This window comes from Carassius gibelio, chromosome A12, assembly GCF_023724105.1.
Source record: "Carassius gibelio isolate Cgi1373 ecotype wild population from Czech Republic chromosome A12, carGib1.2-hapl.c, whole genome shotgun sequence".
Classification (NCBI taxonomy): Eukaryota; Metazoa; Chordata; class Actinopteri; order Cypriniformes; family Cyprinidae; genus Carassius; species Carassius gibelio.
Genome location: NC_068382.1, coordinates 20653828 through 20725916, shown reverse-complemented (window position 1 = coordinate 20725916; position 72089 = coordinate 20653828). Strand labels below are relative to the sequence as shown.

At 36.5% G+C, this 72089-nt stretch overlaps 1 protein-coding gene across 1 annotated transcript; it reads left to right on the top strand.

The window, feature by feature from the left end:
• The first annotated feature begins 21688 nt into the window (after positions 1 to 21688).
• Positions 21689 to 49535, top strand: LOC128025465 (heparan sulfate glucosamine 3-O-sulfotransferase 3A1-like). The gene is made up of 2 exons (XM_052611867.1): positions 21689 to 22582; positions 47879 to 49535. Exons 1-2 carry the CDS (start codon positions 22020 to 22022, stop codon positions 48498 to 48500), a joined length of 1185 nt encoding a protein of 394 aa, XP_052467827.1. The 5' UTR covers positions 21689 to 22019; the 3' UTR covers positions 48501 to 49535.
• Positions 49536 to 72089: the final 22554 nt, after the last annotated feature.

Here is a 72089-nt window from a genome sequence, read left to right as displayed (position 1 = left end):
ACAACCTTTGAATGGATTCACATAAGCCGTCAACATGTCAATGTTGATGACTGAGAAACTGCTTGTGAAGCTGGAGAAATTTGTGTAAAATATAAGAATCATTTGCTGGAGTTTGGTGTGGTTCGGAGAATTTCCACTTGGCCTGAAAGCATTGTTGTGAAATGCATTTGACCAAAACGCAAAAATGCTAGGAGCTCTGAAGATGAACGTTATTTAATTACTGTTTGATGAACTGAAACAAAGAAATTCATTGTGAAACTGGTATTTTTTTTCCATGTTTAGAATGAAGCAAAGTAAAATGGCCTATTTGAGGTCTGGCAGAGACTTCCCAATCCAACTACAAAAAAAGAAAAAAGAAAAAAAGATTTCTAAACAGAATATTCTAATTTGCATAATATCCATCAATTTTAGTATACAGTGGAAATGATTCCAAGAAGGCACTTCTCTGATCTGCATAAAGTATGAATTAAATGTTGTTTTTAAAGAGAGATTATAATCAAAATCAGCATATACTTATTTCAAAGGATCATGTGCCATCTGAGGAATTAATTAAATTTTAAAATATAGGCTACACATAAAAAGAAGTTTGAATTGTAATATTTCACAATACTACATATATATATATATATATATATATATATATATATATATATATATATATATATATATATATATATATATATATATATATATATATAATATGCACCTAGATATTTTTAGTTCTACAGCCCTCCTTTCATGAAATATTATACTGTTCTCTTCCTCATGGCTCCACCCATCACTGGATGCCATCAGATGGAACCTACAACGACTCCATGGCCGTTTTTAACATTGGCACAACATGGGTGTGGTTTTCCTGGCAGGCACTGACACGTTGCTCAGATCCTAATAGAGATATCTCAGAGGTTATTAGCACAGATGGTTGTCTGCAAGTGTATGCAAATAAGCTGCACACTGAATCAGGCATCCCCACCAGCACCACCTGTCTGCCTCTAACACACACGTACGTCCCTCGTCTTCCCTCAAAACCCCAGTACAAAAACAAGACTGTACCTCCCTGTTCCTAATCAGCTAGAGCATATTAATTAAAGCAAACACATTAATCTTCATTCGCTGCCTTTTGAGGAGCACAATACCAAAGGCGATAAAGAGAGAATGGGAGTGGCACAAAGAGAAATTCAGAGAGGAAGGAAGAATCACATTGTTTTTGTGTTTTTGAAGATGCATCCTTGGGAAGATGCGTTAAAGAGGTTGGTGTGGTCAAGGAGGACAGCTCTGGCTTTTGTGTGTGGGGGGACTTAAAATTTCCACAGTGGGTGTTTGCATTTACGTCAGGGAAAAACAGTTGACTATAGTGCAGGATAGTTTTAATACTTGTCACTAACACACACTTACTACTTCCCTTAAAAACATCATTTGAATACCCCGAAGCAAAATTGTATTGCTCAGTTATAGCTCATGACATTTCTAAATTATAATGTACTCAAAGCATCTGTTTGAAAACGTTGTCTCAGATGTTATAATTCAATTTCTCTGGATAAATAAATAGAACTGAGAACTGTTGGCATACAAAATCACTGTAAAAAAAAAAAAAAAACAACAACAACAACACTGCAGCAAAGATAATACACTTTAAAAAATGTTGGATTCTTTCAACCCAACTTTGGGTCAAATATGGACTAACCCAAAAATTGGGTTACATTTTTACATTCAATTTTTAACCCAAAAGTTGGGTTAGTTCATATTTGATCCAAAATTGAGTTGAAACATTTTTAAAGAGTACTCATTTTTAGAGTTCACAATGTAAGATAATACAAAGATCGGATTTGTGACTGTTCTTTCCTATGGTTAAACAAATTCATTCTCCCTCTCTCATATGCATAAAGCAAAGGGTTTAGTTTATACCACAAAGGACCATTGCTTTCATAGAATTATTTAAAAAAGAAAAAAGCTGCTGCTTATTATAAACAGACACTTGAGTATAGTATTTAAAGTGTGGTCTCCATACCTTTTACTTTGCAGTAAAATGAGTCTGTGTTTACACCAAAACACAGAAGAAAAGCACATTGTTACCACACAGCTTTGTCATTTTTGTATCTGACCTCTCTGTTGTGCTTCAGACTGGCATCTGTGGTAAAGTTCAGAGAGAAGGAATTCTGTTTTGACCAAGCAAAAATGGCACTGCCAAAAATAAAGCATATAGAATTTTTTACTGGTGTTTTGTTTAATTTCCTCATGTTGCCATGGGTATACTGTCACAATAGGAGTTCATTAAGTTTGAGGTGGCTGGAATTTGCTGTTTCATCAACAACAACTAAAAAAAAAAAAAAAAAAAACAGCAATTAAACCAAACTAGCAAAGAGTCTTACTCCAGGGCAGATATTTCATGCACAATTTATATTTTTGCTTTTTCTGAATGTTGGAAAGGCTTCTCAAACTAATGTAACTTAACCAGAAGCATTCCTAGATAGATGTGCCACAGCTGTGCTATAAAGTCTGCAGTTTAAACTGAAATGCTTGTTTAATCCTCAGAGGGGAATGAGTGATAGTCATCTGGCTTATTGGGGCCAATTACTCCTTGACCCCAGATTTGCATTATTGACAAGTGCATAGACACTTTTGTTCTGTATTGCTGTAAACACAAAGCCCTGTCATATAGAGGAGACCTGCTAACAGATGGCATCTCTATTCTACACAATAAAGGTTGACACTTTCTCTCTCCTATTAGCCTATTAGAATGTGGGGTAACACTTTAGAATAAGGTTCCATTAGTTAATGTTAGTTAATGTATTAATTAACATGAACAAACAATGAATAATACATTTATTACTGTATTTATTCATCTTTCTTAATGTTAGTTAATGAAAATACAGTTATTCATTGTTAGTTCATGGTAATTCACAGTGCATTAACTAATGTTAACAAGCACAACTTTTGATTTAAATAATGCATTAGTAAATGTTGAAATTAACATGAACTAAGACTTATAAATGCTGTAGAAGGATTGTTCTTGCTTAGTTCATGTTAATTAATACATTAACTAACATTAACTAATGGAACCTTATTCTAAAGTGTTACCGAATGTGGTTATATACCATAAAAATAAAAATAAATGCCCTAGTATGTCTTTTGTTTTGTTTTATATTTATATCATATATAATATGATACTATAACAAATATGATACTGATTTTATCAGTATCTGCATTTTATTACTGAATGAATACACGCTTTTGAAGCAATCAAGTAAGTCAATGATTCAGTGAATCATTCATGAAGACAGTCATTTGCATTGCTTCTGAATGAATCAGCTGTTTGAATGAATCATTTGAATGAATGACTGAATGACTTGCTCATTAAGACAATGACTTGCTGCCGCCTACTAGCAGTTTCATTTTATTTTATTTATTATGTCTAATAAATGGTTTTCTCATTTAACACAATAATGATTTTAAATTGATGGCTTTAATGCATACCTGCCAGCCAGTTATTGTAAAATAACCTTCTCAGATTTCTCAATATCTGGAAAACACTTTATATCTTAGCATTCCTGCCCACATCAAACTACCAGCATTACTGCCTTGACTGCCTCCACGCTTTGCCTCATATCCCCACACCATAAAACTCAATAGCAATGCAAGGTCATTACAGCCCATAACGACAGGGGAATGTAATGTGTTGTGCTCAGCGTCTCCGCCCATCGAGGGCAGTAGCTATGTTTAATATCCCATAATGCCAACAACAGAGGAAAAGCACCCACTAATGACTCATCGCCCCAACACAATTTACTAAAGAGCCTTGCTGTCCAGCAGGTAAGGGGCCACAGCTGAGGAACGAATCATGATGTCCCAGGAGGCCTCACTGACTAGAGGCATATGTGTTGAATGAGAGAGCCTGCAGAAAGCTCTAGTGATTTATGTTCCTGGATTATCAGCGTTGTTCCTTTTGGGTTCAGGGTTGACCTTTCCTCCTCTACCACTTTTTTTTTTTTTCGTTCTGAGATCAGAAAAATTGTACTTAATGCATTCGCAGGGGAAATGTGGCTCTGAATCACTGAGCACTTGTTGATGCCCATTTTTAGCTGTGAACAATCACTTTTATTCTCTCTTTTTTTTCAGTGTATTTTTTTTTCAGTATTTCTGGAATATTCCTTGAAGTTATATGTGTTACTCAATCACTAAATCACTTTAATAGTGCACTTAGTAGTTTTAGCCTACTAAACCTAAGTATTAAAATTCATTTTTGTCATCTTTTGTTAAAAGTGCTATTCGATACTTTAGATGTTAAAGTTTTTTTTTTTTTTAATGAGGAAACAAAATACCCTGTACACCTTCTAAACAAGACTACAAACATTGGCATTTGCAACAACAGCTTTTTACATTGCAACCAGAAATCTAATATAGTAGAGAATTGACCAGCTGTCAAAGGCTCTGAACTCAGACTGAATATCTACCCACAATCCCACAGGTGCGAGTTCACTGCGGTGTGCCTGCCATCTAAAACTCTCGCTGAAACCACAGCTGAGTCAACATGTCACAAGCATGCAGCACTCAGGTGTGGAGATCTTTCTGCTGCTGAGCTACGGACAGAGAGGAGCGCTTCAGAGCTCCAGCAGGAGGAATGTGGAGTCATATTCATACCAGGAGGTCATGGAGACGGACTGCTTTAAATTCAACTACAGCCTTAATTACACTCGGCATTATTTGTCTGTGAAATCAGCTCACCTGGTGTGCCAAGTGCAAATTGTTGCTTGATTGAGGCCTAAACCACAGTGTGCAAAATTCAATGTTATTCTTCCCGTTCCCAAGAGACCTCAATCAATCGGTGTCCACTTAAGTCAGAAATAACAGTCATCAAATTTGCCGATCTAAGAGCTTTACGTGTAAGACCTGATGGTCATACTTAGCTCAAGTCTGTGAAAGACATTAAATAAAGAGCTAAATTAAGACAAGCAAATGCCAGAAATGTGGCCTAGCCAGAACGCAACTCATGTAAAAAATATTTCATGATGAAGGTATTACACACACACACACACACACAAAACATACTTATAGTGAGTGGCATCATATGTGATGTTTAGCAGCCTCCCAGTGTATAATTAGCATGTTAATTGCAACTAGTCACATTATTTACTGCAAAACTAAGCAACAACATAGACTGGACTTGATATTTTAGGCCTGTACACATCATTCACCAAGACTCAAAGCAGTTTTTTTGGCATTGTGAATTGGACTGAAGGGCTGACTTTCCTCATCACTCCATCCGTAAGTCTTCTCATGACATGACAAAGACCCTGAACCAAAAAATGCTGTGAGGTTTCATTCATTGGGGTATGAAGACAAACACTGAGAGCAGAATGACTGCATTGGCCTAATTTCTCTCAAATGTCTCTTAGAGGCAAATTGACTTTGTCGTACCGTCTATCCGAGGTGTTGCTCACATTTGTCATGAACAGCATACTGCCAGATGTGTACTCATAATGAGTGTCTGTGCATATGAGTGCATGTATGACAAATAAAAGATTAATGGTCACATATGTGACGTGCCTCTGGGCCCGTTCTGCTTAAGCCGGCCGGTAATCATCATGTGAAACACCTGCAGAGAAGGTTTAAAAGGTTGTTGGCTCTCTGACTCCTACACCTCTGTTACCCTCTTTGGTTTTCCGTTATTTTGGGTTACTTTCTTGTGATTATTTGTTTGCGCTATGCTTTAGGTTAGTTTAGGGTTTCATGTTCTGCAGGCCTGTTTGTTATGTTGGAATGTGTTTATTATTTTGCTTTAACTTAGTCTTTATCTACTTTCCAGTAGTGTTGCTTTTTACATTTACATTTACATAAGTTTATTGCATTCTCGTTGTCTCCCTCATTTGTCGTGGATCTGAGCTGGCCGTGAAACATGAAAATAAGCATATTTCAGATAAATGTGCTGTCTTTTTGTTTAAAAGACAAGTGTGTCCAACCATACTTCAGGCTATTTTAATTCAAGCCTGTTTCTTTTATATAAACTAAGCAATTAAGTGAGTGTCAGGATGAGATTTTCACATATCACACCTCTTCTTAAAATGAAATGAGGCTTATTCTGGCTTGTATAAAAACAAAAAAAGAGAATTTAGATCATGCAGTCAGTGCGCTAGGTGTCACAGAGTTATTGATATGCCATTGGAGGAAATTTCTGACTAATAGCTGTGAGCCCGCATTGACCTGTTGTCGCGCTAATGAAAAATGACAATCGTATTGGGTTTGATTTATTACAGCAGGCAATTACTGTCTTAGCAACAGTGAGATGGTTTAATCTACCAGAGAATGTGTGCTGGGGAAAACTGTACATCAGTACGCCACATGAGTATTTCTGACGGCTGAATCCCACACTAACAGAGATTCCTGTCCAGATCTTGCCCTGAATAGGATTTGATTCTGTAGCCAAAAGTTTGATAAAATATTGTTCAAGTTTAACTGTAGTTGAATTACTGCTCCAATATAAAGCTGGATAAATATTGATAAATGTATACTACTATTGGAATGAAAAACGTGATTCTAATGAAAACAATGCGGTATACTCATTGTAGTTCACCTGCATTATTTTTATAGTATTTATCCAGAACGTAACTATCATACAGCAATATTTAAAATAACCTTTTACTACTGATTTTTCTTATAAAGTGTCCAGATGTAACCAAAAGCACACAAACTAATGCAGGACTTAGTGCTGAAGATGGAAAGAGTTCTAGTCTCTATGGACGAGAGCCATGCAGCCACTTGCTAGGTATCACAGCTTTGTGATTTAGGAACCTCAAGGGTGGCTGCCCTGTAAACGCCCTCAATCAGTCCTGCCTCTATTCTCAGTCCTGTTGCTTTTATAAGTTGTCCTGATATTGGGTCACAGCCTTTGGGGATACTAAATTTAGCTGAAGGTACTAAGCGAAAGGAGGGGGGAAAAGAAGAAGAGAATGAAGCAGAAAAGGCTCTACTGCCCCACTGATTTACAGCTTGACTTTAATTGGGTTGTAAAATCAAATCCAGTGTTGTTTCAGGAATGCCAAGATGTGATTCCTGTGCTGTTTACAGGAGTAGCCAGACAGTCAAGGACACTGGGAAAGCGAGAGGAAGAAATGAAAATACCAAAAAAAAAAAGAAAGAAAAAAAAGTAAAGAGGGTGAAGAAAAGAAAATGGAAAAAGTTTTGCTAATATTAAACCACAAAATGCTCCTTCACTACTGTACCATTACCAAAATAGCCATTATTGTTTCCTATCTCAAGCCAAAATATCTTGTGCAAGACCTTATGGGCAGGACAAAAGACTTTTTGCTAACAATCGTGATCATAAAAGTTCAGTCCAAAAAAATAATATTAGCCAAAGGGGATTTTTATTTTTATTTTTTATCAACCAGATTCATCTAAGCAATTACCTTTTCTAATAAACCAATTTTAAAAAACAATCTAATCTAAATGCGCTTACGAAGCTCACGGCAACATTTTGCACATCCAAAGGAATCAAGTCCATAACATTTGCGGTGAACTCCCGAACTCTCATTATGCCTGTAGAAAAGCACAATCTCCATAAATGCTGCTCTCTCAGCAATAAATTACATCTGTGTCTGAGATACTGCAGCATTATCTCACTCGTTATTCTGGAACGGTGGGTTAGGTTGAATTATTAAAGGCAGTTTATCTAATTGGATGCAGGGCTATGAGGGTAATCCCATCTATAGAGTGATATACATATACTGTAAATGCGTACTGCGCTCAAATGAACCTCACTTGTAATTATGGGTATGTTCTCCATTTCGTTCCAGCTCTCTTTCCTTCATGATCTCTATATCTGGAAAAAAAAAGAGAGAGAGGAGAAAATGGAGAAGATCACCAAGAGATTGTAAGTGGAATACATTTCAGGCCTGCACTCCTACAAATAAAGCTTCTTTAATGGCTCTTAGAAATGCCTTAGGTTCAGCAAAGAATCCACTTCTTATTTGCCCTTATATTCTTCTATGTGCACTATAGCGTTGTCAAGTTGGGTATATGGTTCTTGGAAGGATTTTGTCCTTAAATTAAGTCTTGTATGCTCAGCGAGGCTGCATTTATTTTCATTGCAAATGCAGTAAAACACTAATATTGCTTAATAAACAGCAATTTAAAATTATATATTTGAATATATTTTAAAAAGTCATTTAATTCAGTGATGGCGAAGCTGTATTTTAAGCAATATTTGTATGCTAATTTGGTTCTCAAGAAACATTTCTTATTATCAATGTTGAGAGAAAGAGAATACAGAGGTACATGTTATCTATAAAGAGAGAGAATTTAGCAAAATAATGGGTTGGCCAATTTAACTGGAAATTAGCATCCATATGTCTCATAATGAATTCAGATGCCGAGTGAGCTAAATGACTGCAAGCCGATCTGTATTAACCCATCATTAATCTATTAAATTGAAATCATAACTACTGTGACCATTCACATCACTTATGCATTAATATGTGCACAAAAGAAGTATATGTAATGTATATATGTAATAGGATCTTTTACACAACAGGTAGACTTAATTTAATGTACGGCTCTCTTTCCTTTTGCTATCACAACAGACTATAACTCCTGCTAAGATAGATGAAGAAGCAGAGCGAAGTAAAGAAGAAGAAGAGAGAATAGATGGGAAAAATGAGTGCCAGCGTGGCTAATTAGCCATGCAAATCCTCAAGCTGGCGAATTGAGTTTTGAAATGAAATTGCTCCTTTGCATCTGCAGTGCGTATGTTAATCTCTACGCATTTGCCTGGTTGAAGGCAGTTTGTCGTTCTGAACAGAGGGTTCAAGAGGTTTCTTATTGCCGTCTCTGTCCTTCTGACTGAGCCCCTGCTGAACATTTATCCTCCACAGACAGGCCTTTCCCCCTCCTCCATATTCATCAGCATTTATAAATTATTCTCATCTCCTCTATGACGACCAGATATGGCAGCGTGTACCAAAGATTGCTGTGCAGAATTGTATCTTGCATGATAATTAAGCCATACGTTATGGAAAGCTAAATAAGAAACTATGCTGAAAATAGTAGGGATGTACAATATGCATGATAAACTGAATATATTTTAGCCAATATATTTAGGATTTTTATTTGTGTGTGCTCATTTGTGTTTATTTATACATTTAGATTAGTTTTAGCTGTCATTATAAATAATGACCAGTACAAAAGAATGCTTTTGTCTTCACCAGGCTACACAATATCCCAACTAGAAAGAATGTCAGCTTAACCAAAGTCAACCAGCTTAACTAAAAAGATGATCAACCAGGTTTACAAGCTAAGTTTTGCTAACTATATAAACTTTAACAAGAAACTCATTGGTCAGCCAACTTCAGAAATATCATGGTGGATGTGATCGTTCACTTGCTAAACCAACAAAAACCAGGCTGGACCAGTATGGAAATTCACTTTCAGCATGATATTTACTGTGAAAAAGAAACTTACCATGTTATTTTGATACCAACATTATTCTGAAACAAAAAGTTCCCTTATAAACAGGATTGCCATTTGACTCTATACAATCAAAAAAAAAAAAAAAAACCTGCTCCAGGTCATGGTGGAATCACTTTAGAATTTCCATGCGATCAGAAGACGAATGCATGTGGTGAGTTCCAGTTCCTTCTTCATCCTGACGAATGTCCATCTTTTTCTCAGCCACTAATCGTTTCACTTCTCCATTTTAACCCTCTGACAGTTCTTCAGACAAACCACATACTCTAGTGGAAAGAGACCCTGAAAATGCTGAGCTCTGATTGAAAGACCATAATGCTGGCATCTCGTAAGGGCTCCAGATGTAATTGGAGCTGTTTGCATCCGAGCGGCCAGTTCAAAAGGTCAGCGACACATGTACTATTTCAAATGTAAGGGATTAGCTGGTTTGTACATGATGTAGGACTGTAGTTTACAACACAAGAATGGATCAGTGATGCAGACAGTCACCTCTGTTCTTCTTGGCCAATGTCTAGTTCAGAAGGATTTGATATAATGCACCAAGGGTCTTGGAAATATCAACCCAAAGGCTCCACATTTCCTGGCCAAAGTTTCTTATTCCTAAAAGTAAATTCAGATGGATTCAGATTTAGAGCTCTAAATATATTATACTGGCTTGAACGGTGAGTATTGTGTTGTACCCTGTGACTCTAGCAAATACAAGAGCTGAAGTTTAGCTGGAAGCAACAATAATAAAAAAAAAAAAAATCTATATATATGGTTGTCATCAGCCCCATCAGCGTACAGCTGCTATTATAAAAATAACAAATAAAAATTAATGATCAAGTGTCAAGACGTTTGGTGTGCCTACTTAAAAGTGTACACTTCAGCACTTTTTGGATGAAATCTGATGCTATGTAATGATAAACATGAACAACAGTAGTTCAAATTAATGTATGAAATGCGCATGAATGTTATCCCATGTTAATAATGGGATAATGAGTTGATGAGCTAATATTTATCCACTTAGAACATAGTTTCCAACTTAAAAATATAATAATTATAATAATGAGGAAAATAAAAAAAAAGTTTCTTACACTTCAATACCTTAGTCTCTGAAGACAGATAATGCTTCCCTATCACTGACAGTGATGGGAGAAAGCTGGCCCTAACACAAAGCAGCTTTGATGGAAAAGCTTTTACGATTGTTTAGGGAGAGCTGAAATCTTTGGAGTATCTCTGTGCCACAAGATGTGGAGTGGTTTTGCAAGAGTGCATTGCTTTTCGTGCATAAAGATTCTGAAGAGAGACTGGAGATAAGGATGGGCACAAATATTTACCATTTTCTTCACAGGCATTTACTAAAGCATACATTCAAAATATACAAGTACACTTCCATTAAATTATTTTGTCTCTTTTGAGCTACAATTTTTTCTATCCCATAACCTCACCAAAAACTCCAACAGAAAGCTTTCTTCATTTTAAGATTTTCATTAAGACATTATGTTTACCATGCAATTTACCTCTGAATCATCTGGTGGACTTTATAGTGAAGGTGATTGCAAGCTTTATTATCGGGCCTCCAGATTGTAGACAAAACCCACCCACATAAGAAGCACACACCAACACGACAGGTTTGCAAGACGCCTAAATCTTAAACATACAATGTTCCGGCCCTCCTTACAAACCCAAGGATAAAAGAGAACAAACAGGCTCAGTTCAAACACAAATACATCAATCTATGACCTCATTCATTCAAGCCATATCAACAGATACAGTACATTGCAAATGTCAACATAGGTGTGAATGTATTAACAAACAGAAATGTTCTTATGTACATGCGTAGCATGGTGGAAATGACCCAAAACAGTCATTTAAGGCCAAGAATATAGGCCCTCCTCTCTGCAGCCTGGTTTAATATCATAAAATATGCATAGTGATTGTAAATTTCACAAACCCACAGAATAAAGTGTCCCTGTCACTGTTTATGCTGTAGTTCACATTGTTAGGCATGGGTCTCTACATTTCCTTTCATTCCATGATTTATGCTCTATTAAATTCACAATTCAGCATGGCTTTTGCTTTTTATTATTTCAAGTGCCACGTTTCTCACATTAGCCAAAGGTTTCTTTAAAGAGTTATAAGACCAAAAACAAGTGTTATACTGCAGATCAGGCAAAAAAAAACAAGCCACTCCGGGGTTTTGCAAACCATAAAAGTCTGGCTGTGGAACAAACAAGCTTTATTAGAAAAACTAAAAAAACATAATTACTGCCTTCCAACAGGGAACTAAAAATCAAGCTTTTGTGAACTGTTCTTCTACTCCTTGTACTGTTTTTACAGGTCAATACAACCGGTTGCCCGTATACTGTACCTCCAGACAAGGCATTAAATAAAGCTCAGGGCCTGTGACAGCTGGGATGGGGGTGTGATACAGAGGCCCAGCTGGGCCAGGACATTTCTGAATACGGCTGGACTGGTAATCGGAAAGTTTTGAGTCAACCTCTCAAAGTAATAAACAACATATATTATGCTGCATACAGACAATGCATACTGTCTGTAGCGTAATGTCTGTACGCAAGTGGATCACGTTAGCAAAAATGACCGGAGCCACTACTTATCATCCTGTCCATCTACTTAGATTTGATTTTAACTCTTTAGAGTATGGCTAGATAAAAGTTACAGTTTATATGTTTGCTGTTTAATGAGAGAATGGCCGACTATAGCGGAAAAGTTTCTAAGCTAATGATGCTAGCTGCATTCATTCTTGGAGTCAGGGAGTTGAAAGTGAAGTGACATTCAGCCAAGTATGGTGACCCATACTCAGAATTTGTGCTCTGCATTTAACCCATCCGAAATGCACACACACAGAGCAGTGAACACAAACACACACACTGTGAGCACACACCCGGAGCAGTGGGCAGCCATTTATGCTGCGGCGCCCGGGGAGCAGTTGGGGGTTCGATGCCTTGCTCAAGGGCACCTAAGTCGTGGTATTGAAGGTGGAGAGAGAACTGTACATGCACTCCCTCCACCCACAATTCCGTCCGGCCTGAGACTAGAACCCACAACCCTTCGATTGGGAGTCCAACCCTCTAACCATTAGGCCACGACTTCCCACATGATGTTAATTCTGCATTTTGCCAGTTTAGATCTGTACCAGTTTAGATCAATAGCCAAAATATTGTAGAGCTTAGAGAGAGAATTCACTGTTGGATGCTGGCACGCATGTAGTGGTATGTGGGGGAAAGACTGCTTGCATTTAGCTAATGTTGTTCTAGCCCAACTGGAGCCTTTATAGACCAGCCTGACTGCCTCCACATGACAGGGGATCTCTAACCCTGTCATGACAACAACTCCTAAACACAATCCCGTCCAATGTGCAACAACCGTCTGGTATAGCTGTCAAAATCGATGAAGAAAGCGGACATGTTTGGTGACTCTTTAACAATAAATAATGGTATTAAAGCAGATTACAAATGCCTTTTGTCTTGAACTGATAACATTTGTCAATGAAAGGCATGCTTGATGTAGTCTAAAAAATCAGCAGAGCAGTACTTATCAGCAGCCAGCCATACCGAACAGAACATGTAACCCTGAGTTCAGCAGTCAGGGACATTAATCAGAATAAATAGGTCATCTCCTGCTATGCCGAGGGCTTTCAGCCAGCACACCTCCATACGTCTTACCTAAACACAGTGACACAAGCTCCAGAGATTTCCAAGTGTTCATCACCCATGACATCACCGTTCTCAGCATAAAGGAAACTTTGAGAATGGCTGGAGAAAAAAATAAATAAAAAAGAACCTTATCGAAAAAGATGGCAAAGATTGAGTAACTGTTAAATACATGTACATGCACTTTTTATTTTATGCTAGGGAATTTTTATTTATTTATCTAAAATAATGTTAACAAAAAATATGAAATACAACACTGCAAGATATTAACAATGCAAGTCTAACAGTATTTTATATATATATACAGTTTTTACATGCAAAATTTTGAAGTCAGATTCAGTCAAGGCTGCTGAAAATTCAGTTTATATTCCTGCAATTACAGGAACACATTACACTTTAAAATAGTTTCATATAGGAAACAGTTATTTCAAACTATAATAATATTTCACAATATTACAGTTTTTCTGTACTTTTGATCAAATAAATGCAGCACAAGACTTAAAAAGAAACCTTACTGATCCACATTTTTGAACGGTAGTATATGACGTTTTGATATTTGGTTTCATTTTGGACACTGGTTAACTAAAATGTTATTTTCATTGACTAAAATTAGACGGCACTTAAGTCACAGTAAAATTAATGAATATTAAAAAAGAAAGAAGTGGAAAGAACACAATCAGCAAACAAAATATCTCCCTGTACATATACCAAAAACTTTTCAATGCAAACACCAGTGCTGGATCTGTCAGCTGAAGGCTTATTAAAATGTCATTGACCATTAAACTGCATATTTATGCTGTGTTAACTGAGCTGATGCCAGAGAACTGCACACAGACTCATTGTCACCGAGCCGGGTTGAGTCAGACAGACTGTGGCAGTCAGAGATAAGCTTTATTGCACAATGTGTGCAAAGGGTTCATTTGATTGATGCATCTCCATTATTATTACTCCAGTGCGAGGTAATACATTCTGGGGTGTCATAAAAGCTTGGGTCTAAATTAGTTGTGTCAAATTGTGGTGGCGGCTCCGTCTGCCCTATCGCGCCATTGAAATGAGGTGGCACTGACACGACAACGATGGGGGGAGCGAGGGCGGCGTCAAACCCTGCTCAAAACACAGCCCACAGGATTCTTCTCATTAAATAATAGATTTTTCCCTCTCTTTCACTCTCTGTCTTTGTAGAATGGTGAATGTTTGCTGCCTGTGCTGTCAAACACACACACACACACACACACACACACACAAAGCAGGAAAATCAATTTGGAATAGGGGGTTCAGTGGAAAAAAAGCTCACAATTGCTAATTCACAAAGTATTCAACAACAGACTCACACCGGTGCCCAAGCTATCACCCCTTTAAATTTCCAAGCAGACAAATGTGTAAGTCATCCTGGATAATTAGTGTATTCAAAGGAGTCCATTCCATATCCCAGATCTCCCTTTCCGTGACCATTAGAAGAGATGCTGGAGGATGAGCCGGCTGGCCAGAGTCCTATTTTGTCACCTGCTTGTCTTGGGGTGCTAACATGAGCGGGGAGGTTACAGTACAGTTGGTTACAGTGTATAAGAGAGGGAGGTTTTTTCAGTGGAAGCATAGGGAGGAAGCAATGCTTGCCATTTGGATGTAATGGGAGGACAGGAGGGAAATAGAGTTGTAAATATAATCTGTGGAAACCATATAAAATGTACATGATTATTGCAGCCAGCCAACAAATTCTAAAGTAATGGGTAAATTCTACATATGCTACCCATTCATCAACAGTAAGAACCATCAAATAGAAAAATGCAGTAAAATATACCCCCAAACCGTGAGTTTTTTTGCTTTAAGTGTCAGCCCGCGTTTTTGATTGAGTGTGGATTCATATAAACACTGAAGCAGTGTTAAAAGTAACACTGAAGCAGGGTTGAAGTTAATGAGATAATTAAGAAATTAATTGGGTCATGATTAACCATTATTGAAGACATCTGATGTTAACAAGCAGACTTAGAAATCCAGCATTTTTTGGCATAATATGACATGTTTTTAAAAGTTAGTTCTACATAAAGAAAGAATTATTATGTTTATTATTATGTTCATCAAAAAAGCATGAAAACTAACTAAATTTAATTTTTGCTGAGATAATTTTTACCTAATTTTAATAAGTAGCTGTTGAATATATACATAAATGTGAGGTATTGTTACCCAATTTATGCAAGCATTTAATAGCTTTTTACTTCAGATAGTTTATACTCAATATATGGGATTAAATCTACCCCACCAAAGTCGATGCAAATTGTAACCTCAGATTTACTGGGTAAATTCTATAGATTAGTTTTTACAGTGATATTTGTGTGTCAGAGTAAAAGACAGTGACAGAAAGAGATGAAAGTGTGGAAGAGGTTTGCCTTTATGCCATATATTATCATGTTTATGTGTGTCTGCTTGCAGGAAGGGGTTTTGGATATAGATGGGGGCTGAAATAAGGCACCATACCTAACTGTATATCTAGATGTGCCTTTAATTTCATCCTCTGATCCTCTGATTTGGACACTTGGGACTGCTCACATATACATAGGACAGGAAAGACTTCTAGAGAGAAGAAGAAAGAGCTTTATTTGGTTTGGTCTCTATATTGGCAATTACTGAATTTAAACCATGAGTCTGCACAATATTAAAGAATTAAACACAAGTTTGAGTTTTAACGGTCTTACCATGTAAGCATTTATATGATTAGGGCTTCTTCAACTTAAATTCCACAGAAAATAGTCATGCATTAATGTATCATTGTTTCCTAATGATACAAAATAGCATCGCAGTGTTGAACTTTACCAATTATAACCCAATGACAAAAGCAACATGCCTAAACTGATCAAAGTAAAACAAACCATGCTTATTGTTTAAATTCCTGTTTCCTTTTAAAATCACTACCTGTTAATAAAGAGAAAAAACACATAAACACATGCACACTCAAAGAACAAGAACAAAACTTGATCAAAAACAGAAATGTCTGTAAAAAATATAGCCATAACTTGATCCCTTCTGTCTAGCTAGTGTTAAAGAAAACAAGCAATTATCTCTGCATACCTAAAACATTACTATTATGCAAATAGTTTCACAGTGTCACCCTTTTTATGCTGAAAAAAAAGTGTTTTAATGAGTTTGAGAACATAGTGAATGAGTGTCAAAATATTTGTCCCCAACACACAACCTATACTTCCTTTCTTGTGTAACTTGTGCTTTTATCAACCACCCTGGACCCCATGAGTCACTAAGCAGAGTCTGTAGCCTTTGAGTCTTTGCCAGACTGTGATTTCTTGTTTAAAAACAATGCTAAATAAGACCAACATGTCAGCACAGTTTTGCAGAGTATCAATTGCACCGTTGTGCTAAAGCAAAAACTGTCTCCATCAGCACCTCCCTTAGCATACCACTTTAGAGACGATTCAGGCACATGTGAAAACCTTTAAAAATGCTGGAGGCATCTGAAGTTGTTCTCAAGAGTATTCTTAAATGCATTCGCTCCTTCTGCAGATGGGAACTTTTCTTTAATTATGCTTTCAACTTTAATTGCTCTAAGCAGGATAACTTGACTGTCTATCTAGCATTGGACGATTAAAATAAACTAAATGAAAAAAGAAAAAAAATCAGTTATGAATAAAAGAAGACAGCTGTGGTTATATGATACATATATTAATACAATAAATTACACAGACAAGCATAACCAAACATTTCAATTCAGCCTGGTTGCCCTAAACAGCCATAGAGTTTTCCGTTGAAAGGCATGCAAGCCAAAAGCCAAAAGAGAAGCAACAAGCACCCTGTTGCCAACCCACTCAACCTTTCCCCAGATGCTAAGTCACTAATTTGTCACCACTATTTTATTACGCAGTGTGGCTAACAAGGTATCTTTCATGCTCTGGCAAATATTAACAAGTCATGGATGGCAGAAATGTAATTATACAGTTTGAATCTTGTAAAACATGCTAACTGTTTAAATGAGAGCTCTGCTTATGTCCTGGCTGATGGCATTAGGCTGGAAGCTGACATTTACAAATAGTGTTCATTACATATTTTCCATATGACCGGGTCAGGTCTTCCTGTATGTAAATATCAGTTGTATATAATTATATATATATATATATATATATAATTTTTTATTTTTATTTTTTTATTACTTTTATCTTTTTTAGCTTCTGTATTTTAGTTTGTTTGCTGGGAATGTGGTTTTCAGGTTTGAACAGTCTGAGCTCTTCTGACTGTTTTTCTCTTTTTGAGGGTTCCCACGCTTTCTTTCCCTCTTGTTTTTTTTTTTTTTTACATTTATGACGTCCATTTGAGATACTGTTACAAATAATTATATAGCAAATACACCAAATAGTACACCTTTTTTTCGCTCAGAGTCAATATGTCAAACAGAGGATCAGCAAGTCAGGATGAGTGCCAAAAAGTAGTTATTTATACATCCAGCTGTCTTGACTGTCAAAAAATTAATGAAGAATTTCCATATCTTCTATCAAATTAAAGAAGATGAACTGTTTTTGGAATGGGTGCAGGTAATGTGTACTCAGGTGGCTGAATTGGATTCTCTCATTCCCTAGAACAGTTAAAGCACTAATCCAGAGGTTTTAACATGATGGGATAAACTGGATGCAAAACCAAAACTAATTTTATCATCTATCCCTTGAGTGCCACAGATGGAACCTTGGAGAGTCATACTGTAGAAGAGAAAAATGAATAAAAACCTTTGTTTCACACCGTGCTCCCCACCTCATCAATAACCTCTTCTATGCTTGGAAACAGGTACGAATGCATCGTGGTTTCACCTACATAGAAGCTTTCAGCGGCTACCTCCAGCTCTTCTCTTTGGTCATGTGGACAAGGCAAGAGTAGGGATATCTCTCCAGCTTTTGCTTGCAAGTTATGTTGACCTTTTGAGAAATTTCAGAGAACCTGTCAATCAAGAGACATTTGCAGTATTTTCATTTCTATTCCAACACATCTGGCTCAGTTCAAAATAATTTACAAGGAATGTAGTAAATCCAAGTGCTCAGAATGCTTAAAACTATTCTCTGAAATGTGATTATCTAAAAAAAAAAAAAAAAGAATAATAAAATAAAAAAAAAATTCTTATAATTTCTGTATAATCTAATTGTCTGAGAATCTGGCTGCTTGGTGTTTTTAACTATTCATTTTTCCTCTATTATATATATTTTTTGTATCTACATATGACTCGACTTTAAATTCATGAAGAAATACTTGTTTGCCATAACTTATTTGAAGTTGCCCATTTGTATTGCTTTTTGCTGGAAGACTTTAGGTCTGTACAATTCTGATATCACATACTGTATGCTTCTGGTCCTAGATTAGAATAAAACAGGGAGGTCGGGAACAAGGCTGACATTTGTTTAAGTAAGAAAGCAATCCATCTAATGACTGAGTCATCTTCTCAAAGGGCCTCTGGTAAAGGAGAGCTGAGATGAGAATCAGACGGAGAGGTTGTGAGACTCATCTCCAAAGCCAGGCTCATTAGTGTGATCAATGTGAAACAGAGAGAGAGAAAGAGACAGTCTGTGCATTGTATTAGAGTGATATACACAGGAAATTGAATAAGTTTCAATATAATTTATATTGGCTGGAATCTCTGTTTTGTGAACTGGATTTGTGGAAGTCATGTATCATGTTTTCATGAGTACATTTGAATTGTTTAACGATATGATTTTTGTTATAAACTCAATAGTCGTTCTCTATGGATGACCCCCATCTCCTGTCTGTCTCACTCAATACTGCTCATCAAACCTTCTCCAAATTGGGCTGAGTCTTGCTGCCTCTTAGAGGTAGGAATGTGTGACACAGTCATCACACAAATGTGACACACACACGTTTGTTTTTGTGAAAAGTGGGGACATCCCATAGGCTTAATGGTTTTACTGTACAAACTGTATATTCTATGGCCCTACACCAACCCTACACGTAACCCTAACCCTCACAGGAAACTTTTTGCATTTTTACTTTCTCAAAAAAACTCATTCTGTATGATTTATAAGCGTTAGGAAAAATGGGGACATGGGTTATGTCCTCACAAGTCACCCTCTCCTTGTAATACCTGTGTCATACCCATGTCATTATACAAAGTTGTGTCCTGATATGTCACAAAATCAAGAGCACACACACACACACACACACACTAGTACACACACAGTTAATCACATTTGAACTTAATTAGGGATTCGAAATCTGATTATTGAACACTGTCACACTTTTTCTTGAAATCTATTTTACACTGAGGATTTATTGTTGGCACTCATAAAGGTATTAAATTTGATGTAAATAAGCCTCGGGCGGTTCTTTGCAATCAATCTTGATCTAAATATTTAAGCAGCATTTCAAATCGGACTCTTAATTTGACTAACAGCATGATTTATTTGCATTTCCCCAGTTGTGACTGAAAATCCTTCCTCTTCGGCACTGGAAAAATAGTTTGCTTGCACGTCTGAACCACAGATGTGTTTACGTATCTAAATACATTTCCTAACCGTTTTCTTAGAATTTGGGTGTAAAAAAATCATCTTAGCCAATACTCTATTACAGGAAAAGAAAAAGTTGTATTCAAATATATAATATAAAGCAAAGTAATCTATCTTAATACCCAACTATCTATCTATCTGGGCATCATGAAATCATGTTTTACTGGACTGTTACCTCATATGCCCTTCTGTTTATATGACTGAACTGCATTACAACAGGGAATGGGATGTAAAAAAAAATACAGAAAAAAACAAACAACAACAACAAAAACTGTATTGTGATTTCAAAATGAATATATCTGAACTCTCTAAACAAATACCAAATGCAGATACTTGTAATTATGTGTTGCAAATTCTTGAGCCTGTTTTATAATTCAATACACTCTAAGTATCAAGAGTAAATATAACAGATGAAATAGAGTTATCTATTATTTGAATAAATGCTCTTATATTTTTAATTCAAACCAAATGCACGCTATAATTACGCTCTGAGTTTTTCTCTTCTGTGTTACTCCAGAGATCGAAAAAACACATACTTCTACAAAAGTTGCAGTAACAAGATTGCACTAAGAGAAGGAAGGAAAAATAAAATGCATAAACATTGACACGATATTGTGCAATGAAGTTCTCTCAGCCTGCGTTTTAAATATCAGTGGACTGGCCTGTCCACTCAGAAACAACGTTTCCACACATTCCTTTATCATGAAACCAATAATGGTGGTGCAAAAACATTTGACTCAGGGGGCATCACAGGGGGATGGCCCGGCTATGGTTGTTGCTTCTTTCTCCCGGGACAATCGAAAAGGCCAGGGTGTGATTTGTTAAATGCAAGTCAACCCCTGCATTGTGTCCTCATCATAGTGACATCTGGCACAAACAAGCCGGTGTTTTGACTGAAGTCTCCATCTCCATTCTGAAGCAGTGGGCTGTACTGCATTGAAACACTCCTTTGGCTTTCTCATGGTAATGCTGAAAACTACACGAGCAGATGTGAAACATTTGGTTCTGTTCTTGTTCACTTGTAAAGAAATAATGTGCTGCTTTTACTTTCATTTCACCATGCTGTGTTCTTCCCCTCATTAAAAAAGAAACAATACGGCAACAACAATGACAAATAAATGATGGTTGTGCTTGGTTGCCTGAAGTGCACTGAGGTCCGAATGTAATCGGAGTTTGAAGAATGACAGATTAAGGGGAAAGCAAAAGAAGAGCCAAATGTTCTGTCATTGATATATCTGTAAAGATCTGTAAAATTAATAGAGGTGAAAACTGATGGAATGGACACCAACTCTCTCTCTCTCTCGTTCTCTTTCTCTCTCTCTCGTTGATCCACAGAAATGATGAAGTGCACACACCCTGTAGATTTGGAGATCATGTTTATAGATTTAGTCATGCAGTAATGCATGTCAGAAATAATCTTATTAAACCATTACCTTGACTGTGTAAACACACACTTGCACCAAACAACATATCAGTTTCATACTATTAGTTTAAATTTCTATATATTTCCAAACAATATAACTAAACATGTTGTCATTATTTCTAACTACTTAGTAAGGGATCTACTGCAAAATGATGTTTTAACATCTTAAAAACAAAGTTAGAACATTGACTGAAGAGGCATTTGAGTATTTGCAGTGGTTTTACTTTTAAATGTATCAATTTATTTGGTGAATATGTTGATGATGAATCTACACACTGTCTCTTGATTTCTCTATAGCCACTTTGCGTGAACTACAAACCTGCATTTGACTGTATGTGGCCACGGGCGCTGAATATGACCTTTTGCTTTTAACACGAGCGTGACCGTTCCTCAGCTGAACTGACAGGTGGGGGGAGTCTGCCCTGCCCATACTGCATCCTATTGGTTACTGGCATGCAAAATACGTGCGCTCGGGAAAGGTTTTTGAAACCTGATTGGACCGCGACATGTCAGTCACTTCTGACAACGTCATTCTGAAGTTAGATACAAGGGACACACGTGTGAGCTACTAGTGCAATGAAAGTTTATCAGAATTTCACAAATCTTTCGAAGCAAATGCTGGATTCAAAAAAGAAAGAAAGAAAATTAAAGGAAATTTAGCTTTTTGAAATTTTGGTCTCACCATTTTTTTTTTTTATACATTTGGATTACAACAAACTATTACATAAATAATTTCAATGAAATCTTCTAACACATTAATTTAAAATTCGCAGCAATCTCTTTCTTAGAAAAGTAAGAGTTTACACAAGACAATGGGGTTTGCATATCACCGACGGTTTCTGTAACGCGGCGCGTGCGAACTCTAATCCACCTTTGATGCTCTCGAGCTCCAAACTCTGCCTTATTTTTTGATGGCAAGACTGAATAATGCCAGTCTAGCATGGCTGTCTCTACAACTCATGCCATCCCTGGACCGACATGGCATTTAGCCGCGTCTATTCGGACCCTCCGTCCAAGAGCATCTCTAGGACTTTCGCGGTCATGTTACTGTCTATACTAGCGTCTTTATACTTTCTCCACTGCCTCGCGGAGCGATGCGGGACCTGTATCCCCAAGGAGAGAAGAGAAACGGGTCCGGTGGAGGGATTTTACGTCTCGAAACTGAAAGATTTTGAGTCGCTGAAGAGAAAGAGACTTAAGAAATGGACCTCCACGAGACCTCTGGTGATGAGGCGCCACAGCTTAATCCACCGGCTCGGAAGGGTCAGTGAAGAGAATCTTCCTGGACTTGAGGCAAACGTAAAGATGTCGAACTCTTCGGATGTATATTTGGAGCCGGGAGGCTCGTATTTTGATACAGGTAAACTGAGGACGTTAGGTGAGGGCAGTAAGAAGCTGCCTCAGGCAATCATCATCGGCGTGAAAAAAGGTGGAACGCGCGCGCTGCTGGAGTTTCTGCGCGTGCATCCAGATATTCGCGCGGTCGGAGCGGAGCCGCACTTCTTCGACCGTAACTATGACAACGGACTGGACTGGTACAGGTAAGCTACACGTGATCCTTGATGATGATGGTGCCCAGCTACACGACAGTTTGAAAAGGCTTGTTATTATCTATTTTTTTTTTTTATTATTATTATTATTATCATAATTCATGATTTTTTTTTTAATCTAATTTAGTTACATGTAATAATTTATTGTATATTATTTTATACAACAACAAAATAATAATAATAATAATAATAAATGAATAAATAATTAGCAGTTGTATGATTATTATTATTTTATTTTGCTGCAGTGCTGGTGAATCGTTTTGTCAATGTGACAAAACACTTGTTTAAAAAAAAATCTAAAATAAACGAGTAACAAAAAAAGTTATTTTTTTTTAAATATATTTAGCATTTAAAGTAACAAATATATGATAATATTAATAACATGTTTATTTTAGTATACGAAAAACTATTTGTGGGGTTCAAATTCTGTTCATTAAAATAAATGTAAATGTAAATAAATAAATAAATAAAGCAAGTAAAACCATCTCATGATCGAATAATTCTGTATTAACAGTATTAACATTAATGATATAAATGCTTCACACTAATCCCCTGTATCTTTTTTTTCTAACCAATTGGTAGATCAGATTAAAAGTGTAAAAACAGCCCAGATCTGATTTGTGTATTTCCTAATCCATAAAAATCAAAACCTCAGTGTCATTAGTAAACTATCTCTTGAACCATTTTGGTATTTGGAAAACAAATTAAAGTGAGAACATAAGCTTAAAAGTATATTCCACTACATTATTTAAGGTCAAAATTAGTAATTATAAGAATTAAATAAAAAGTGCAGGAAGCTACTATTAGAAGATTTATAGGGTTCCCTTAAAGGAAAGATTTCTATCAAACTTTTTACTTTTTTTTTTTCTTTTTTCTAATTGTTTCATGATTGTAAAAATTGTATAACACACTTACTAAAGAATATAAGAAAAACAGGTTTTGCTTTTATGTATTTGTATATTTTCTGCATCTGTGGTTAACATATCTTTGGGATATTGTAAGAGTTTAACAGCAGCTTGTATTTTGCTGCTCAGTGTAATGGGCCATATCAGACATCACAGCTCTGTTATCAGGAGGGATTACGGCCGTAATGAAAGGTTACCTGTCCGTCTCCACAGGTATATTTCACCGACAGATTTAGGTAACATACCAGGTCATGCAAAAGTGCAAAGACAAACTTGCCCTAATACTATCTTTCCCACCCTTCTTTTCATCTCTGATGTATTTCTGGACTTCCTTCTGCTGAAAGTATACATAAAAAGAAACAAATAAATATATACAGAAATCCTTTAACTCCTTTAAATCAACGTGCAGTCTCTCTTTTCAGCATCACTCTTTCACACATTCTGTTCATCCTTTGTCATATATCCATGAGGATCGCATCCATCCATAAGAGTTGTCAGGAGTCTTGGGAATGCGACACAAGGCTCAAAAAACAGTCCTGTTAGTCGTAACCCCCCCTTCCTTTAGAAAGAGAAAAGGCCCTTAATTTAAAACGACACAATAAAACACAACAACTGCAACACCAATGTTATTTGCTAGTTAGATTACTCGTGCATTTACAGTATGTCTGCTTATACTGCATGTATACTTTTTTTAAACACAGCAAATGCGTTTAAAAAGTGCGGCCCATCAGGTAAAATGGACAAAAGGTGCATGGAATAACTAAGCTGGCAGAAATTGTTAAGAAATGTGCTTGAGCTGAAACAACTGTGAAAGGCTGTCAACTTTCTACAAGACAGGAAAAAATAAAGAAATAAACTAAGCAGCAAATGATTTTCTCTCACCCTCTTTTCTCAAATGAGCTGAAAGACATTTCCTGAATATATATGCACAAGGCGTGACAGTTTGATGGATCTGTGCAAATGTCTTAAAAATAAAGAAAACAAACATAAAATTACTTTTGCGGCATAAATTCTCACCCTTTGTCAAACCCTCTGGGAATAATTGCTTTTCTCCCAACCTCTGAAGTTATGAATGGGCTCTGTTTTTTCTTCTTTTCTTTCTCTCTCGCTCTCTCTCTCTCTCTCCCTGCACTAATCACTGTGTCCAATTTGCCGGAATTATGTGACTCTTTTCAGACTAGGGTGTGAATGTTTAAACACAGAGACTTCCATCTGCAGGGATGAAGGTCCTTTGTATGTCGTAATGGCTGATACAGAGACTGTGAAGGAATCACACAAATTTGCTTCTCTGTGGGAATATGAAACATGTGTGTGTGTGTGTGTGTTTTGTCAGTTATTAAGTTGCTCGTGTCCAGTTGATCGTATTGGTGGTGCAAAAAAATCTGAAGAAAAATCTCACAATGATGCTGTGGTGAGTATTTTTGCTGTACTGTTTTCAGCAGTTTGTCATAGAACAAAAACTAAATAATTTAAAAGTAATTGTAGTGTTGCAGGACTGCATCTGTGCTACTACAAATATCAGTGTTGTGGTTGCTTGTCAAAACATTACTCACCCATCTGCAGTCAACATTGTAACAGTGAAATCAGACGTGTAGCCAGAACATCTGTGAGATGTAAAACATTATTAAATTATGATTATTGGTATCAGCAGGATTTTTATTTGGGCTTTTTTTTAAATAATTGACAGTTCGTCAGCTGAATGTCAGCTTAAAAAAAAGTTTCCAATATCCCACTAACATATTTCTAAAAATGTATTAATAAATACAATTAAGAAATATTGGTTGCAAGGAATCTTATTATCATCAAAACCCAACAATAATGAAAAATCAACTACAGCTGAAACAAACATCAAAATTAGGCTTTTTATAAATGAAAAAAAAAAAAAAACTATTAAATTGGATACATTCTATATGTAACAATTAATCAAACTTTGGTTTTATGTACAGAAGTGAAAAAACTAACAGTGCACTTTATATATTAATAGTAATGAGATCTTTTTCTTTTTTTTTTGCTGAACTTAAGGTGCGAGAAAAAAACATATGTGGTTTAGGGTCGCCTCATTCACCTGCTTGCACACTCACTTGCATGTGCTTTATTGGACTATTCTAAGTTTTTGTACCTGAGCCAGCCTTGGGGCAGGTTGTACTGTAATGTTGTAGTGCTAGGATGACATAAGCCAGCTGGGACATGAGATCACACTGAACAAAGAGACCCCTGTGTGTGTGTATAGGCCTTTGATCTGGTTTGGCTAGGGGCATCACTGTGACATGTTCGCTCAAGTTACCGCAAATACACTGAGAAACACTATCATCTCTCTCTCTGCAATTCTTACTCAGTTTAGTAGAAAGTTAAACAGCATAATTACAATTTTCAAAACACTTCTAGATAATTGCAGGTATGCTGATCAAATTTCCCTCAAAGCATTTATGACTTTCCCTTGATACCAACGCTGTTACCAGTGTAAAATTGCATGTTATCATGCTCTTTGTCTAAAATGGCCTTTATTTTGTAGTGCAATAAGCCCGTGACTAAAGCTCAAACCAAGTTAAAGCCTTGTGAATTACAGCGAGACACAGAGTATAAATGTGCTTGTTTGTGTATATGTACAGACTTGGGTCACAGAAAGGTTTGGACCTTTTATGTAGGTCATGTCTTGAGTTGAGAGGTCAGTAACTGGATCTGTTAAGTGAAGGATTTCAGGAGGGTGAAAATTAACGTCAGGAGTGCAACTGTGAGAGGGAACTCAAGAGGTCTCTCAACTCTTGTAAAGGGAATGTGTGAGCATGCAATCTGATAGACTATGGTTGGGTACGGCCAACTAGCTCATGATGCAATAGACATTGATATATACCCAATTATATATATATATATATATATATATATATATATATATATATATATATATATATATATATTGATATATACCCAATGTATCACAATGTATTATATTTACTATATAATATTTTATGAAAGCCATAATACATGCACATGCACACAAACAAGGACAAATACCCACTTGCAACAAGTGTCATATGACATTCTCTGCAGAACACACATTGTGTTAACCCCCTCAAACACACACTTGCAAACACTCTTAAGCAGCTGATCCCCAGAGCCGTTTGGGGGGCCAGGGCACAGTGCTGGTTGTCAACAGCTGTCTGAAAGGCATTCTGGGAATCCAGCCCCCAGAGGGCACTGCACTGAAGAGAGCGAACAGGTGTAGACTGCTCCCCAGACACCTTCACACTCACACACACACACACACATACCCGGCTGATGCCATTATCTGGTACGATTCCTTCACAACCTGAACACAGCTCAGCAGGACACATATTTGCAACTTTCGGCACTAAGATGAGAGCAAGTGGGCTTGATAAAGAGCGGGAGATGGGATTGATGATTTGCTGGTTACAGGTGACAGAGAGCAACACTAAAGATGTTGGCCATGAGAGTGTGAGAGCGTGCAGACACCGATGGGAATGCAAGGGATCAGTTACTCACAAGTCGGGTGTCACCCCTTGTTTATGTTGTTCGATTTGTGGAAGCTTTGATCCCAAGAAAACCGTTAGGGACTATTTTCAACTACTGCAGAGGAGAGAAAGACACTTAAACATCCAAAAGCTTCATCTTCGCCACCTAATGAGACCAGTCTGCAACAAATGATTCATCACTTAGAAGAAAACTTAGGGATAGTTCTAAAAAATTTAAGAGAGTCATCATTTACCCACCCTCAAGTCATTTCTCCCAAAAAAAAAAAAAAAAAAAAAATTACTCTTTGCAGATGCCTTTAACCAAAAAAAAAAAAAAAAAAAAAATATATATATATATATATGTGGGTCAAACTGAACCGCAAAAAAAAAAAAATGTTATAGAAATTCTGCACACAAAACAATTAAATGTAAGTAAATGACAATAGAATTTTAAACATGGGTAAATCATCTCTTCAAGTGTTTACATTTGTAGAGATTCAGTTGGTCATTAAAGGTGACATGAGCAACAGTTACTCATGTGATCCACCTTCTAAAACAAGGACGAACCTGTGACCAACCAATAGTAGCACATGGTCACATGGCAACTTCCATCAATTTAACCTCTGTCAGTGAAAATACAACATTTACTCATTCTTCAACATGTGAAATACTGCATGGCCATGCAAAATTTATAGGAGACAACAAGTCTTGATAGCATATGTTAATAGCAGCTGTGTGTGCTCAGTCTTATTTTGGCAATAAAGATGTCTCTTGAATATTTTAATCTAAGTGGACGCATTTTATTTCCACCAAATCGTGAAACCTTAACAGATAAACAGAGCATTTTATTCAACAGTCTCTCAAGGGTATGTCTGCGAATGTAAATTTTAGTTTATTTGCTCTTGACATTGTGGAAGTACACTGGTTGATGTTTTTGTATATTTTCAAAAAAAACTAACCCGGGGCAGTTCTCAATGTATCAACCGAAGCAACTCAAAACTTTACCACCCGCAGCAATTTAGTGTCATTTCACCTTCCTGTGCACAGATTCCTCGCTCTTTCCCTAGAATAACATTGAAAGTGGTAGCAAAGTGTTATCCTGTCATAAAGAAGCTGAAATAGTACACCAAGTACTTGGCAGCAGAAGTGCATGTGGGTTTATGTCTGTGCAGAGCCTGCAGGAACAATGCAAAAGGAGTCTGACAATATAAAGGAGCCGTGGATGCTTGTGAACTAGACCCAACAGCTCTGAATAAAACTACCCACAAAAAAACAACAACTACATGCAAGCAAAGCTGCCGCTACAGTGAGCCGAAAGACAGTACTTAGAACAGACACAAAGGGAGAGAGGGGTGTTGTGGGTAAATGATGCATGGCAAGAACACATACGTGTTACGTCCTCAATGGGGCGGAATGGTGGAATAAAGCCTATCCGTCGCATGATGGATTTCACTTTCCCAGCTCACAGGCAACAGCTTTATCACAGGAAAGAGAGACAGCAAATTTTCCACCCAAAGACAGACATGAGAGAGAGAGAAACAGTAAAATAGAGCAGTAGTTCCTATTACCATTCTGAAATAACTGTTGAAATGAGCAAAATCAACACTTTTCCAGCTTGACTGTATTAATTAGTAACATTTATTATTTATCAACTTAATCATCTGGTGAAAATGAAATGCATACCCATTATAAGTACTTATTCCAATCATGAATCCAGCACAAAGGCCTCTTTTAAAATAAATAAGTCTTTTCTTTCATTTTTGGCATACTTTGTTCCTCAGCCACATTTGAAATATTATAGCAGCTCTTGTAAATTATAAGTTTGCACTAGTGTTGATGTGGTTCCTATTGTTAGGTGTTTAACGCTGTGGGTGTTCTGAGAGCTGCCGTGTGAAATGTGTGTGTTATCTTTCCATGTGACCCGTGCTAGCAGTACAAACCAGGCCAGTCCTGTGATGTCCCTATGCCACCGTGAATCAGAGAGAAAACAAGACAGAGAAAGGGGGAGAGAAAAGTAGAGAAATGCCAAGTGAAAAATTTAATTGTGTATATGTGTGTGTGTGTGTGTGTGTGTGTCAGCCCAGTTTAACCCTTTTTCTCTTCTTGTGCACTTCTGCCAGGCCTGTACCAAACAAATAAACACATAGAACAAATCTAATCACGACATAATGCATTGATGGTGCCTTCATATAATATCAGAATTACTGTAATTAAGACGTTCCAAACTGTATAAAACATATAATTCTTTATTTCACAACCTCAAATTGTATTTTTCTACTTCACAGTTTATCATATAAAACAATTAAAATGGCAGCAGCTTCAAAAAATGAATAAAGATATAGCAACCTCTACATTTATTATTAGATTTTATTATAGCTGATATTACCTAATGTGCTTTCTTAGTTCTTCAATATTTTAATAGTGAATATATCTGAATAATGTATTTTTTCATTATTATTTTTTTTCCATGTTTGCATGTAGCTGAGGCTTTTATCAAAGTTACTTACAAAAGAGAAACAAATCATTCATCACAGAGGCAACGATATTTGTAGTATGCATAGACAGATTTATAATAAAGATAGATTAGTGAAAAAGTGAAGTGACATGGCATACAGCCCATGAATTCTGAGTGATCCATTCTCAGAATTCATGCTCTGCATTTAACCCATTCACCCACACACAGAGCAGTGAACACACACACACACACACACACACACACACACACACTGTGAACACACTCCCGGAGCAGTGGGCAGCCATTTATGCTGCAGCACCCGGGAGCAGTTGGGGGTTCGGTGCCTTGCTAAAGGGCACCTCAGTCATGGTATTGCCAGCCTGAGACTTGAACCCAACCTTAGGAGTCAAACTCTCTAACCACTAGGTCACGACTTCCCCAATTAGAAAACACTGTAATAGAGGTAAAACAAAATACAATAAATCTCTTAATTTACGTTTTTTTTTTTTTTTTTTGAAAAGCATTTAAAATGTTTTTTTTTTTTGTTTGTTTTGTTTTTTTTACCATTAGGAAAGCCACATACAGATCAGTTTTAATTTGTGTTTAGATTGTACGTATTGAACACATTATATATTCAGCATTAGACAGTATATCAAACAACACAAGTTTGCTAAGTCTGACATCCATAAGTGAAAGTGAAAGAGAAAAAGTGAAAAGACAAGACTTGTCATAATCCTGCTGTATTTCCAAATCACATGCAACATAATCCACACTTTGTGCATGTGCTGGTTTTATTCTTATCCACTCATGTGTTCGTGTTCAATGCATGTTGTTTTGACTTTAGAAATGAATTTGGGAAATCTATCATGTCATTTGCCGTCTAATCCAGTGTAACAGAAACATGCAAGAAGACCCGCGTACACCACAGCCCTTGTAACAGACACTTGAGGGTTGGCATTCTCAGCAAAACTGGGCTGATCTCCTACACAAACACACAAAACAGAGAAAAATAGAGACGTCTGTGGTAAAGAAAGACATCATACCACACATACAAATGCTAGACTCTTTGTATTAATCCGTATTCTGCGGTAAAAACTCTCAGGTGGCCACAGTCTCTGTAAACATACAAGCACTGTTAAAGACTGCACACGGTGCAAGAAGCCACATTTAAAGTGTTGTCTGAATACCGAATAACCCTTACCACAATACCTATAGATTTATGACACAAAATTAGCGGGATAAGATGTTCAAACATTCTTTCCTTTGTTCTTCCGCATACATTTCAAGAGATGATCCCTGTTGTGATTTAAATAGACTCATAATTCCCTGAACACTTTTACTGGACATGTTTCAGGAAACAATAGATGTTATTTTGCATATAACAACATTTAGACATATAACATGAGCAGTCTATCTGCTTAGCATTTGTTTGTTGAATTCATTCATCCTCTTTATGGATATACGTTCAGCCAGACGTAAGCTCACCCTACTACAGCAAGCAGACAAATCAGTCATCAGGAGAGAGTGACCCACTCTGGCACCAGAGCACTGACGAATGAAGCCCGCTGGCAGAGCTTGGCTCTTTTGCATAAAGACAGAGTGTAGGCCGTTGAACGGCTTGTGATGGATACTGTAACCACAGACTCCTCTGACCAGGTCCAGAAATTTAATGAGTCCCAAACTGAACACTTCTATTTGCTAATGGAACCAGCCCTGACTTGCCATTAAACAGTCTGGAGGAACTCTGACAGAACACCGTGTCTAAATGAAGGAGGAGAAGCACTTCTTTATTTGTTTTGCTTTCTTGTTCGTGAAAAAATGAAGCATGTATGGGGCATTTACAAAGTCTAAAACAGTTAAAAAAAATGTATAGACTTTTCCATGATTTTTCCAGTCATTTGAGATGGCTAATAAAAGCTTTATTTAACCCTAACCCTTTATTTAATATAGATCATAGAGTAATTTCTAGCCTAAAAATAAATTATATAGAAATGGTCATGACTGTTACATTACCTTTAAAGATGTTATTAATTTCCATCACATTTCCAGTCACGCTTCTGAAATTCCCTGATATTTCCTGGTTTTCCAGGTGTATAATTTCTGCACCACAAACAAAATTGCAATATTTTTTCCCCTACTTTTTTTAATGTAATAGCAACATGGGATGTGATTACCTGTTTGTTGAGCAATGGAAGACAGGGGAGTGTTTCTGCATTTTACTTTCAATGAGGCCAGAAATATTACGTGACACTTGTAACTTGATTATTTAGCATGAGGTACTGTACACAGCTGCTGGAAAGTTTAGGATCAGTAAGTTTTATTAATGTTTTTGAAACTAGTCTCTTATGCTCACCAAGGCTACATTTATCAGATCAAAATATACAATAACATCAGTAATATTGTGAATATTATTACAATTTACTACAACAGTTTTCTCTTTTATTATATTTTAAAATGTTATTTATTCCTGTGATGTCTTCACAAAATCCTTCAAAAATAATTAGAATATGCTGATTTAGTGCTCAAGAAACTAAAAAATAAATAAAATAAAAAAACTCATGGGCGACCATATTGTTGTTATAAACTCCTTGCATCTAGACCCAAACTGCATTAGGTTGAAATTAATTTCAAATTCCTCATTTGTCCAGCTTAGTCAAACAAAAATCAGACCGAAGCCACTAGCTTGTACGACCTCTTCATAACCTCGCCTACAGGCCTTGAACATTTAATAACACTCAGACCGCGCACTAGTATAGTATATCTGTTTCATTCTTTTGAGGGTAAGTGTGACAGCATATTTAAAGAGCCTGGTCAAATGAGACAGGAAGAGAGTGTTTTTAAGGACATCCCCCAGAAACAGGACACTCTCGCAACTGCGATGCCTCAGAGGTTCTTTAAATCTCTCATTCCTTCATCCTCTTAAGAGACACACCCTTCATCTACTGTCCCAAGTAATGACATCTCCACTGTATCTGGTCAATAAAAGTAGTAAGTACTTGAAAAACATCTTGCTGTTTGAATGTTGACTGCAATTCACTGTACAAATGGTCTCAAAAAGTATTTGGACATTTTAGCCACTGATATAATGAGCATCATTAACAAAACATCAAAATACAACACAATTTCAAACCAAATGGCATTTATTATACAAAGAAATTAACTTATACTTTCACTTTGAGAAAAAAAGTTTAAATATATAATGTTATAATATATTTGTATAAATGTATATATTTTTAATAATTAAAAAAATGATCTAAAAAAGAACAGAATATAAAGAGAACTGAGATAAGCTTGAGATTCATTTGTTTTCAGATGTCACTTTCTTTCCTATTTTGTTATCTAATGCACTGAAATGCATTGAAGTGTGGCATGCAAATACAAACACAAGTATTATTTTAGAAGAAGATGAGGAATCATAAGTCAAAAAATTAATCTGTCAGCCGCTGTAAATCATCATGCATTACTGCAGTGCTGAGGATGATCAATTCATGAGGCAATGGACCTTTCTTATCCGAATTAGTATATCAAATCCACATAACTCAAGTTATATTTAGCCATAGTCTATACTGGAAGTATACATTACACCACATTTTATCTCATTTTATCCTCCTTTTGTTCAGAGCAAGAGACCTTTGGGAAAACAGTTTGGAAGAGTGCTGTACAGAGACACAGAGATTTATGCTCTCTTTTAAAAATCTTTCAGTGAGATCACTTCTGGTTTCCTCCCGGTGTTTACTGTACACAAACAATTCCAGTCTTTACACTATCACTAGAAAACCATTAACCTATTTCTATGGACATGAATGATACCTCAAATCATACAGCTTATTAAAATGTTTCTTTATGTTTATAGTTAAGTGATCAGATATATGATTTATACATGATGAGCTATAAAACAAAAAAAACAATTCTCAGACTAGAAGTGACCTGAGCCAAATCCAGAGACTTGACGTGAGTTTTTCTGCTCTATTCCAGTAAGCAACTACCCAGAATACCCTTTTGCAACACCCTAGAAACCATCCAGAATCCCTTAGTAACAACATACATCACACCAGCATTGAGGCGGCGAGTTTGGCACAGATAAGAAAATCTGTAATACAGATACTTTCATAACTGCTTAATTTCTTTTAACATCTGGACAAATTTAAACCTCTCCTGGGTGTGTGAAGGAAGAAGACTGCTCTGAAAGCACTGTTCGAAAATCTCTAAATGTGCTCAGCCTACACAACTGTGAAACGTAATGATGCGTTGTTAATACTGCTGTGTATTTCATTAGAGAGATAAATAATATATGTGCTAGGATGGCTGTATTTTTCTGTTGCTGATCTCAGAGATGACACATTTGTTTTCATTCAGTTATTCTGTAATAATCATTGGAATCTTTTTAAATCTGATTCTTCTTAATAATATGGACGGCATAGCTGAGCAATGAATTTAATTTACACAGGGACTTGAGAAATATAATATCACAGAGGATTCATGGTGTGATTCTTTGATGGAAATGTACACACACACACACACACACACAATTTGAGCTTTGTGACATGGTGCATTATCCTGCTGGAAGTCACCATCAGAAGATGGGTACACTGTAGTCATAAAGGGATGGACATGGTTATTTGAGTTACTGTTGCCTTTTTATGATCTCTAACCAGTCGGCCCATTCTCCTCTGAACTCTGACATCAACAAGGCATTTTCGTCCTCACAACTGCTGCTCTCTGAATATTTTCTCTTTTTCGGACCATTCTCTGTAAACCCTAGAGATGGTTGTGCATGAAAATCCCAGTAGATCAGCAGTTTTTGAAATACTCAGACCAGCATGTCTCCATTCTATGTTCAAAGTGACTTATATCCCATTTCTTCCCCATTCTGATGCTCGGTTTGAACTTCAGCAAGTCGTCTTCACCACATCTAAATGCCTAAATGCATTGCGTTGCTTCCATGTGATTAGCTGTTAAGCGTTTTGTGTTACCAAGCAATTGAAAAGGTGTACCTAATAAAGTGGCTGGTAAGTGTAATGTGTATATATATATATATATATATATATATATATATATATATATATATATGGATGCTCATGTACCTTTAAAGATACTTTCGCACACTGAAACAAATTCTTATGGAGAACTTCTTTAAACCACAGCACTGAGACTTTTAGAGCAGGCAGAGTGTTGCTTTTCGCATAATTGCCCCAAAAAACTACAATAATGATTTCCTCCAATACACACACACAAAGTTTTTAATCTACTCACTTGTGCTGCCCCAAACTGTGCATAAATGGCCAACTGCCTCCTCGTGATAGCTAATGTATATGCAAATCAGCCATTATATATAAGATGTTAAATCACCCAGAATATAAATGCAGCTAATATGCATTTTATTCTCTATATTTTTGGTTGTTTATTTTTTTTTTTCTTTGAGCGATGCTCAAACAGTGATCCCATCCTCATTATAATCCATTTCAATCTCTAATCGTTCTTTTGGTATGTGTGGAGCATTTGTCTTTCAAGCATGGCCTCCTCACTCAATCTCTCTCTCTCTCTCTCTCTCTCTCTCTCTCTCTCTCTCTCCCTCTCTCTCTCTTCCTCGACTCCCCAAAATTTCACACATTATCTTCCTTCAGCACTCTTCCATTATGCTAATGCATTTTGAGGAACGATTTCATCAGTATGAAAAAAATAGAGTAAAATCTCTCTGATTGATTAGGTGAGTTATTATATGGGGATGGCCCACCTCAACACCCCCATATGCCATTACAGATGACACATAGACAACTGTTCATTTATAATCATGGCCATGAACTGTATGTAGCTTAAAGAGTCTAATATAAGAGTTATTTTTGGAATGAGCACATTAGTTATAAGACAGATAAAGAAGCATGATCATTCACTCTGATGTCAGTTTGCTTTAAAATTACCAGTCTTTTGTTTAACAGGACAGGCTCCATGACCATTAAGCTCGGCAACAATCAAAACTTAAATTCTTCCATTGTTTTTTCTTATTTGCAAAAGTATTTTCAAAACAGCCACCCTATCAAAAACCAATCTTTCCATTTTGTTCCGAGACAAAAGCAGAGTTCTCAATAGGTCTTTTGTTAAAGTCTTACAACAGCATCCTTCAGTAATCCAGTCCTCATCTTCTCCTCTTCATTTAAATAGCAGTGCCATACGGAAACCTAACCGTAGTTGACAGTTTTTCACAACACCCTCCGTCACACCTCCTATCAGCAAGCGAACCGTTTCTATTCTGCAGCATGGATTTATCTTGACTGTAGGAAAAAGGAAGAGGTATTTCAACATGTTTCTATTCTCCAAGGACAGATATATCGGTGTTCACCAAATTCTTTTTCGGTTTTGTTGAATCTGGGTTCGAGCCCAGTCCAACCTCTGCTCAGTTCAGACACCATTACTAACCACAAAGCCTTTCTTCATAGTCTTGCTCATCTCTTCCCCTCTTTTTCAATCTTCCTGCATATTAAACATACTAGCAGAACTGCCACAGATAGCTTCGTTCTTTCATTTTATAGTCACGGTCACATGTACCACATGATTAAGCTGCTGTTGGATGTGAACAAGGTGCATGCAGCTCCATTTCTTTCTTGGGCTATTTACTTAATGGCTAATGAAAAAAAGGCCTCCAAAATGTAAATGGCACATTAACACATCCCTTTTTTCCCATTTTCTAGCCCTCCTGCCTTTCTTCTAACTCCTCGTTCGGATAAATTACTGTGCTAGAACATTATTATGGGGCACATTACTTATTCTGCCCAATATGTAAGAGGAAAGTAAGATGAAATCCCATCAAAAATTTAAAGCAACAGACTTCTAATAACCTTCTAGATGGCTAACACACACTGCTGGTTGTTTGTTTCTGAAAATGCTATACTGAACAAAGAAATCCTTGTAGAAGGAATAGAAAGTATCTGTAATGTAACTATTTGCATGCTATGAAGGAAGTAACAGTGCTTGCCAGGTGCTTCTGGTATGCTTAGGTTTATATTTAATTAAATGAATTCATTAGATTAAATACAATTATTCATTTTCCGTGAGCTTTATGTGAGGATCAACATAAACTGACACCGTCTTTGCAGATGATTAAATACATATATTAAAGAAAAGAGTAAGCTTTATTCGGTATGTAAATGCATGCAACAAAGAAGACCAACCGTGATTCAGTATGCAAACATTTCCTATGGCACAAGTTAAAAATTACGACATTTGGTTACAATGTACTTGAGAGCTCATGATGTTATAAACCAATCAATGTCATTGATGTCCAACCATAACCTTATACAAATGTACTGAAATACAGATAAGGATTTAACCATTCTTAGGTGAACTGTTTCTCTACAAATGCATACAGTTCACAAGAAAACTGGAAAGCTCATCTAAATATCTACTAAATACCTTTGCAACATCTACAAAGTCAAGTGTTTGTTTGGGATGCATTAATGTTCATATGGTTAATATGGTTTAAAACAAACCCCTATAAGCAGAATGTTTGAGAAATATCAGTCTAGCGTTGCCTTGCTAGCACTGTAATGAGTTTATTTGAAGCATGGGATAAAAAGGCATTTTTAAACATGCTAATCTGAGCTGAGCAGTCTTTATGATGGCAGGCTGTAGCAGTGCAGGGAAGAGCTGTGAGCGGACTGCTGCGATGTCTCTCGCAGCTTGGCACCATGACAGGCAGAGCAGGATGGGAGTCTTTTGTGTTAGCAGAGCTCAAAATATAAGAGTCTTACGCAAAGAGAGAGAGAACTGATGAGGAACAGAGACTGAGTGAAGAACAGACTCGAGTATAATCACATGGAAAGAGCTCGGGAAGAGGAGAGAGAGAGTGACAGTGAAGTGCAAGTGAGGCTGATGAAAGAGCAGAAATTAAACGAGGAAGAAATAAAGATTATAGCTTACAGTAAGAGAAGAAAAGCTTAAGACAACCAGAGAGGGACTTCGAGAGAGAGAGAAGACTCTGTGTAATCAGCTTTGCTCCTCACTCTTCCATAAAGTGCTTGATGGTTCATCCCTAAGCCTTCACTTTTTTCTTTATCATCTTCCATTTTCCCTACTTTCATCCCTTCCCAGACCGCACTACTCGGCATCTGCCTCCTTTTAGCTCGTAGTTATTGGCCTAAATAGGTCAATAAAAGTGGTGAAGACACCAAAATCTCTGTATTCTGATACAAGAAGGAATTAAACCTCTGGCTCTTGTAGAAATACCATGGCCAGGTCGACCCTGCACAGCTTCAGACTGTTTAAACAGTTTATTTTGTATTATTTTTATCCAAAATGGGCTGGGTTAAAGTATTATAAACGTTACATTGAAAATAAAGGCTTTGAAACGATTTAAATTGTTCAATTAACACTCTAATTTTACTTATTTTTAGGCCAGACATCACAATTTGCATGCTATCTATTCAAGTTTAGAATTAGCACGTTAAATCATAGTCAGTGTATGTTGAAAAAAGGTGATTGGGTTGCATACTTTTTTTGGTGAATTTTTGAAGTACGTATCCATGTATGGTTTAGAAAACATCACTATTATTATTGTTCTTCTTTTTTTTTTTCTTTTTGGTTAGGTGCCAGAATATCATAAACCTGGAGACCCTTGTCTAAATACAGTATGCTTATTTCCCTACTAATATGCAAAAGCAGCATGTAAATAATATGGTATAAAATACTAAAATGACAATCTGAATATGGAAGATATGTCCAGATTGTACTCCTACTACAAACATAAATACTTGTAGAATGTACTTTAAAAGTTCTTCATCAAATGCAGACCAAATACAGAACAATGGCTGCCTTCATACAGCTGCTGTTTGACGGGATCTCATATTGTGGGAGGACCAGGTGCTGGAACTTGAGTTGGGATTTCATTTCTGCACGGCATTGGTGGTGTTTGAGTGTTCACCTGTTTGCTGGCCCTGTTTGCATTCACTCACGTGCACCCCACATTATTATTAAAGTCATATTTATATCAGCTTTTATTACTTCGGTAGCAAACAATAGTGATCCGGGAGTAAATTAGGTGTAAATGGTGACATCAGTCTCTAAATTTCGAAGGATTAAAAAAAACACATGATGAATGAGCCCTATGCACTGATTTCACAGCCACAGGGCATTGGTTTCAGAACTGCTGGTCCATATTAGACAAACAATGAGAGCGCAATTTCTAATTTATAGCCCTGTTACTAGAGCCACGCACAAAAGAGGAGAGTTTGAGCACAGAGCAGCTTGTTCATGTCATCGTCACCCAGTTTGAATTATACTGGCTCTGATGATTTTCTCTCTTTGGGAGAACACTGCTCTGTCTCTTCTGGTCCTCCTCACAGAATTGGGAATAGAAATGGTAAAATAACCTTTTTGCATGTTTTAGTCTTGATGAGCTTTTTGTTGCAATGGTCTTTGTACTGACACCAATTTTCTACATGGCTACTCTTTCCTAGTTGTTGACTATAGATTAAAAGAATTATTGAAGCAAATCATAATTTACTCACCCTAGTGTCATTCAAAACCCATTTGATTTTCTTTCTTCTGTGGAAAATAAAATGACAATTTTTATTGTTAAAATTACAATAAAAATGGGGTCAAAAGCTTTCAAGTTTCAAAAAGAAATCAAAAGCACCATAAAACTATGGACTAAAGACTTTTCATTCAAGTCTTTAAAAGCCATATAATAGCTTTGGGGAAATTGTAGGAAACCTTGTAAACGTAAAGGTCATGATCAAATCATTCTTCTGATTCAGAATTTAGAGCTGGAACTTTGCATACTGTATCTTCAGACAAAGGGGTCAAAACCCACCGGCCCATGATATTAGAGCCCTCCTGAAGAACACATGAAGGGGTAAAATACAGTAGTGCCTTGAGCACAACTTGAACTAGCAGTCTACGCAAGTTTCTCACCCACAGCGTTGCAACTAACAGGAAGAACTTTGACATGTGGAGCGAATCCTCTGAGCCTCTGTTATAATAGAGAACATATGCAGGCATCCTAGAGGTCTGAAAATCATTGAGAAGAAGCAAGTACCTGCAGATTTCACTGCAGGAGTGCCAGACTAATGATACAGTGAGTGTTACCACAGCGTGGCTGCCATATGTGTTGGGTTTTGATCACCTCAGCTGTAGAAGAAACAGAAGAACATAATGTGTTCACAGCATGTGCATGTGTCTCTGGTTCAGCATGGTTTTAGTTTAAGGGTTGAATAAGAAGCAGCATGCATGTGGAAATTTGTGAATATATTTTTGCTAATTAAATCAAATTTGAGTCCTGACAGCAGCACACCATTCACAGTAAAACCGTTAATAATCTATATTGTGCATATGTATGTATGTATGTCATTTCAAAACCTCTACATTCTCAGTCATTGTTTGGAACCAGTGCTGATAAAAACTAAATGAAAGCATTAAAATACAAATAAAAGCTATGTGGAAGAATGAATTAAAATAAACTGAGAAGAATCACTGTTGTGTCAATTATTAGTGTAGGTTAACAGTTATTGAGCTGCATGTACAAAACAATCACTCAATCGAAGCAGTGAACCTAAGGCCTTCTGTTTTGAGCCTGATCAGACAGTCTTTATAGATTTTTCCATAGGTCGACATATTGCAACAAATCTAACAAGGAACTGACCTTTCAGTCCAAGATATTCTGCTCCAGCAAAATAATCCAGGGACTTTACGTTTCAGGAACTACCAGACCAGTCCAAGTCCAAGTCACTGAGCAAAAACAAAGATATTTCCACTAAAGATATTTGTTCTGTAATTATATTTAGATATAGCTATAACAATTTATATCTTTACTCTCTATGTGTATACAGTATACACACATGGACCTCATTAATAACGTTAAGGAGTTAAAGACCTAATATATATCTTCAGTAAGAACTGTGAAATCAAGCAGCCCATTGCTGCTGATGGAGTCATTTATGTTTTGCAGGTCAAGTTTCTTTGTTATTTTTTCCCTCATGTGGTTCTTACTGAGGGATTTTTAATAGGTCTGGAGGAACAGACGTCTAATCGTCCCTAGCTTCCTCCTGCGGGATCGTATCCAAGCCTGGCAGAAAGAATGAACCTGGCACAAAATCATTGCCTCTTAACGGAAGGCTTAAATGGAAGAGGATATGGTGAAGAATAGGCCTTTTAAAGCTAACTAATCTCCACACAGCTCAGCAATCGAACACACAGACATTTTTTTCCCCCATAAACTTCTCAGTGCTGATTCTAAACATAAACATATGGTGTCCAGCAAGTGGAACTGAGATTAAATTAAACGATTTCACTTGACCAATCACTTGATGTACCTCACAGATACAGGTTTACTAAAATAGCTGTTCCAATCACGTTCCTGCACATACAGTAGATGCTGGTAGAACCAAAGTGGTAGGCTACACTTGAGTATTAAGCTGATCTCCAGGTAATACAAAGCCTCAAAAATGAGCTTGGCATTCAGTTTAGGTGTTTTATCACTCAAGCTCTTGCTGAAAAAGAATACAGAGAATGTGTAAGAAAAAGATAAGAGAGAGTGAGAGAGAGAGAGAGGCCTTTTACTCTTCTTTAAGAGTAATCTTGTGGCTGTACGTGGTGTCTGTGACTCACTGCAACTCAGAAACAAGTGGGTCATTACATTAAAAAGTAATGCAGATGCCATGTTGAAGTGTAGTTTCAAACTTGATGCTTGCCATGTCTTTGTAATTGTTTGTGAATTATTATTACTGAGTGAAAATGGTTTCAAAGTTTATACTTATATAGAAACACACACACAAACACATTATGTTTACATAAATGTGACCCTGGACCACAAAACCAGTCATAAGGGTAAATGTTCCAAAATGCGAATTAACAGCTGAATAATTAAACTTTCCATTGATGTAGGATTTGTTAGGATCGGACTATATTTGACCGATATACAACTATTTTAAAATCTGCAATCTGAGGGTGCAAAAAAATCGTAATATTGAGAAAATCAACTTTGAAGTTGTCCAAATGAAGTTCTTAGCAATGCATATTACTAATCAACAATAAAGGTTTAGGTTAGAAATTTACAAAATATCTTCACAGAACATGATCTTTACTTGATATCCTAATGATTTTTAGCATTTTAACTTCGATTTGATTAAATACAATGCTGTTTATGAATATAAAAGAAAAATCTAAAATTTTGACTCATACAATGTATTTTGGGCTATTACTACAAATATACCCCAAGCAACTTAAGTATGGTTTTGTGGTCCAGGTTCACAAATGTGTGTGTATTTTTTATTTATTTTTATTTTATGATAATTCCAAAAAATTAAGACTTTGTTAAACAATCTTTTTTTAAGGCTAAATATAATTAAAAAGAATAAAAGCAACTATAGTTTTGCCACAAAATTATTATTATTATTGTATTAAAAATTACAATTAAATATTGTATTAAGACATAATTTATAATTGATATTACAATTTCATTATATATTTTAAATCTCTGATTAAATTCTGTACAAAAAGTTCTTAATTCTTAATCACAAAGGATGAAATCACAGTCATTTCTATGATTATTTTGGAAATGGAAGGACCAGGGCAGTGCAATGGATTGTGTCATACGGTTTTCCAAACAGTGCTGTATGCTGCTCATTTTGGAAAAAAAATTGGGTATTCCATGCATACTGTACAGACCATACTTACTATATACTACAGCAATATTAGGAGAAGCATGTTAAAATGCTATCCCGAACATAACCCTACACACACACACACAAACACTTCGACAGTCCTTCAGTGGCACACACTCACACTAATGCGTGAACTGTTCTCTAGTAACCCGTCTGTTTCAGGGATGGCAGCGGGGTGAGGGATCAGGACTATAAATCCACAAATGTCTTCAGCCACACTCAGCTCATTTCAAGCATCCACTTTTCAATCCACAGCCCAGTTTAGCTGCCAAGAGGATCAGAGGAGCGGTCAGGGTTTTCCCTCAAAGCAAATGCAACATTAAAGTTTCCCATCTCGTAACGGAAGGCCATAAAAAGGGGAAGACTTGGTTCAGAATATCTGTGTGTGTGTGTGTGTGTGTGTGTGTGGCATTTAACTGGTGGAATGTAAAAGCATGTTCATCCTCTGATGGCACAGAGTATGTTTTTTCTGTCTTTCATTCCAGCCCATCTTTTTTCTACATTTAGAGAGGGTGAATTATTCACAAGAAGGTTGCCACAGAGATACTGCTTATTTTTCCTCTCTTAAACAATAAACTTGGGAGTTACTCGAGGCACAGAGAGACAGAGATAGAGGAAGCTGTGCTGTGTTTAAAATGTTGCTGATATATTTATAAGAGCAGACTGTAAAGCTAACTCTATAAAAATGTTACTAAATTGCACAAAGGCAGTTGCTGAAAGGAAAAAAACACACCACAATAACAGCCTACCACACTTGCTGTCGAAAGATTAATTTGTTTTTAATAAGGCAAATTTTTTTTTTATTATTTATATTTTTCGTAAACATACTAAGTGTATTTCCGGCTTCCCCATCAATTTGTTATAGTAAGAGTGGAGCGACTCACAGTGAAAAATGTTTCTATCAGCGTACATTTTCCCCTGCACTGACCTTTGGTTTGAAAAAAGTACAGTCAGTGGTTAGTGAGTGAGTGAGTGAGTGTGTGTGTGTGTACATTCTTGAATGTCAAAATGTAAAGTAATTTTAAAATGTAATGTATTTATTTAAATTATATATATTTACATAGAAGTAAAACAAAATATGCTTTTTAAATAGTTTTTTTATATAAAGTGTAAAAATGTATGATTATTATTTATTATAAAATATTTTATGATTTATTATTACTTAAGATTTTAGTATTTATTTTAGTATTTTTCAAGCAGCTTAAAATAAATATTTTATATTTTTATTTAAATAATCATTATTTAAAAATAAATATTTTATATTATTAATTTATTTTAAATAATAGTGACATGGACCCTGATGCAAAGTGGTCTTGTATCATCACTCTTACAATATTACAGAAGCATGTACATTATTTCAAATATTAGAAAGCTACTTATAAAATAGGATGATATGAACTATTGATTTTATTACAATTATTTTAGCATGTGAAATGACTGTAGAAACTAGTATGACTATGTAGGAGATGGTCAGTTATGTCATTTAGCAGTCATTATGTACAAATACTTGACTGCAGAATGCTGTGATCAACCAATCAGAATCAAGAATTCCAGAGACCTGTGTAATGGTAATGACACAATGACTTCTGTCACTCTAATGCAATCTGAATTGCTTCAACAGTTTGTTTTCACAGCAAAATGCACATGCTCTCTTAATTAGATGACCTTCTTGAGTGTACAACAAGATATTTGTTGAAAAGTGAGGTGAGAAACACCACAAAAGATGAGTCTACTCTGGCACTAAATCGCTCAGATGACAAATAACAAAAGCTCTCACACAAACACACATCGCACGCAATAACAGCTTTTCTGTGGCCTTTCTCAGCAGCCAGAGCTTTCTTGATGGCTGAGTGATCTCAGAGACAAAGGCAGACAGTTGTAGTTAATTCAGGTTATTTCAAAACACACCGACGGCACAGACTGTGGCGGTCGTTGTAAATCACAGACACACTCCTTTAACCTCCAATGGAGTTCAGCTGTGAGAAAAAGAGAAAGAATGAGAAAAAGAGACTGTCTGGCCAAAGGCTAGAAATACTGAGTCAATTAGATGACAATTATCTGCTCTGGTTGCCAGCATGGAGTGGTGGGAGATATTTATGGGTGTTTTACCTCTCTACAGGGAGTCATGAATCTAATGCGGTGTGGCCCCGTACCCATGTGCTTTTTTGTGATTACTGCCCGTTTGACTCGCCATGGCCCCTGTCTGCCCCTCTACATCACACTTGTGCTACAGCAGACAAATGTCAATCTGGTCTGATATAAACAGAGATGCTGGGCAGCAGTTCATTTGGATTGAACACAAATGTAGCAGAATGTTTTAAGAAAAGGTTAAATGAATTTGTGTAATCTGCCACAGTGCCTTTTCAAAAGAGATTTTTAAGCAATTTAGGTCAAAAAATTTTCATGCATGATTTTTTATGCTTTTATATCTTGATTTAGGACATTAATTTCACATCAAGATCCAATATACACATCATCTTCTTTGCTAGTAGTAATATATATATATATATATATATATATATATATATACACAATAATACTAAAAATGAAATTTTCATAATTTAACCCACATGTTGTCCTATCTGGTATTAACTTTCTTTTTTTCATGTGGAGAACAACATTCAGTGTTATTTTATTAGCGTTGTGATAGTACTATTATAGTTTTTTTTTATATATATTGTAAATCAAATTTTATTTATATATTTTTCATTTTAATTTGAGATCTTATAATTTTTTTATGTCTTTATTATTTATATTTATTTTATTTTAGGACATTTTTTTTTTATTTATTTTTTTTGTAAACTATAATCCTGTCACAGATGAACTATGTTTCCCTCCAATGAGTGGGTAATTTGACCACATTATTGGGTCTGTGTTCTGAACAAAAAAATAAATAAATAAAATCAGTCTAAATTAAGTATTAAACTGAAGCAGATTTGACTCAAACTAAATCATTAACATCATTGCTTCTCTAAGGAAGTATGCCATAATACTTGTATCATCCTTTCTGCAATGATTTTAATTGCAACAACACTGAAAAATGACATTCAGAATTTCTTTTTGTGTTTCACGGTAGAAACTTTTGGACCAAACTGTTCCTTTAAAGTATGCTGTCTGAAAATGTAACAAAGCATTTGGCTGATATTCTTCAGTTGGATCGATTTGTAGGACTCTGCAATGAACCGGATGTGTTTAATGGCTTAAGCTTTCTGTCTGTATTAAATGACTAAATGTGTGTACAGGGAGTCATATACTTACAGCGTGAAGAAGACATCAAACATTGCTCCGAAAGGACTGTAAATCATTTGTGCTTGGAGGCAAAGCTACTTCAAGTGTTACATCATTTGCGCCGCCAATAACCATCTGTTAGAGAAAGCCTCACTTTCCCTTACACCAGCGCCCTCCCTTTTATACTGTCCCTCAGAGAATGCAAAGCTGTGAAAGCTGTCCATCATATGTTCTCTCTTCTCTTTCGCTCTGTCTTCCCACATCTCCCTTTTCCCTCTCTCTCGCTGATATCATTTGAGACTTACAAGCACACAAGAGTTTGTTTAACTTTTAAACTCTCTACGGGCTCTAATGTCTGAGAAATGGCCTTGTGCTGTGACAGAAAGAAGATTTAACCTGACCGCTGGTCTGTTTCAAACAGTCTCATCCCAAAAGAAGATCTGTCTTTTTGTACTCATATTTAAAAGGTTAGTGCACCCTAAAAGTTATATTTTGTCATCATTTATTAACCTGGATGAATTTCTTAATTCCTTAGAACACATGCATGGAGAAGGTTAGCAGTCTTAGAGGTTGTTCAAACAGAATGCACGTTTCTATTCCAATGTGCTACTTTTCCAATGTTTTTCTATGTAAACACACACTAGATGGACATGTAGGATCGTTGTGCTTGCGTCTTTTGCAGCATCTCACACATGAGCACCTCGTTTTAAAAGAGTTTCCACTTTTACACACAGCGACGCTCATCAATTTTATTCCCAAAACAGTGGACCAATCATTTGTTGCATTTTATTTTGACTCAAAGACGTGTTCTGTGTGAGCAGCCCCTTAGGTGTTCTTTTCTTTATAACGAAAGAATGAAACAGAAACAGAAAGATACCGGTGAGCTAGTAGAGACAAAAATAAAGGTGGTGGGGTGGTGTTTTTTTTTTTTTTTGTTTAATTATTTAAAACACCCCATGAATTATATATTTTCACTTTTTTTTTTGGTTTTATAATGTACTGTAACTTTATGGCATATTTAACAACATTTAGTAGTGCATTTACGTAGTACAATGAACCTGTCAAACAGAATATGCAGATGCATGCTATAATTGATGAAATGATTAAACAAATGCACTGATCTCATATTAACATGCAAATATATATATGTAAAATGATGTGGTTAAACCTCCTGGATGATGACCTCTGCGAGTTCAAACCTCACTAGATGGAAGTGTTCCTTGAACTATCAGCGTTGTTGCATGAGCAAGACACTTTACCCCAGGTTATTTTTCGGGGGCTGATCCTCTTAAAAGCAAAAGTCACTTAAAACATCATCTGAACAAGTAATTAGTACGCAAAAGTTTTGTTTTGTGTCACATCACCAGTTTAATTTGTGCTCCAGAGACTACTTCCATCTGTGGGAGTGCTGCAAACCTGACTCAATCAGCAAGCTGTGGTGTTCACTTGAGCGAAACGGCCCAGCTGCACAGCACATAAACACTCGCGGCAACATGCTGGAAAGACGCTGGGCTCTTGTTTTCATCAGGAGGCATGAATCTGTGGTGGCATGTGACATGAAGTACAGCTGGCATTGAAAAATAAGGCACCTGAAAGGCTATCTACAGCCACTGACCCCCTGGCCCACTAATGTCATTACGGCCCATAAACCGCTATCGGGGTTGAGGGAGGCCATTTGATCAGGGCCTAAACCCCCCAATGGAGTCAGATAAATAATTTAGGGATGCATTCTGCACTTGGGTTGAGTTTGAAGTAAACAGGCCTTGTGAGGCTCTAAATGGTGGAGTGGAGAGCTGTAAATCATTAAACCACTGCTTTTATCCTCTTTGGTTCAGGTCAGTGTCCTGAAGGCAGTGGGAGGAGAGAGTGAGAGCGGCATGGACAAACAGATTAGACTCGTTTCTTCCTTTTCTAGATACAACAAAGCTATAGAAGGCAAAACAGAAAAAGAAGAAAAGTTTTACAAGTTATATATGGAAACAAAATGACGGCTATTTTTCTTAATGGAGGACTATCTTGAAAGTCAGCATGAGCAGTTGCTTATTTTGGTGTTTTTTGTCAGATATGCTGTCTTTTTGCAGCTTTGCTCAATAATTTGTCTTGTCATTAACTCCGCTACAAAAGAAACCTATGTTATAGGAAAGAGGGTTTAGGGTCATGTGATGTTGGGGTCAGAGTTTGATGGTCTAATGGAGACTCAATTGGCATGAAGAGCCTCTGAGAAAGCATTCATCCTCTCAGAAATCAACAACGAGGTCAACTATGAGAACAACTCTGAGTGTTTGATGCTGGTTTGGAGCGAGAGCAAACTGTTTTAGATACAGTTTGCCAGTTGAACTCCTGACATACTGATATAGATAATGCATCATTAATGAATAAAAATATAATAATTTTCTTTAAAAAAAAAATCTTACCCCAAATTTTTGAATGGTAGTGTAGTGGTAGTGGTAGTGGTAATGGTAGTATCATGGTTTCCACAAAAATATTAGGTACAATTTGCCTATATGTACTGTGGCTCTGGCAAATTACTGCAACTAATATCATATGAACTCTTCTTTATCATTCTCTCTCCACAGGGACTTGATGCCTAAAACCCTGGAAGGCCAGATCACCATGGAGAAAACACCAAGCTACTTTGTGACCCACGAGGCTCCGGCCCGGATCTACGCCATGTCCCGCGACACCAAACTAATCGTGGTGGTCCGGGACCCCGTCACACGAGCCATCTCTGACTACACGCAGACACTGTCCAAGAAGCATGACATTCCTACTTTTGAGAGCCTGGCGTTCAAAAACAGGACTACAGGGTTGATCGACACCTCGTGGAGCGCCATTCAGATCGGCATCTATGCCAAACACCTGGACAACTGGCTGCAGTTCTTCCCCATGAGCCAGATCCTGTTCGTGAGCGGAGAGCGGCTGATCAGTGACCCGGCCGGAGAGCTGGGCCGTGTGCAGGACTTTTTGGGGCTCAAGAGGATCATCACAGACAAACACTTCTACTTCAACCAGACCAAGGGCTTCCCTTGTCTCAAAAAGGCAGAGGGCAGCAGCAAGCCCCATTGCCTGGGTAAGACCAAAGGGCGGACCCATCCAAATATTAACCCTGAGGTTGTGCAGAGACTTAGAGACTTCTACAGGCCTTTCAACATGAAGTTCTACCAGATGACTGGCAGGAAATTTGGATGGGATGACTGATAGTGAACAGTGAAATAGATCCTGGATTTGGGAGAAACAATTATACTGTGACCTCACAAGCAAAAAAATAATAAAATCTAACTATTATATCCCCAAAAGTGGTCCAATCCGGTTGTGGAAAATTATAGTAAAATCCACATACTGTACAACTCGATTAGTTACAGAACACTATGAACAAATGTCAGAAACAGGAGTTAACATTGCTATTACTGTTCCAGATTCTATTTAACTTCAGATTCCAGATTCAAAATTAAATTTTGACCATTTAGAACAGTCAAAAAGATACAGACAAAAATAGGTTTAAACTTTGCTTTTGTGAATAGTACTCGTTTTTTATCCCAATCAGACTTTAGCCATATTTGTCATTTAAACAGCCATATATTGTCCCGTAAGAGGATCTAGAAGAGACACCTGGAAGCTAAAGAGAGCCACTCTAGAACTATGCATTTGGACGCTGAACTGTGAATTATCCAGAATTATATGTCTGGAGTTGGAGATCAGATTAGTTATTTTGCCATAATGTAAAAAGCTCCAGCTGTTTATATACCTTTGCAATTGCTTGGAAGAAAATATAAAAAAAATATGAAGTGTATTTTTTATTTATTTATTAAAAAAAATGTATACACACATATACTGTACAGTTTAATTATTTTTATTTAACAATTTTTATTTTATTTTTTTCTGCACATGGATGGTTGGTGATTTAATGCCTTTTCTAAAATGTTTCATTCGAGCTGAAATTTAAATGTGCACATTTAAATGCTTTTCCATCCAGTTCATAGAGAGAAAATGTTATCTAAAAAAATGTCTTATATTAATGGATCAATGGCAATAATAAGATGTCCAAAGTACAAAACATGCAGAACATTATGTGATTTCCCCCCCAGGTTTGGGTTTTTGGTTTTACAGGACAAACAAATGAAAGTCTTATTTGTAATTTGACTGGATGGTTAGCTTTAAAGAGTCCATTTAAAGTTTGTGTGTGTGTGTGTGTGTGTGTGTGTGTGTGTGTGTGTGTGTGTGTGTGTGTGTGTGTGTGTGAAGAGAGAGAGAGAGAGAGAGAGAGAGAGAGAGAGAGAGAGTATGAGAAAGAACTTCGACAAAGCAGCAGTGCCTCTAAAAGACATTCAATCAGTGTTTCTCCATTTAAAGGTGATTTGAGTAACTGTTAAATGTTAAAATGTTTAAAAATCCCACATTCCACAAGACTGATTTTTGCTCATAAAGTTTAAGGTGCCTGAACCTGTTTGGAAACTTAAAAGCAATCATTATTGTTGCACACATCACCTTTATTATTTTTTTTCTTTGCAATATTATCAGTCACATTATGCTTTTATAGTTCTGTTTATTTTAATTAATAATGGATTTATAAAGTAAATTTTTAATAAAAAAATAATTTTTAAAAATAACAATTCTCAGACTTATTGTATTTTAAGTAATAGTTCACCTAAAAATAAACATTTGCTGAAAATGTACTCACCCTCAGACCACCCATGATGTATGTGAGTTTGTTTCTTCACTGGAGCAGATTTGGAGAAATGTAGCATTATATCCCTTGCTCACCAGTGGATTCTCTGTGAGGTGATGTTTTGAACTTTCATTCTAACGGCACCCATTCACTGCAGATCCATTGGTGAGCCAGTGATGTAATGCTATATTTCAAATCTGTTTGAATGAAGAAGTAAACTCATCTACAATTTGGATGGCCTGAGGGTGAGTACATTTTCAGCAAATTTTCATTTTTGGATGAACTATTCCATCAATTAGAAATTACATACAGAGCCTTTTAGCCTAGAATTATCATACTCAGTTCTTAGTTAATGCTACACGAATCAAATTATGAAAAATAATCAAAATGCAGAGTGGTTTATGGCTGCAGAAGGGCTCAAGACCTTGGCAGCAGACAGCAGCCCTCATCCTCTGCTGGATGCAATCCTATCTGTCCTGCTCCATCCAGCCTCATTGTCTCAGCTTATCTCTGTCTCTCGTCCACGCCAGGCAGCTGCAGGATGCTCCAAGGCCCCAGAAGATGCTCCTCATTGTGGGTTTATTATTTTCTGGATTGTGCATAAGCCTTTCGGGAGTTTGCCTTTCTAATTTGGCTGGTTAGCGACCATTGAGCACCACTGGAAACGAAGACATGGACAAAATGGATATTTGGATAGTCCGTATGCGCTGGCAGAAATGTCTTGAGGAGGAATTGGACTTTTCAACCCAACCCTTATCCTTTTCTCTCTCTCAGTTTATCACTTGCAAATGTCTCCTCGCTTTAAGGCTCTTGACAGCCACCAGCTCTCCACTAATCCCACGTTCCTTTGCCTCTGTTTATTTTCATTTTGTACCCCTGGCCTCCATGCTCCCTCGAGTCCCGTCGAGCCACTCGGTGTGTTTGTTTAAAAACAGACTCTGCAGTCAGGCTGGAATCTGACAGTATTCATTATCAACTTAAACAGTGTGTTAACCTGACTCGCATCAAAACTAAGTTCCACAGGTTGGGTTTCTTATAGACTATTCCAGCTGGTCAGCACAACCACATCCCAATCCTAATCAAGGAAATCTATATAAAGCTGTCAAATTTAAGGCTTGAAAACTTTCTAATGAGCCCACAAGCTTTAAAACACATGCAGTAATCTAAATGTCAAAATAATCATACATCAGTGTACAGTAAATCTACAATGCTTTTCATGGTATATAATCTTCTCAAATAACTCAAATCACTTACCGATTTGCAAATAAACAGTTTTTAATATTACATTTAATTAGTGGATATTATCAGAATTAATTCAGCCTGAAGTGATTCACATTTAGACTCCAAATTTTTAAAACGCCAAAATTTGAAACGGCAAACTTTTTTGCGAAAAATTTCAGCCTCTGTTCAGTTTTTACTAAATTCATACTTTTGCAATTCTGAAATTAAAGATCTGAATTTGTTTCAACTGATTTAAGGCCTCGTGGCTATAAGACATGTGACAAATGGAAATATTTTCTAAAACAGGCTCAAAATATGCCTTGTATATATGAAAATATATACGTGCCAGAAAATATAATTGTGCCAGAATCTTTTAACTTTAAATTACAGAAATCTGCAGATTGGCTCAGACTTTCGGCAACTAGTTTTGAGGTGTCCAAATTGAAAAAAAATCTGGGCAAAGGATGTTTATTCCAGCCTTTATCCTGCTGTTAGTCAGACTTTAAATGCTAAACATTCTAGCAACGATGTCATAATTGAAATTTGTTTTGACTTTTTCTTATTTCTACCTGCATACTGTATTTTGATTAGTGTTTTCTTACTTGAATCTATATAAACATCTCAGCTGCATTTACATAGTAAAGACAGAGGCACACTAAGGTTCTAAATAAGAAAGCAAAACCTGACACACACACACACAAACGAAAGAGACTGTCCCTGTCCCCAGCTATCAGTAGAGTCTGTGCCAGCTCAACACATGTGTGTAGTCCCTTTCAGTCTTCTGTTAACCCTGATAACACACTCATCCTGCTGAAAGAGAAAAAGAGAGAGGGAATATGACACAGATAGCATTTTCAAAATTTAACTTTTTTTTTTAAAAATCTACTAAAACAACTGCTTAGTGACTTAACACAACACAGCTTCTGTCATGAATTTCATCATATTTTGCCTTTCCCCAGACAGCCCTGAGGTGAAATCAAACAGTGAACCACTGCCTGGGAAAGTCCAGAGAGAGGACTCCATCAAAACACAAAGTTGACCTCTAACCTCTTCTTTGAGAACCTGTGTGTTTGTCCGGTGACCTAATTCCAAGAGAAAGTCGCCCTGGACTACTGTATTCGTATGATGATATATCTCAGGAGAGGCCTCATTTGTACTTTGTTGGCATTTGTTTCTGCTCCAGTGACTCATTTGTCATGGTGGTCCCGTGTGCTGTGGTGTACTGTAGTGGGGGCTGGATTTGGGATGCAAGTGTGGTCAGACTGCTAAACTTGGGAGATGGAGAGCCAAAGGCCCAGCGGGCATGTCAGACTTCCGCTGTTGAAAGAAGCCATGGTGTGTTGCTCATTATGAGAAGCCATATTTCAGTAATGTGGGCTAGAGCACGAGCTTAAACAAATACAGGCTTTCTTTAACCTGGATTTTAGAAGCGACGGCATGCCTGCTCCGTGCTAAACGTCAGACTAATTGATTCAAAACATTTCTCTTCTCTGAAAAAGAACACACCAGGCCAACATTGCTGACCACCTTTACCTGTATTAAAATAATAAAGTATTTTTCATATCTTGACTAAAATTTAAATTGAATTTAAAAAATTTTGACTAAAAATTATTAAATTAATTACTAAAAATAAAAATAATGAATATTCTAAAGTTTTCTTGAATACTCTATTTTTTTTTTCAATCTTAATATTATGTTTTTTCCTTTTAACTTTTTAATTTTAGCATTTTTTTCCCTTTATTACTATCTATGTACAGTTACTTCACCTTGACCCACAAACATATAGACTTACAAACAAATTATTATGCTTTTTTTGGAGTGTTAAATAACGGTGCAAATACCAGTAATTTGATGAACGCAAACGTTAGAAAATAATGTAGCTTGATTCATTTTAATAAATTCCTCCCATATATCCCTCTCTTATATTTTACGTCTGAAAGGGAAACTCCTACAAATACATGTTCAATAAGATCAGGCACAAAAATAAGCACCAATTCTATCTTTAGTAAATCATGACAGTACTTTTTTAATGACAAAAGATGGTTTGGGCTGGCGCAAGCTGTTAGTAAATCTGTCCTGTACAATTTTATTTAAATTCATCAATGGAAAGTACTTCTGTATTTATTTTGTATTTTGAGGGGAGGGGCTAAAAATGGGGGATTTGTCATGTCAGATGAAAAGTCAAGGTATTTCAGTGAGAAAATGTGCCTATTATTATTAATATTATTATTAAATGTAAATAATGTGCACATGTGAGTTGCACACATCAAGGACAGTAATGTACATTAAATAAATAAGGTCCGTTTTGATTTCACGTTGACTGTAGAAGCTGATACTGGTGGCTTGAATCCAAATTCTTCAATGATATCAGCCGATAAAACTGTGAAGCACAGAACAATTACTGTATAGCCTGTGCTGGTGATGCTCGTCTTTCATCGGCTCCTCTCGAGCGAATCCCAGCGTTGCTGCTAATTAAAAGGGCTTCATTGTGTTGATCCGGTCCTTCTTTTCACCTCACCTTGGATCAGGTGACACCAACAAGAGAGAAAGGGAACGAGGGATCAGAAATGCAAAACAAAGCTCTCAAGCATGTCCTCAGTTTGCTCCTGGTTTGCCACCTGGACCCTGTTATCTGACCCTAGTAGACACACATACATGCCTCCACATTTACCTGGATCATATTCCCTATATCACCCTCAGCCTCAGCCAATGGGCTACAGCAAATATTTGTTTTATTTGATTTCATTTGCACATAATTAATCATGCAGTGCTATGAGCTATGTTCTCAGGTGAAGCAGACCTGTAAAAATTAGCTCAACATGCTCTTTTATATGCAGCACATTAGTTAAGTGCAACAAAACAGACTTTGTTTACCAAGAGGTCAGTCACCTGAGCAAATACAGCTGTGTAATTGATCTCTTTCTTTCATTTTTCAAATTGCCAGCCAGTTTGTCTGTAATTGTGGGCCCTATTCCATAATAAATTCCATAAATAAGTAGAGTAACATGTAACTCATGTATATGTTTCAGGAAAAGGTGCTTAAAGCAAAACAATGGCACATTTCATGTCGGCCAAACATGGAATGTCTGTGTAAACTTGTCTGGCTCAGCACTGGCTCAGACATAATATAACCTGTTTACACTGTCGTCAGGTTTAAGATGCATTAATCATATATCGAGGCCTTGAGAAAACCCACTACTGTGAAAAATAATAAACTGCATATTTATAAGGCTGTATCTGGGTCTTATAGACTCATAGGAGAACATTTGTCATGGCTAAAGAAACAAAAAATACACAAGGAAGTTATTGCATGACACACTATGGCGATGAGAAAGTGAAACTTTCTTCATTTGTATACACATTTTTCTCAAATGTTTCTCCTTAAAGTGGTCATATGATGCTGCTAAAAAAACATTTTTGGTGTATCTGATGTAATGAAATGTGTTTATGCAGTTTAAGGCTAAAAGAAAACATTATTTTCCAGATACTGTACATTATTGTTTCTCCTCTATGCCCTGCCTTCTGAAACGCGTAGATTTTTACACGGCTCATCATCTGAATAGCGAGGTGTGTTCTGATTGACCAGCTATCCAGTGCGTTGTGATTGGCCGAATACATCAAGCATGTGATGGAAATGTTAACAGTGAATCACACAGTCTATACGACACGGCATACAACAATATTAGAACGAGAATAAAAGGTACGCCTTCTTTCTTTGCATGAACATCTGGGCGGCGTTATGCAAATCTTCCCACATAGTGATGTAGAGATGTGAGGCGTGTCAGAACGAGCCATTTCAGGGGGGCGTGGACGAGTGTTAACTTTTATAAATAATATCACTTTGATTTGAGACTTCAGTCTTTGCAACTTTACAGATCGTCTTTATGCACCAAGAGCTTGTAACACTCCAAAGAGAAAGAAAAATATAATAATTTAATTGCATCATATGACCCCTTTAAATTCCTTATAAATAAATGTAGAAATGTAAATATAGAAACAAATAAGATGACAGATGACAATAAGAGTACAAAGATACAAAATAAATGCGAACAGCATTCAAATATTAATACTTATGCAAAATGTATGATTTCTGAAGGATCCTGCATAACTGAGGACTGGATAAATGCATTTTAAACAGTTTTATTAGTTCACTTTTGCTCATCAAGGCTACATTCATTTTACAGTAAAGACAGTAAAAAAGAAAATAATTATTATGATACAAAAAAAAAAACTGTGGGAACACTTTAGAATAGGTAACCCCTATTAGTTGCTTATTAGCATGCATATTACTAGAATATTAGCCATGTATTAGTGCTAATTAAGAACATATTAATACCTTATTCTACATCCCTAATCTTACCCAATACATACAGTAAACCTAACAATTACCTTACTAACTATTAATAAGCAGCATATTAAGAATTTATTGAGAGAAATGTCATAGTTAATAGTTAACAAGTGTTACCTATTCTAAAGTGTCACCGTTTTGACCAAAATATGAGGGATCATCTAAAATGCATGTTTTGTTTTTTTTATTTAGTACTGACCTGAATAAGATATTTCACATAAAATATGTTTACATAACATGTGCATAAACTGACAGTCTCCACTGATAAGAGTAGGCTGGAAAGTACATATAGATTGTTGGACATCCTAACTCCCTATGAACCGATCAGGCATTGTTCTCTTTGTTTGTTTCTTTGTTTCTTTCTTTCTGTATTTTCTTCACTCTGACACTCTGAGAAATTTTCCAGTGGTCTGTTTCACCTTCCCCAAGGAGGTTAATTGCTGCCCTTTGGCCTTTTCTTGCCCGAGCAAAATTTATGTACCCTCCACAATTTCCATCTTAACCACATACAGGCTTCCAGAGCGCAACTTGATTTATCCTGCAGCACCCTGGCAGAAAGTGTCGGCACACCATCGCACAGAACCCAATAAATCCAAACAAGACTGCATTTCCAGACCGTTCTTCAGCTCTTCAGTGAGTGTGGTCCCATGTGAAGTTGACTGGGATGGCAAACAAACACACTGTTTAGGTGGCACCCTGTCCATCACTCTCAGTGCTTCTTGACTCAGACTCACGCTTTGTGGCGTGCCGGGGTCATGAATAATTCCCGCTCAAGTCGCTGACTTTGCCCCGCATCTGTTTGCATGTCATCTCTTAGCATGGAACTTTGACACCCGGACGGCGTTAATTATTTATAATCGTCATCAACACTTGCTTTGCTTGACTGAGCTGTGTTGTTCAAATGTGTGCGAGTGTGCATTTTTAAGTGTGTGTCTAAATTTGATGTGCTCTGTGTGGTAGTTTTTTTCAGGTTCTGCTTTTTATAATGAGGACAGGGTAAACACTGAGCTTTTCATTAATTTATAAACTCTCTGAATGGACAAACTCATTTATTACTTATTCAGAGCCGTTTGTTGTGGGCCACAAAGAAACAAGACGGTCCCACTCGTCTCACGCGTCTGCATTTTCTTACTGTCCCCATCACAAGAACGAACCATTTATCAGCATGTATATTTGATGCAGTATCTGACCGAGTGTCTGGTGTTCGTCGGTTTCAATAGGATGATATGGTTTCATCATGTTCACAACTGTAAGAAGACCTCCCGCTAAATGTGATAAAAGTCAATTATTGCACTAAATCAGTGTCAATAGAATCTCAAATTGGCTATTTTGTCCATTTTCTTTATTTCCACACTGGTACTTAAAAATAACTTGCTCTGTTAACGTCATATTTCCAGTCAGATTGACATTTCTTCATAAAATACCTCTTAATCAGATCTTGAAAAAAAAAAACTGGTCTGTTTCATGACAGCGACAAATGAGTCTATTAAATGCAGATTTTGATATGTTTACCCAGGACGTTTGGCCTTGAGCTCTGCCTCATTTGAAAATCACTTGCTCTTTGTCTGGATTGTACGTCTACACGAAGATGAAACAAAACCGCTTAAAAACCCATCCAAGACGCGGGGCTGAAAAGCTCTTTTATTAGGCTTCAGGCTGCATTTTTTTAATTGTGTTTGCTCAGATGATTGCGAAGATTAAGCGTCGCTTCTGAGATCCAGCGAAAACAATGTGCAGATCCCCTTGATGAGCAACCCCAGGGCTGACTGCCCTCTCCGTGTGTTTATGCACGATATAATGTCAGAAAAGTTGCATGGGTTTTTACAGACCATCACTTAAAAGTGACCACTGATCCCTTCCACATTCTCATTTACAGGATTTTATTGACCTCTTACTACTCTATCTACCAGGATCAGCATAATTAAAACAATAGGATTTCATTTTCTTAAATATTTCATTCTAGATTCATCTAGTGATGGGTTTAGCACCTCTGCAGATGCATAGTGATCTGTGATATATGTATTCACTGTTTCACAGGTGAGTTTTGCAACTTTGAACTATTTGATGAAAATAAAACTAAATCAGCTGTAAAAAAAAAAAAAAAAGAACATAAAGAAAACCCACCCAACAACGGCAAAACTTAAAAAATCATAAAATTCTAAATATTATGTTTATATAGTTAAATTAAATTATATGGTGACATTTAACAGTATAGGGCTCTATAATATTATGTAAAATAATGTAAAATACTTTGATTTTTAATCTAAGTTAATTTTATTTTGTGGGTAGATAAAGGTGTAATTGTGTTTCAATAAGGTATTTATTATAACTGAGAAACTATTTTATAATGGTTTTCATTTTTATTTTAGCAAAAAATTGTGTGCATTTTTTCACCTTTTTTGTCTATAGTTTTCATAAATTAAATGAACTAAATGAAAATAAGAGATTTAGCAATTATATATGCTTAATCGTTTTATTTTTTATATATATAACCAGTTTTAGTTAATTAAAATAACCCTGGATTATATATATTTCGGTGCATTATTTACACAAATTTGTTGTTGTTGTTTTAAGCTTTTTTTAGGCAACAGTCTAATTTTTTTAATTTTAGAATTTATTAAAATAACTGAATTATTAAATGAGTTACACACTGTGTGATTTTTTTTAATATTTTTTTTTTTTAAAGAAAAAAAAACAAATACTCTAAAAAGGTAAGAAAAAAAGCCTCTTACAGATGAATAATGGTAAAGGAACAAGTAATACCAACGCTATCGCACTGCCAATTCGGCAATATTTTACGAGGCATTTCCTACAATCTCAAATTTATGAGTTATGTTATGGTTATGTTTAGAGGCAGGGTTGGGAGTGGTCCGTACAAACTGAATTTCCCACCTCGTAAAATGCATGTGATTTTCGCACATCGTATGAATCTGTACAAGTGAGGTCATACTAATTCATACGGATTGGTATGAATTGGTGAGATTGGGCTCACATCAACATATTCTTCGGTTTGTTATAAAACGTTAAGGCAGCAATGTCAGTAAGACATGGATGAAAAGATGGTGTCCTCTCCAGCATGCCATGGAAATCGAGTTTTAGGTAAAAAAAAAAACAAAAAAAAAAAAAAAAAACGGCAGCAGCAAGCCTCCACGGACATACAGACTTCCCTTTGAGGAATAACCAGGCAAAATGAGCAGGTTTGGCTCTTCGTAAGAGTTATGGAAGCCCTGATCCCATTACTCGCCTCTTGAAGAATGTATCGTGTGGCTTGAGCGCATTTAACCTTTCGCTGCTCCTGGCTCTGGATCACCAAGACAGTCCAGTGCCTTTTTCAAGCGTTGCTTTTTGTCAACCTGATGGGCCTTCCTCCCAAAGATCATCTGTATAACAGGGGGCTTCATTTGGGAAGTAGTAAATCCTCATTTCAAGAGTATTTGGTTCTGGACACATGGAGCAATCTTCAAACTGAAGAGCACTGGACATGCTATAAGTGCTATCAGCTTGAGTAAAGCAAAGTCGTCAGAAATTATATAAGATGTGGGAGGGAAATTACAGTGATAGTAAAGAAAAAACCGCAGGGTTAGTCAGTAATTTACAGTGGTCTCTATTAGACAAGACAAACTGGCTTTGGGGAAAAGATGAGCTGCAATAATCTTGAGTTACATCAAAAGGTTACATTTGGTTTCACTGTACAAATAACTTTTTACTTGCAAATGTTTGTATGCAAAACAAACAGAGTGAGGAAAAATGGAAAGTGGAAACTCTTTGGCTGGTTAATGCTAGTTGAGAAGTCTTACGGAAGCAGCATCTACAGCAGAAGAACAACATTTTCTGGTCTTTTCAACAGTATTACTAATAGCAGGTTGAGAAACAAGGTGGTTTAATCCCATTTTCCCTACCACAAACGTGGAAAATTAATATTGGCTTCTTGGAAATAGATTTTTGGTTTCCAAGAAGATCAAATAGGTCTTCCACTTGTTAGGAGCCATTAAAACGTCAAAGACCTGATGTGACACACTGCTGTAAAAGTTAAAGCTACTTTAGAACTTTGAACGTGAGCTCTGAACAACAGCACCAAATTTGGACTTTTTCTCCATAATACATCTTCACTCCGCTTTTGATGAGACAGGTGCAGGAGTGATGTAAAATATATTCTTAAAACCATGTGCATATGCCAAAAGTACTCGACAGACGCCAAGAAATAGATTCCTGCAGCATGTGAACAACAGATGCTGTATACGCAATGCTTCAGTAACGTGTCTGTTTTCAAAAAGCCACTAAATGATTATCAGGAGTGGATGTATTGAGGAGATAAACATTAAACTGAACCAAAAAATACAAGTGGGAATAAGTGCAGCAAAAAAATTAAGACCAAAAACTTGCAAGCCTCAAGTAAAAAGTAAAGAGAGAATTTGTGAGGCGAAAGAAAAAAAAAAAGATGTGAAGATGTGAAATAATTCCAAAGATCATATATTGTAAATGGTAAAAAAATGTAAAAAAGGATTAAACTGGCCAGATAGCAATAAAAAGCTGCATATCAGTTGCCAAATGCATCTTTTAAAAATATAGATCCAAATGTCACTAAAACACTAAAACAGAGGGCAAAATAAATACATTTGAAAGAAATAATGGAACATTATATTTAGATGCACACAAACTTGTAATGCTGGGGTAATCTATGAAAAAGTCGTAAATTTGTCTCTATAGTAAATGCTTTTGGGGTTCCAGGGCTTAGAACATTTGATACTGTTCTAGATTGTTAATTTTAATATAGGGAGGTAAAAGTCTAAGGGTAAAGTGTGGAACACCATCAAATCTTGATCAATGAAGCATCAAAATGGATTTATAAGGAGACATTCTACGTTAAAGCCCCGGTCGTCCTACACATGAGCTTGTACAAAATGGCTGCCAAAAGAGGAGTAAATATACCAAAATCTGTTGAACCTACGCCAATAACGCTTGCCTGATCCAAAAAGACATTTACAGTTGTAGGGCTTTCCTATTACCTGTGGTTACAGAAAATCAGAAAGCCGTCATGACACTGTATTTTCAGCAGAGTGCCGATGTTGTGATACATTCCAACAACTTGTTCAATCCCTGTGTTTTCAGCTCGTAAATCGCGAAGTGTTGACTGCTTTACTGGTAAGGTTTCTGTGGCGACAAGTTCCTAGGTGATGGTTTGGTACTCTTGGGGTATACAGTGTGTTTTATGAATGACCGTGGGTGTTGAGAGTTGATCCAGTGGCTTAGAAACAGGCCAGCTTGGGAACAGCTGTAGAAACATTTTCTCAGCCTGTTTATTCGGCCGCCAATTCAAAGAGTTATTAGAAGATCCACAGTGAAATTTCAACAGGCACTGCGGAATGGATTCCTCTGATGGAGACAAAAAGAAACGTTTGGAATATAATGAATAGGACGCACAGTAAGGAGAACATACTGTTTTCAGTTCACACCAGGGGTTTGGTTTGTCTTCAGATCTCCCCTCCAAAACCGTTCCCCAGTCTCATCATAATGGATTTATGATTGATAATCTCATCAATCTGTTATATATCAACTGCAGTCACGTCTGTGTTCTAAATGCCTAAGATAGCGGGTCAGCCGAGAGACACTGTCAGAAATACTCAGGACATAGATTTGAAAGAACACAGATGTTAGTGGTGGGAGTGAATGAATCTTTAACATAGCCAAATGTACAACTTGCATGCAGAAACAAAAATGAGTAGTGGTGTTGCAGCCGGTTGCAACATTATTATCAGACTTTTTGTATTTATAGACAAAGCCATAGCTTGTTCAGTAACCACTGTTTAATTGAAAAAAAAAAAAATGTTTAAAACATGTTTTAACTGCTTTACTGAAAACACACCAAAAATATGACTGTAAAATGAGTTCAGTACCCAATTCTAAGAATGAGGGGAAAATAAAAACATAAAAATGCTAATGCTCAATATGGCAGTAGTGCGAATGAAAGCCCCTGATAATATCTGTACTAATTAACATGTATAAAAAAAATTCTAAATAAAAGAATACAAAATATGCACCATCCACATGCTTTTATTAAAATTTCTAATTATATATTTTTATATATATATATATAAAAGCTAATATTATAGATTTAAATTTTAAACATTTATAAAATGCACAATACTTCCTCTAAATTGATTCTACACGAAATTGTGGAATCAATGTATATAACACTATAAATCACAATTAATGACAGAAAACTGTGTGATTAGTTATATTTTAATTATTTATAATAATTATTATTATTTATTTTTTTGCAAGCAATATAAAAAAAACCTGATATTATAGCATGAATAAGAAAACTGGGCAATTATAAAATAATAATAATAATAATAATAATAATAATAATAATAATAATAATAACCACAATAACCACATCTATCAAAGGTAACGGTCTCAAAAATCTGGTGTGCCCATGAGCAATGCTAACAGACTGGGGCACTAACAGAGCTCTCAATGTCTCTATCCCAAACAGTTTTTTTTCTCTAATAGCACAAACTTACTCAAAAACATATGAAAAAAAACCCATGCATCTTCATACAATTTCACATGCACACTCTCTCTCTGCTTCTGGAAGCTTCGGGTGCAGGCGCGAGTTCTTTTTGGCAGCGTTCGACCTCTCAGCAGTAATGCTACAACAGATGTGCTAATGCTGATGCTCTCTCTCATTCTCAGTAGTTCTTTACTCATTCCTCTTTCTAAGTGACTGAAAGAAAATCCTTTAGAACAGTCCAAGTGACAGGGGGTCTGTGTGCAAATATGATAAAGCAAACAGATTGCCAAACAACAAAGAAAGAAAGAGCAAAACAGAAAGACACAGTCAGAAAGAGAATCATGGGAAAGCAAAAGTGAAGAAAAGGAGTTGAAAGAAAGGCTGATTAAGAGACTAAAAGAAGGAATACTGCACCAGATAAAAGGGCAAGCAGCAGCAGAAGTGATGGATGAATGAGTCTGGTTGTGTGAATGAGTGGAAAGAAGTCAGGATGTGGGATGGCACGGGAGAGAGTAGTGGATTTTCGAGCAGGTTTGGGGCTGGTCCTGGCAGCCGAATATAAGCTGTTTGTTAATGGCAAAGCATCAACGACCTCCATGGCCTGTGCCAAAAAAACATGAAAAAGCTTTAATCAAACTGTGCCTGTGTTGCAGCTGTATGGCCTCTCCAAAAAAGAAGGAGGAAGAAGGGGGCCGGGCGCAGTTTGGGGCTCGGTCAGTTGTGGTTCCCGGGATGCAGAGGTGGGAAGCTGTGAATAGAATCTGGGCATCTGTGTGTGGAGCACATGTGGAGGAAATGCGAGAACATGCTGATTATTTGAAGCGTGGGGAGGGATGTAGAGAGCATGAAGAACAAACACAGCCCTGGAATGGGTTTTTTGGCTGGTACTGAGCGGATGGCAAACATATTGGGAAGAATTTCTGAGTATCTGAACAACAGTGTAATGTCAGTACCGTAATTAGTCAATATTTATTTGTTTAAAGGTACAATATGGTGCATTTTTCTCTCTCTCAGACACAGATTAAGCCAAATGCATGAAAGAAGTGTTTGAAAAGTGTTAATTGGTAAACATTATTATACAGTTTTATATTCCTTCTTCAACTAGTTTCAGTACAAAAGTTACAGGCTAAACTAAGAGTAAACAGCCTCTCACTAAAATGACTGCTGTTCATTAGATAAAAATGAATTAATATATTTTGATATTTTTTCCTCACCTTTGTAAGTGGTAAGCATAAAATAAATATTTAAAAAATCATAAATAAATGTAAAATAAAAATAATAAGTAATTAATTGATGCTTTCCAAATAAATGTTTAAAAATAAATGAATTGTTTAAAAAGATAAACTGTAAAAAAATAAAAAATACTGAAAAAAAATACATACAAACATTTTATGATTTGTATAAATATATTACAAATTTTATGGTTTACATACACAAAGGCTGCCAGCTAAATCAGCTCTAACTAGAAAATGAATGCTGTTTTCAGAAAGTGAGCACTAAGAAAGAAAGAAAAAGACTAATCTAGTCTAGTATTTCTTCAGTAACTAGCTGGTTGTACCCACAAAACTGAACTGAATGACAGTACTCTGTCATTTCCCTCAGCAGTGCACTAAAATAAAAAATAAAACAAATAAAATAAAAATAAAATAATAAAAAAAATTCTGCAATGGTTTTAATCATTGATTAATGTGACCTGTCTGTAGGATACATCTGTGCCGCATTAACCTGTTTGCTGAATCATACCAGTTCCTGTTTATAGTGACTTGTCTAAATAAACCAGACAGTGTAACTAATTAAATCAGTGCTCTTCTGCTCCAGCGGGAGCAGCCTTTATGGCATCCAGCGCAGCTGTTCCCAACACACTACAGCTATCTCGGAACTACACCTGTTAGTTTAACCTGCATAGAACTGTCTGGGGCAGAGAGACTTAGTTATTCTGTAAGAGGCCCACAATGGTCTCACAAAAGATATATGATTTGGGTTCAAAGTTTGGAAATGTTCTAATTGCATGAGAATTTACAGGTGCTAAATTTGTAAAAAAAAAAAAAAAAAATTATATATATACACAGACACACACTTAAGTCATTGGGCTGTTTTTAAAGAGAAGATGACCAGTAAGTATCCAAACCTTCATGTCCACGGTTAAGGTTGGCATTGTGGTCACTCAATGAGGACAAAACAATAACATACAGTAAACAAAGAAAACCAAAAGAACTCGACAGTCGCCTTTGAAAGGTGTCATGGCACCACAACACCCACTGAAGAGTCAAATTAGACTCAAATAAGAAAACTAAATAAACATAAAAGCAGACGAAAGGGTGAAATGATATTACCATGTTTACCGCAGAAAGGAAAAAACAGCAGCGAATAAGAAAGACATCAAGAGGACATGAGAGGAAGAATGTGTGTGAAGTTTCCTGCAACAAGCTATTACAATAGCAATCTCTCTGCTTCCCAAAGCAGGATGCTGGACTTCTAAACCAATGCAGCTTCTCACAGTAACTAGGTTGATCGCTCATAATTTGCTACTACCATTCATACTGAGCCGATCAAGACCAGAACATCACACCATAGAAAGATTAAACTACTGGCCTCGGATCAGTTTTTCCTCTGCCAAACAATACACTTACTTTGACCACCAGGGAAGTCTGGTTAGTGACTGGTCCAGTCAGTGCTTGGGCACATTCAGGAGCTCCTTGAGGGAGCATGTCAAGTTCAGTGTTCAGAGGAGCACGTTTTCCTTTCCTGACAGACTGTTTTGTGAATGACCGCAATGTCTTTCTCCTTAATTGCTATCTCTTCCACATATCTCTTCCATATCTTTGTCTCTCATCCCCCAACTCATGTTCCTTCTCTCCCAGCGAGGGGAATCTGCTCCAAGACTTTGGCTCATGTAGAAAGGGAAGCTCCTCGGTTTAATTGGCAAGCTTCCTGCAATGCAGCTCTTTTTCATTACACGCTTTCACAACAAGCTGTTTGACGGATATCATAAACAGCAAGGCCAGGCGAGGGGCAGGGCATGAGGGAACGTAGCTCACAAAATCACTGACCGTAATTTTGCCACCAAGAGATTTCCCCCTCAAAGTTCAGGAACGGCCATTCTTCAGTATGACGTTAAGGCTGACAGTTACAGTGCAGACCTCAAGGTGTGTGTCAAGGTGTTTTCAAATGAAAAAATCTGAAAACAGGGAAAACAGAAACAGTCAGGGGTTCAAGGTGCTGGCTAGGATCTAGTTCACATTATACGGTTTCCGTTGTGGTGGCGGGACTGTCACTCTTAGTGATTGAAAGGTCTATTACCCAAATAGTAGTCCACATGAGCTTTAAAATAAAGAATGATTTCATTCTCTTCCTTGCATATGACGATAATAATCCCCAGCCTACATTTACCCTTGACATTGTGTCACACTAATATACACACATTTAAAGGCCATGCTCTTTGGTTGTGGTACAATATTTAGTAAAACAAACCTCAAATATGTACTTTACAGTAGCAAATCATTACATTTTAGAGTATCAAGACAGTTTTTGTGAGTGTTTACATTTTATCAATTTGAAAGAGCATTTTAAGAGAGATGTTCTTTAAATTATGACTGACAATATAGCACAATCAATTTAGTAACATATATACTAACATATTTATATATAAAAAAATATGTTTTGACATAAAAGTCATTTAAATAAAAATTCTGAATCATATTTGTACACAAGTTCCTCAAAACTTTTCCATCAGAACAATTCAAGTTTAAACTACTACTTAAATGCAAAGTTTGATTTCTATGCACGGACTGACAATAAAATGTACAAGCTATAAAACATAAAACATCTGAAAACACTGGAGTCCAAACAACATTGGAATATCATTGTATGGATAGAAAAACTACAGACATTTTTCAAAATATCTTCTTTTGGGTTTCATAAAAAAAAAAAAAAAAAAAATTAGACATCCAGCTTTAAACTCTACATCACTGCCTAAAACAACTGAAATATTGTCTGTCATTTTTATAGACTCGCAGAGTTACTGGAATAAATTCACATATTTCGTTTTCTGAAAGTATTCACATATTTAATTTCTCTTGATGTTGATGCATGACTAAATAAAGTGTTTTGCAGTCTGCTAAATTAAAATCGCAGATGCTCGTCTAGCCTCTCCGTTTTTAGCCAAATGCTGTGGTTTGTGTATGAGACTCTCGGTCTCAGACTCGGAGCAGAGCTTGAAAGTGCACAATTTTTTTTCGCAAAAAAAGTATTGACCCTTAACATTTGAACAGTAGTGTATAACGTAAAATCAATAGTTGTTGATTCATACGGCCAAAGTGCTACAATGAATGCTCCCAATGACAGCTTACTTTATTGTAACAGATGCTTAATTTGCATTTTTGAGAGTGTCTCACATTAAAAGAGGTCTTTGGCATCAAACTAATCGGTACCTGCAACATAAAACATTAATTTTAGTATTTTGACATTTAGTGGGCTAAATGCATTCTAAAGAACAAATCCTTCAAGTCATTAACACAAATGCAGTGATGGACACCAAAGGCTGAGCTATAGCAACAGAGAGACTTCAAAGTACAAAGTCCTTTACTCGAAGATCTCTGTAAAACTTTAGAGAAGCTCCCAATTATTCACTATTTGAGTCTTATGTCATTTTTTATTACTCTGCTCTTTTCTTGTGTGGGAACACCTGAAAACCATTACAGTATTCTCTCCCACTCTCTCTCACACATGCATAGACAGTGTTACATATTGCCTCTGCTGACAGTAACTGGACCTGTCATGATGATGTCTTCATGATAGTTAGAGGCTGTATTACCTGAATGTGTGATCATGCAGAGTAAACGCATGGCTTTGGCACTGGAGCAGCAGGTAACAGTGTTCTGCATATGTTCTGATATTTGATTACTATTCAGTGCGATATTAATCTTTCACATATGCTGCAGCTTTGCAAATAGCAGAAAACATCAATGTACAGCACATGACTGATACAGTATATTAGAAATGTAGCTATAAATTGAAACTCATAAAAATACAGAAAGGAAAACCTGTAAAAGTCAAAATGCAATAAAAAACCTAAACTAAAAAACAGAGGAAGAGCCTTAGACGTCTCCGAAAAAAATAAAAAAGAGAATTTAAGATGACTCAAACCTGGAAAGGATATTCAGACACATCAGGCTACGCTCTTTTACTTTCAAATGAGTGTAAATGTTTGTGTAAAAGAGGGAGATTTTGTTTTAGTTTACAAACCACTAAACAGACCAGTAGTTTAATAAAGACAAACTGGAGACTTTGTTTATGTGACAGAAAGCAATATATTGGTAGCAAATTAACCACCACAAAGTTACAATCAAAACTGTCTGTGACTAATTAGTGGTTCTCCCAAAGCACTTTCCTTGCAATAATACATGCACAAACTCAATCAATTCAATCACACATATGTGCCACCCAGATACTGTCCTTGGTAAACATTAGCAAGTAAGCCCACAACAAAAATGATATGATGTCACCCTCTAGGGCTTCTGTTTTTAATAAATAATTTATATTCATATCATTTTTAATATTATGATACAATTCTTCAGAAATAATTATTATGTTTATTTGGTGCTCAAAAAAAAAAAACATTTCTTATTATTATCAATGTTAAAAACAGTTTTGCTGCTTAATATTTACATTTTTGTGGAAATCATGATATTCTAAGATTCTACAATGAATAGAAAGTTCAAATGAACAAGAGTTATTTGAAATATAAACCTTTTGTAACATTCTAAATTTCTTAAAAAAAAAAAAAAAGTTTAGGTCAGATCATCTCAAACGTGAAAATAGAGGAAATTAGCATACATATAAATAAATAACTATTAAAACACACTAATATTGTTCAATAACCAATACGGTATATCAAAATACAATGCATATCTGTGCATAAACTTGCATCTCTCACACCTAGTCAAGAGTCCAAAGTATAGTATGAATGCAACTTTAGCTGTTTTTCTATGCAAATAGGACTTTTGGAAAGGGAACTTTCCAGTATATACAATCCAGACAATGTCATAACGACAAGAATGTGTAAACGGTCCCTTTCCAATCAACAGAATCTACAGTAGAAACCACAGATCAGTTCACTATGAGATTAAAACATAATCATCATCTCTCTCATTGCCAAGGATTTCTTGAATTACAGAACTACAGGTGATGAATGGACACATTTAGCTTTGGTGTTGTTTCGACATATTTTCCTATCCACTCCACGGCACGGTCATTTGCATAGAGCAGAAGGTCTCCACATAGCTGTGGTCTTGCTGAGAAATACAGGGTGGTGCAGTTCTAAAGCCTTTGGGTTAAAAGTGGCCAAAGGCCAAGTTCAGGGTGGACCTCACGCTGGTACAATGCCTGCAATATGCTGCACGGAGCCAGAGCATGTGGAAGTGCTTTAGGTCTGGGGAAGGAGCAGCCAGCTTCGCACAGAATGCCTCAGCGCAATGACAGAGAAGCTGAAAGCAAATTACTCTTCATTAGAGCCACACAGCCAGTTGCCAGGGACCTGAGCATGGAAAAAGAACAGGCCTTAGAATTTATGATGAATGCATCATAAAGGAAGGGTGTTGACATGCAACATGCCACCTGCTGAATGCACTCCAATTTTGTTTCGGAAGAAAGAAAGGTGGCCTTCATCACCGAAGATGAAGATCCTTTCTGCATCTGTGTAAGAGTTGCATGTTCTTCTACTTTATGGTTCTGACTGTTGCATCAAGAAACACCACTCATAAATCTGTCGATCTAAATTCATGTATTTCCAGTTCCCCGCAGAGGCTTTTTTTTTTGAGTTAGCATTCTCTGTACCTACGCATTGGCATAAGAGCAAGCAAATTTTGATGTGCATATTGAAAGTATTACTCCTTAAGCAGAACATCTTTTCCTTCGTGATCAAGTGACAGACTGGGGCAAAGCTGCATAAAAATCCGCTGAGTCCAATTGAAAAGATTTGCCGAAGCTTTCGCAGATGTTCTGAGGAATATTTTTTTTTTGTGGGCTGCAGTGCTGTGGTAAATTGAATTGCTATAGATATGGTTTCATTGAGGCCATTACCCTCTGAAATGTTTCAGTCTCGTCCTCACCAGAGAGCAGAGACCCATTACGTACACCGGCAGCACCCCTGGCCCTGATGACAGGCCTCAGCCACCCAGGGATATCATCAGCTCTAGTCCAGCGTCTCCATTGTTGTAATGTCATCGTCTCGGAGGTGTCATGATAACCATCATTTTCTCCAACGCAAAAGCCTCCACCCGGCCCCTAATGAAAACAGCCGTCTCTAAAATCTGTTTTTGCTCTGGTCTGCACTGTCGTGGAAACATTTTCATTATATTACACCCCACAGAGTCATAATGGCCCCACCTAGACCAAACAGGACACAAAGCTATGATGTTGTCTGGAATTGGTTGTTTTGGTGCTCAAGAAACCTGGCCCAAGGTGAGGCTGATGGGGCGACTGGCTTCCAGCAAAAGCAAGCAGCAGACTCAAGTACTCCTAGGGGATTGCTCAAATCTTTTCATGTGTTTCACTCGGTTACTGCAATAAGAAAAATCCCTCAACTGTCCGAGTCGCTCTAATACTTTAAAGATGTCTCAGTTTATGATGTAGTAAAACAAGGAATATATATGAAACTGTAGCCAGAACAAAGGCTGATGTATCTGAAGGACCGCCAGTTACCAAAGCTGGACAACTCCAAAGTCAAAACACAAAGACTTCCATACCAACAACCTGGAAAGAGCAAAGGTGAAAGACACTGAACCTACTTTTTGTAATGCCTGTTTGATGCTTTACACAACAATGAATTTAAATGATCTTTTGAGAGTAATTCCTCCAAATTTGAAATTCTATTAATTAATCACCACATCATGTAATCAATTAGATAAAAAATTGTAATCGCTTACCAGCCCTAATATATATATATATATATATATATATATATATATATATATATATATATATATATATATATATATATACAGTACAGACCAAAAGTTTGAAAACATTACTATTTTTAATGTTTTTGAAAGAAGTTTCCTCTGCTCATCAAGCCTGCATTTATTTGATCAAAAATACAGAAAAAAAAACTGTAATATTGTGAAATATTATTACAACTTAAAATAATAGTTTTCTATTTGAATATACTTAAAAAAAAAAAAAAATATTCCTGTGATGCAAAGCTGAATTTCCAGCATCATTACTCCAGCCTTCAGTGTCACATGTAACATCCAGTCTATCACATGATCATTTAGAAATCATTCTAATACTCTGATTTATTATTAGTGTTGGAAACAGTTCTGCTGTCTAATATATTTGATGAATAAAAGGTTAAAAAGAACTGCATTTATTCAAAAAAAATTAAATAATATATATTCTAATAATATATATTTTTTACTATCACTTTTTATTAATTTAACACATCCTTGCTGAATAAAAGTATTGATTTTATTTTAAAAAAAGAAGAAAAAAATGACTGACCCCAAATTACTGACCAGTAGTGTATATTGTTATTACAAAATATTTATATTTTAAAAACATAGATTCTTTTTTATTTTATTTTTAATTTTACTATTTTATTGCATTGAACTGCTACATGACAGAGCTTTTATAGATTTCGTTATGTTCTCATCCCAGTGCAAAATAAGTTTTGCATTTTTCAGGGCCAAAAGTGTGAACAAAGGCACAGCATGTCTGACTGTCACAGCCAGTAGAAGTCCTCTGCCGGCCCGTCACACTTTTGGATTCAAAGTGAGTGTGAAACAAAGTTGCCGCCACCTCTATCAACAACTGAAATCTCCCATTCTGAGTTAAGTCGGGCCAAGATTCCCATGCTGGGTGTGACTGTCTGTCTGTGTGTCTACTTGCTGTTGCCACAGATCTATAAAAGGATGAATGATCACCAAGATGTTCTAGGGCAGGGAATGGGCTTTTGTTCCAACCACTGTATTCTGAGTTTGCTATATTTGTTTATAGCCACAAAAAAAAATAAAAATGAAAATAAAATAAAGATGGAGAACACTTGCAGACCTGACCATCCCCCTTTTATACTGCATCATGTGGTAACTGACTAGATGATTTTAACTACAGTAGATCTACAAGGCTTTCGGGTAGCTGCTTTGGGGGTGACAGGGCCTTGCCTCTGTTTTGTGGCAGCTGAAATGACAGCATACTTGTTCGTGACCCGCCTCTCCCTGTAATTATGTCTGCTCATCACCCAACCCTCTCGCCTCTGCCTTCTACATCATTTCCAAATCAAATATGCAACATGAAGCCAGAGACACAGTGAAAGCTTTCTCTGTGGTTGACAGTAAAACACCTCCAGTGGCTGTATTCAGCTCGAGTCGTGAGGTGTTACTACATTCCCTATGACATGCAGAAGCTGTCATTTTGAATTAGTTAGAGAGAAGTGACTTAAGATTGCTTTACATTGTTGTTAAAGTCTTCCCCTTTAGCCCATTAGGGATGGTGATTCATTCAATGCCTCTGATTTGCAAATAAAATACATTAAGACCCAAGACTTTGGCAAGACTCTATGACGCCTTCTAACACACACACACACACACACACACACACACAAATAACCAATGTACAAATAGCCTCACTTTTATTTTAGCATTAATAAAAATGCATATATGTATGCATGTGTGTGTATGTGTGTGTGTGTGTGTGTTATATATATTTTTTTTAGACAATTAAGACATTAACCTTATCCTGTAATACTTTATTTCATATTATTTAAATCTAACTATTTGTAATATTTAATCTAAAACCATATTATAGAGCATGGGAAACTACGTCTCTGCGCATTGCATTTTGGGTAGTCACGGCCATGTTTGGGGACACGCTCATCAGTAAAAGTGAAAGTGAAAGTGACATGACATACAGATCAAGTGTAAGATTACATATAAAGAAAAACTCAACAAGGAAGCAAAGAATTTTTTTAGAAAAAAATCAAGACAATCAACGAACTCAATCTACACGAACACAAAGAGTGGTCGGATGATCTTAAAGAGCTGC

Bases quoted from the DNA above. Each gene is read 5' to 3' on its own strand.
- LOC128025465 (XM_052611867.1), top strand. From the start codon at position 22,020: ATGGCATTTAGCCGCGTCTATTCGGACCCTCCGTCCAAGAGCATCTCT. The intron at 22,583-47,878 runs GTAAGCTACACG...CTCTCTCCACAG, and splicing joins AACGGACTGGACTGGTACAG to GGACTTGATGCCTAAAACCC.